We start from the raw sequence: 72,089 nt of genomic DNA on the forward strand, positions 1-72,089 counted from the left end.
GATGGTGGGCTCCGCACCCTGCAACTAAAGATTGAACATGGCACCTTGAGCTGAGCTGCCTCCTGGATGGCTCAGTTGGTTGGAGCTCAGGCTCTCAACCACAAGGTTGCCCATTGGATTCCTCAAGTCCCGCGAGGGATGGTGGGCAGCGCCCCCTGCAACTAAAGATTGAACACAGCACGTTGAGCTGAGCTGCCGCTGAGCTCCCAGATGGCTCAGTTGGTTGGAGCACGTCCTCTCAACCACAATGTTGCTGGTTCGACTCCCACAAGAGATGGTGGGCTGCGCCCCTGCAACTAGCAATGGCAACTGGACCTGGGGCTGGGCAGCGCCCTCCACAACTAAGATTGAAAGGACAACAATTTGACTTGGAAAAAAGGCCTGGAAGTACACACTGTTCCCCAATAAAGTCCTGTTCCCCTTCCCCAATTTAAAAAAAAAAAAAAGGTACAAAATATGAATACTACAATAGCAAAAACTATCTAACTATCAACAATTACTTTGAATGCAAATGGATTAAATGAGCTAACTGAAAGATAAGGTGACTGAATGGATAAGAAAACAAGATCCTTACATATGCTGCCTACAAGAGACTCACTACAGAGCAAAAGCAAACACAGACTGAAAGTAAAGGGATGAGAAAAAGATATTTCATGGAAATGGAAACAAACAAACAAAAAATGTGGGGTAGCAATACTTATAGCTGACAAAATAGACCTTTTTTTAATTTAAGTTTATTGAGGTGACAATTGTTAGTAAAGATATATAGATTTCAGGTATACAATTCTATATTACATCATCTATAAATCCCATTGTGTATTCAGCACCCAGAGTCAGTTCTCCTTCCATCACCATATATTTGATCCCCCTTACACTCATCTCCCACCCGCCATCCCCCTTACCCTCTGGCAACCACTAAACTATTGTCTGTGTCTATGAGTTTCTGTTTCTCATTTGTTTGTCTTGTTCTTTTGTTGTTTTTGGTTTATATACCACATATCAGTGAAATCATATGGTTCTCTGCTTTTTCTGTCTGACTTATTTCAGTTTGCATTATATTCTCAAGATCCACCCATGTTGTCACAAATAGTCCTATTTCATCTTTTCTTACCGCCGAATAGTATTCCATTGTGTATATATACCACAACTTCTTTATCCATTCATCTATTGAAGGACATCTTGGTTGTTTCCATTCTTGGCCACCATAAACAAAGCGGCAATGAACATTGGAGCACACGTGTCTTTATCTCTAAATGTTTTCAGATGTTTTGGGTAGATGCCCAGGAGAGGGATTGCTGGGTCATATGGTAATTCTATTCATAATTTTTTGAGGAACCTCCACACTGCCTTCCACAGCGGCTGCACCAGTCTGCATTCCCACCAACAGTGTATGAGGGTTCCTTTTTCTCAACAGCCTCTCCAACACTTGTTACTATTTGTCTTGTTGATGATAGCCATTCTAACTGGGGTGAGGTGATATCTCATTGTGGTTTTTATTTGCATTTCTCTGATGATTAGTGATGTTGAGCATTTTTTTCATATGTCTATTTGCCATTTGTATGTCCTCTTTGGAGAAATGTCTCGTCAGGTCGTCTGCCCATTTTTCAATTGGGTTGTTTGTTTTTTTGTTGTTGAGTTGCATGAGTTCCTTGTATATTTTGCATATTAGCTCTTTATCAGAGGCACTGTTTGCAAAAATGTTCTCCCATTCAGTTGGTTGCCTCTTTATTTTGTTGATGGTTTCTTTTGTTGTGCAGAAGATTTTAAGTGTGATATTCATTTATTTTAGCTTTGACTTCCCTTGCCTCTGGAGTCAAATGCATAAAATGCTCTTTAAACCCAAGGTCCATAAGTTTGTACCTATGTTTTCTTCTGTGCAGTTTATTGTTTCAAGTCTTATGCTTAAGTCTCTGATCCATTTTGAATTAATTTTTGGTACATGGTGACAGAGAGCAGTCCAGTTTCATTCTTTTTCACGTGGCTATCCAATTCTCCCAGCACCATTTATTGAAGAAACTGTAGTTCACCATTGCATGTTTTTTGCTTCATCAAAAGTTATCTCTCCATATTTATGTGGTTTTATTTCTGTGTTCTCAATTTTAATCCATTGCTCTGTGTGTCTGTTTTTCTGCCATTACCATGCTGTTTTGATTATTGTTGCCCTGTAGTACAAACTAAAGTCAGGGAGTATGATACCTCCAGCATTGTTCTTTTTTCTTAAGATTGTTTTGAATATTTGGGATCTTTTGTGGTTCCAAACGAATTTCATGATTTTTTGTTCTATTTCTTTAAAAATGCCATTGGGATTTTGATGGGGATTGCCTTAGATCTGTATATTGTTTTGGGTAATATGGCCATTTTAACTATGTTGATTCTTCCAACCCATGAGCATGGAATGTCTTTCCATTTCTTTGTGTCTTCTTCAATTTCTTTAAAAAATGTTTTATAGTTTTTAGCATATAGGTCTTTCTAACTATGTTGATTCTTCCAATCCATGAGCATGGAATGTCTTTCCATTTCTTTGTGTCTTCTTCAATTTCTTTCAAAAATGTCTTATAGTTTTCAGCATATAGGTCTTTCACATCCTTGGTTAAGTTTATTCCTAGGTATTTTATTCTTTTTGCTGCAATTGGAAAAGGAATTGTTTTTTGTATTTCTTTTTCTGAGATTTCATTGTTAGAATATAGGAAGGCAATGGACTTTTGTGCGTTGATTTTGTAGCCGGCAACTTTACTGTATTCGTTGATTGTTTCTAATAGCTTTTTGGTGGAGTCTTTAGGGTTTTCTATATATAGCATCATGTCATCTGCAAAGAGTGATAATTTAACTTCTTCATCCCCAATTTGGATGCCTTTTATTTCTTTCTCTTGCCTAATTGCTCTGGCAAGGACTTCCAACACTATGTTGAAAAGCAGAGGTGATAGGGGACATCCCTGTCGTGTTCCTGAACGTAGAGCAACGGGCTTCAGTTTTTCTCCATTAATTATGAGATTAGCAGAGGGCTTGTCATATATGCCCTTTATTATGTTAAGGTATTTCCTTCTATACCCATTTTATTAAGTGTTTTAATCATAAATGGATGTTGCATCTTGTCAAATGCTTTTTCTGCATCAATTGATATAATCATAAGATTTTTATCCTTTATTTTGTTTATGTGATGTATCACATTGATGGATTTGCGTATGTTGAACCGTCCTTGTGCCCCGGGGATGGACCCTACTTGGTCATGATGAATAATCTTTTTAATGCATTGTTGTATTCGATTTGCTAGAATTTTGTTTAAGATTTCTGCATCTGTATTCATCAGAGATATTGGTCTGTAGTTCTCTTTTTTTGTGTTGTCCTTACCAGGTTTTGGTATCAGGGTAATGTTGGCGTCATAAAATGAGTTAGGGAGTACTGTCTCTTCTTCAATTTTTTGGAGGAGTTTGAGCAGGATTGGTGTTAGATCTCTTTGAAGGTTTGGTAGAATTCACTAGTTAAGCCATCTGGTCCCGGACTTTTGCTTTTGGGAAGGTTTTGGATGACTGATTCAGTTTCGTTACTCTTGGTCGGTCTGTTTAGATTTTCCAGTTCTTCATGGTTCAGCCTAGGAAGGCCATATGTTTCTAAGAACTTGTCTATTTCTTCTAGGTTATTGAATTTGGTGGCATATAGTCCTTCATAGTATTCTTGGATGATCCTTTGTATTTCTGTGGTATCCGTGATAACTTCCCCTTTTATGTTTCTGATTTTGTTAATTAGTGTCTTCTCTCTTTTTGTCTTAGTGAGTCTAGCCAAGGGTTTGTCAATTTTGTTAATTTTTTCAAAGAACCAGCTCTTTGTCACATTAACTTTTTCTATTGTCTTTTTGTTCTCTATTTCTTTTAGTTCTGCTCTGATTTTTATTATTTCCTTTCTTCTGCTGACCATGGGTTTCATTTGTTCTTCGTTTTCTAGTTCTTTAAGGTGTAACGTGAGGTTATTTATTTGGGAGTTTTCTTGTTTCTTGAGATAGGCCTATAATAATATATATTTCCCTCTTAAAATTGCTTTCGCTGCATCCCAAAAATTTTGGTAGGATGTATTTTCATTCCCATTTGTTTCTATGTATCTTTTGATCTCTCCTCTGATTTCTTCTTTGACTGGTCGTTCTTTATAATTATGTTGTTTAATCTGCATGTATTTGTGATTTTTCCTTCTTTCTTTTTGCAATTGATATCCAATTTCAAGCCTTGTGATCAGAGAATATGCTTGGTATGATTTCAATGTTCTTAAATTTGCTGAGGTAGTTTAATGTCCCAATATATGGTCTATCCTTGAGAATGTTCCATGTACACTAGAAAAAAAAAAGTATAGTCTGATGTTTTAAGATAAAGTACTCTATAAGTGTCAATTATATCCGTTTCATCTAATGTTTCATTTAAGGCTGCTATTTCTTTATCACTTTCTATTTGGATGATCTATCCCTAACCGTAAATGATGTATTTAGTTCCTCTAGTATAAATGTGTTTTGGTCAATTTTTCCCTTTAGTTCTGTTAGTAGTTGCTTGGTATATTTCGGTCCTCCCTGATTGGGGGCATAAATATTGATGACTGTTACTTCTCCTTGTTGTACATTCCCCTTTACCATTATGAAATGTCCATCTTTGTCTCTGGGTACGTTTTTCACCCTGAAGTCTGTTTCATCTGATATCAGTATGGCTACACCTGATTTTCTCTGGAAACCATTTGCTTGGAGCGTCAGTTTCTACCTTGTACTTTGAGTCTATGCTTGTCCTTGTAGCTGAGATGTGTCTCTTGGAGACAGCATATGGTTGGGCTTAGTTTTTGATCCAATCTGTTACTCTGTGCTTTATTGATGAGTTCAGTCCATTTACATTTAGGGTGATTATTGATATATGGAGGATTTCCTGTCATTCATCATTGGTTTTCTGGTAATACTGTGTCTCCATTGTTTCTTTACATTTTTGTTGTTGTCTATTCTTTCTGTGTGGTGGTATTCTATGATTTTCCACTCTGTTTCTTCTTTTATTACAGTATATATTTCAATTCTGGATTTTTTTTGAGTGGTTACCATTAAGTTTATGTAAAAGAAAGTTTGACAATTAGAGTATTCCATTTTCTTCAGCACACTTACTTTCTCCATTCCCATATTCCAGTTCAGGCCTTTACTCTTCCCCTTTTTATATTTAGGTTGCCACAAATTGTCCCTATGGATGATGGTTGAATAGCCTCCTTTAGTATTTCTTGTAGTGCAGGTCATGTATTAGAAAATTCCCTCAGCTTCTGTATGTCTAGAAAGGTGGTCTTTATTCCTCCTTCATATACAAAGGATATCATTGCTGAATATGTTATTCTTTGCTCATAATTTCTCTCTTTCAATAGTTTGAATATTTGGTTCCACTATCTCCTGGCTTGCAGAGTTCCTGCTGAAAAATCTGATGATAATCTAATGGGCTTACCTTTGTAGGTTACCGTCTTCTTTTCCCGGGCTGCCTTGAGGATTCTTTCCTTGTCATTGATTTTTGACAGCTTCAATACAATGTGCCTTGGAGAAGGCCTTTTGGGGTTGAGGTAATTAGGTGTTCTATTTGATTCTTGGATTGGAGGATCCAGTTCTTTCCAAAAGTTTGTGAAGTTCTCATCGACTATTTGTTTGAATATATTCTGTGTTCCCTTCTCTCTGTCTTCTCCTTGTGGTATGCCCATTATTCTTATATTGCTCTTTCTGATGGAGTCAGAAAGTTCTTGTAGAGTTCTTTCATTTCTTTTAAGTCTCAAGTCTCTTTCTTCTTCCATCCGTATCATTTACAGGTTTCTATCTTTGATGTCACTGATTCTTTCCTCCATCTGGTCAACTCTACTACCTAAGCTGGCTATTTCATTCTTCATGTCTTCTATTGAGTTCTTAATCTCCAGAAATTCTATTTGGTTCTTTTTTAAAAATTTCAATCTCTTTTGTAAAATGTTCACATTGTTTTATGATTGTGTTTCCTTTTTTTTTTTTTTTTTGAAAGCTAACTTTCGTGGGTTTTTTTTAATTTATTGGAGTGACCATTGTTAGTAAAATTACATAGATTTCAGGTGTACAATTCTGTATTACATCATCTATAAATCCCATTGTGTGTTCACCACCCAGAGTCAGTTCTCCTTCCATCACCATATATTGTGTTTCTGACTTCATTAAACTACCTTTATGTGTTTTCTTGCATCTCATTGAGTTTTTTCAGAATTGCAATCTTGAATTTTCTGTCATTTAAGTCACATATTTTCATACCTTTATGTTCATTTTCTGGAGACTTTTCACTTTATTCTGTGCTGTCTTGTTGCCTTGGTTATTCATGGCAATTAATGATTTATTATTTCTCTTCCTAGATGTCTGCAGGAGTGGGTTCTGCAACAGGTTGATAGGAAGAGGTCTGTCTTTTATTTTCCAGTACATGTTGGTAGAATGTTTTATTTTCTCTCAGACTGCAGCCTTTTTCTCTCTTTCACACTTTAGTGTTATGTATTCTCTGCACTATTCCAGCTTCTCACACAATGGGGGATTCTCTGGAAGGTGGTCTTCTCCTCTGTTAACAGTTTGCCTGGGACATAGGGTGCTGAGTCCATGTGGGAGTGCAGAGAGCTTTTGAAGTTCCAAAGCTGTTCCTGCACGAGATTCAGAGCCTGTGTGTTTTAGCAGCTCTGTTTACTCCTGCAGGGATCCACCCAGATAGGTGGGGATAGGGGCGGGTGGGTTGTTAGAGGTGGCCCAAAGCAATGGCGGCGACCACCACCACAGCCAGTCCTGCTTCCCCAGCTCCCTCCCCTTTGCCGGAACTAGTTGGGCTGGAAACCTGTGACTGGGGACCACAGTTCTCAGAACTGTAAATATTCTGTTCTTTTGATCTGACACTGCTACTGTTCCGCTTCTAGCACTGGTCAGGTAGGGGCAGGGGGAGTTCTGGGATGGTAGGGAGGGGGCGGCTAGTCTCAGTGCCTGAGGCTTCCATTCTCTGCTCAGCAGTGAGGGGGCTTAAACCACCATTTCAGCCTTCTTCCCTCAGTCTTTGTTCCAAGGTCTCTCGTGAGTATTGGGTTCAGCCATGTTATATGCTGTCCCCTCACCCCTGTGGGCCATAAATGCAGCCCTAGCAGTCCAAGTTCTTCCCTCTCCTGCAGCTGCAGTAGTTTCAGGATGCAGTGAGCTTGGAGCACTGAGCTAGGTCTGCGTCCTCTACCCACACCTCCCCGTCTCCGCACTTCTCTCTTGCCTCCTCTCCCACCCGCAAAATTTGCCCACCTTTTGGTGAATTCAGTAGTGAGCCTCTTCATCATGGCTTTCTGCTGTGTAGGGAGTCCTTTGTGGAATTACAGTTGCTCAATTTGTTGTAAATTCCAGGGAAGCTTTCCAGAGGCTCACCTCACGCCGCCATTTTGATGACGTCTCCATTTCCAACTTTTATTACCATTTATATTATTCTAAATAGTACAGAGTAGGAACAATAGGTTGAACGTGAGTTAGAAACAAAAAACACAAGAGGAAATAATTCAAATTCTTGAAAATAGATAAAAATGTTTAAAAACACATAAAGCTTGCAGAACCATCCCCAAGGTACACCAAAATTTCTAATCCAGGTATAAAAGAGTATCCATTTATCTAACAAACATTTATTGAATACCAGGCTCTATGGGAAGTTCTAAGGATGCAGTAAGTCAGACATACAGAAGTTCCAGTCCTAATGGGAATAACATGGTAGGGGAAAGAAACAGAGTAAACTGATGAAAGATGTGGCTAGAAATGAGTGCATGACATCAGAAAATGGGAGAGGGATTGCTGGGTGGGGGTCAATTTTAAAGGGGATTTTTTAGAGAGGCCTGGTTAAAAGGGTGATGTCCAGCAAAATACCTCATGGGATGTGAGGAAGCAGGCCACAAAAATACCTAGAAGTGAATGGCAAGTGCAGAGGCCCTGAGGGGCCAGTGAATCTGGTCATGCCCCTCCAAACACTCATTAGGCTTGGAATTCCTAGGATGCATGAAGGGGAGGGACTTGTCTGGACCTGCTGCATCATGGTAGTTGCAGGGTGGGGAGTGGTCTTGATTATTCTTTACTGTAGGGATATAACAAGGCACATCCATACACCCCAAACTGTTAGCAGAAATCTTTATATTTGACCAATTCATTGTTTTAACCAGATTGTTGTTGATGTCAATGTGCTTTCAACTAAACTCTCTCTCCCTTGTTCCTCCCCAGCCCATTACTTTGTCCCCCAAAGGCCAAGGATGCTGTATCCATGCTGACTGCCTGTGATCAAAAGCCTCTCTCTTCCATGAGAGCTGCTCTAGTGAGCCCAGGGCTCCTGCTGCTTCTGCCTGCCCTGGCTGGGCTGTTTTGCTTGTTCATCCAGCTCTGAGCTGGGATCAGAGAAAGACAGGGACTGGTCATGGGAGTTGGGGAAGGCCTACAGGATACACCTGGGTATAGAAGATCTGCCAAGCAAATTACCCCAAATTGCCATGGTTTGTCTACAAGGTGACTGAGAATGCCAGAGGGAGGATACAGAAGCAGATCCAGATATGTAGAAACCACAAAAAGGACATAGGAAGATAGAGGCAAAACATGGGGGGAAACACAGAAGACAATGATAGAAAAGGAGGTATAAATGCTGAAAGAAACACAGAGACAAGTAGAAAGATTGACCAAAAGGAAAGAGAAACTAAGACGTAGGGAGAGAGAGCAAGACAAGAATGAAGAGACTTCCATGGACACCATGGGAGAGACACAAAGGTGGAATACAGTCGAGGGGACAGAAAGGAGCCAGGAATTCAGCCAGTCCTCACTCCCAGGGAGCCCAGAAACCTCCTTCCAGGGAATAGAGAACCACCCAGGATTGGGGAGACCTGAAGTGCTGAGAGGGAGCTGACCCACTCAGCCTATGCTGAGAAGCCTGGAGATTTGAGGTTGTGAGGTACTGGTAAGACTCAGGCCATCTCCTAAGGACCTTCTTCAGACATCTTTGAGATTGAAAAATCTAAAGGAATTAGGGATCACCCTTAGACAAAGAGAACATAATGAGGTTAAGGGTTTAAACTCTGGAGCCAAAATGCATGGGTTCATATCCTGGTTCTACTACTTCAAGGCTGTGGGGACAGAGTCCCAGAGAGCAGTTTCCAGGCTCTCAACCTCACATGGAAAGGTCCTGGCTCAGGTAGTAGATGGCCATCAGCTGTAACCAGTTAGCCATAAGCCATTAATATAACTGCTGTAGCTATGCCGGCAGGTGGGTTGGTTGGCAGAGAAGTGGATAGCGGATTGAGGCTAGCGTGTGGCTCCTGCTTCCTGTGTCTCCAACCAGCAGCCAGCGAGAATATAATGGTGTGACTCCCCTACCTATGGCTCCATGGGTGTTCCTTTTTGACCTCACCATGTCCTGCATTCTGGTGCGGGGAGCAGGACTAGAGTCCCTGAATGACAAAAGCTGTGTGATGTTGGGCCAGTTCCATCACCTCTCTGAAATGGACATAATATTAGTTGGTGTGTGGTTTCCTCCTCTTTAAAATGGACATGATATTAGTTGGTGTGTGGTTCAGATGAGATAAAGCACATACAACATTGAGCATCAAGTCTGGCACATAGTAAGCATGCCATAGTAACTGTTAGTTCATAATATAATTCCTCACTGGCCTTCCTGCCTGCGAGAGTGGTGATTGAACAAGTCACTTTGGATGAGGGCCTCATCCTCTCCAAGTCCACTAGGGCCTGGATGCTCTCCCAGCTCCCATCTTACTCACATTCATATTAGCCCTGACAGGTACATGCTTTATACACCAGCACCAAATGCAGCTTCCAGCACCATCTAGGCAAACCACCACAGGATGCTTAAGGACACAGGGTGCCAGTCAGAGTATCCTGCTGGGTCCCTTGGCCTCTAGCACACCCATACCCCTGCCACAGCTGCCCTACTCATAGATCTACAAGCACTCATGCAGCCACCCTGGGGTGGAAAAAAAAGAAAACAGGAAAACCTGAGGATGGGACCTTGGGTCCCTGGACATGCCTGGGTCCTGGCCTCAGCAGCTCTCCTCTCCCCAAGGCTGATTTCACATTCTACCCTCCTACACTTCCCCTGACCTACAGGCTCTGCCCCATGCCCAGGTTGAGCCTTAGTTCTGGGGATCTTAACACTTCTGGCCTGATGGTTATATCATCATGGTCCCCTGCTGGTCTGCATGGGCCCTAGGACTGGTAAAATAGAGTATAATTTGCTCTTGGTGTTCAAGGCCTTCCCTTGCTAGCCTTACTGAAACTTTGGTCTCTCCAAGCACAGGTATTTGTGCTGCTAGTCCCAGAGTTCCTGCCTAGGGCTAGGATCCTGCTGCCAGTGCCAGACCACCCCGAGGCTTCCTACTGCACTTCCATCATTTTACCCACCTGTCAGGATACCCGCCACTCCATCTTGAACGCTGACTCAACTATAGCCATGACTGTAACCACTTGGGCCTGAAGATTGCATCTCAGCCTGTCAGCCCATCTTCTCTGATCTCCTGCAGTTGGCTCTGACACTCAGCCTCTTTCCCTCACCCACCCTAGCTGCTAACCCTAACCCTACCTTACTGCCTGGTCCAGCTTCAGGTGATGCTGGAATCCAGCCCCTCTGGGATCTGGAAGCATCTCCACCTTCACAGTTTGGGTGGCCTGAAGACTTGAAATTACCCTAAGTATCAGTTTCCCTGCCCGAGTGGGGGTAAGGTTCTACCCAGCCTGCCTCCAGAATAGATGGGGAAGAGGACCATAAGCCCTGGCCTGAGACATGGGTACTCCTCTCCTTTGCACATGTCCCCATGGTCCCCACACTGGGAGTCAGATTCCTTGTCCTCACACAAGAAAAGGTGGCCAAAGTGAACATTCTGAGCTGTCAGCCCCTAATCCAAAACATGGTTCTCCTCCAATAGGTCTCTCTAGAAATAGTCTGTGTTATTCTCTGTGCCTAAATCTTCCTCCTCCACTTTCACTTCTTTGATAGATTTAGATCTGTTCCAGCTCTATGTAGAATAAGATGATCCTGTCTGTTTATACCCCTGGCCCAACAACATGGGCACAAAATCAGTCAAACGCCACCCCGTGACTGTCCTTCTGTGTACAAGTTCTGGCAATTAAGTCCACAAACTTGTTGCAACAATTTTGCTAACATGTTTTGATATCAGAGGGACTATTCATTATGACTCTGTACCAACTGGACAAATAGTTAACCAAGTGTACTATTTGGAAGTGCTGAAAAGACTGCATGAAAAAGTTAGGCGACCTGAATGTTTCACCAACAATTCACGGCTCCTGCATCACGACAATGCACCAGCTCACACGGCACTGTCTGTGAGGGAATTTTAGCCAGTAAACAAATAACTGTATTGGAACACCCTCCCTACTCACCTGATCTGGCCCCCAATGACTTCTTTCTTTACCCGAAGACAAAGGAAATATTGAAAGGAAGACATTTTGATGACATTCAGGACATCAAGGGTAATAAGACAACAGCTATGATGGCCATTCCAGAAAGAGTTCCAAAATTGCTTTGAAAGGTGGACTAGACACTGGCATCAGTACATAGCTTCCCAAAGGGTGTACTTTGAAGGTGACCGTAGTGATATTCAGCAATGAAATATGTAGCACTTTTTTTTAGGGTGAGTTCGCGAACTTAATTGTCAGACTTCGTGCATCCATCTAACTCTGACCCTTGGTTCCTCTGCATGTTCCACTGTCTCTTTCGGACTCTTCATGTGTCTTTCTCTGCTCCTCTCTCTGTCTCCTTCCTTTCCTCTCTCTCTCTCTCTCTCTCTCTCTCTCTCTCTCTCTCTCTCTCTTAGGTCGCTGTGTTGTCATATATTTCCAACAAGTTGAAAGTTCTTCCACTTGTGTAGCAAGCCGCGTGGGCAGGCTGGATAATGTCTGTTTTACCCTCTCTGTAATGAATCCCATCTTTTTCTCTTCGCAGTGATGTTTATTGATTCTATCTTGACACCTTGGTTTGTTTTCTCCCGGCTCCTGCCTTTCTTTCATTTTGTTGTGGCCATTTCTCCTCTCTTATCTGTAATTTTCTGTCCTGTTACTGCTGCCTCCCTCACAAACTGGTGCATCACTGAGACAGGTTTTGTATTAACTCAGTAGTGCAGCTCCATCAGCCTTTTCTGACATGGTGAGTTTGGGTGGTGGCTGAGAACAAGTAAGTAATGACAGAAAGAAAGGGGGGTGAAGAAGAAAGCTATTGCCATTTTGGTTGTTCTAAAGCAGAGCTTGGACCATGCTTCCCTCTCTTGCTTAGAAACACTCTGTAGTTGCCCTGGATCCACAGAAAAAGGATGTGGTGCTCAGCTATGGGGTAAAGTCCTTCACAAACTTACTCTGATCTGCGCTCCCAGCCTCATCTCTTAAAACCACAAACTTCACTCCAGACACATCAGACTGTCTACTTACTATTTCCTTCCACATCCCTAGGCCTTTGTTCATGCTATTCTCCTTGCCTATTGTGCCCTTCCCCACCTCTCACTCTATTTTTCACCTGGAAAACTCCTATTCATCCTTCAAGGCCCAACTTAAACATTATTACTTCTGGGAAGCCATTCCTCATAGCCCCTGCACCTGAGCCAACTAGAAGAAGTTAAATCTTTTCTTCACTTGGTTCCTACAATTATTCTAGTCGTTCTTTGCTTTCCTGGCTTCCCAGGAATGGGTTGGTTCTTGTTCCCCTAGTAAGTACTCAGGAAAAGTGTGTTGAGTAGAACTGAATGCTATCTTCTAGGTTATTGAAAATACCCTCCTAGGGAGGTAGGTCCAGAAATTGGAGCCAGAGGCAGTGAATGGTCAGTGCTGCTTGCTTTGCAACTTCCATGGGACCTAGAGAATGAAGTATGGAGTAATAAGCTAAAGGGAAGGGGTGAAGAAAGAGTCAAACCCAGAGTCCCTGGAGAGAAATCCATGGACTTGCCCTATGCCTGCTGCCTGACAGAAGCTTAGGACCTTCGGGCCTGGAGTTGGCCCACCTCCTTCATTGTTTATTTCCTCCCCAACCATCCCAGCAGCCTGCAGTGACTTCACTTAGGGTTGTCTGTTCAGCCACTATCTTCCTGGTGCTATTTAAGCAGTTGTTTCTGGCAGGCATTAGCATACCAGGCATTGACAAGTGCAGCATTATGGAGAGTGAGTCTGTGATCACCAGGGCTGGGGCTCAACTAGCGGGCCCAGGTGGCAAAATTTCGGGTCCATGAGCCATCTTAGGGCATTTTGACCAGACCAGGAGGAGAAGACACAGCCCCCAGCCCTGGGATCACTATGGGTAGAGCTCCTGGAACTTGCCTGGGAAGGAAACTTTAATGAATGTCCTTGTCTTGGTCACTGGCCCCAGAAGGTAGATGATAGATAGCTGGACCAGAAAGCTTGTGGGGTTCGTCCTGGCATTGGGAGGCTAGGACCCCAGAAGGAAGAAATGATCATTTTCTGAACCTGACCGCATGTCCCAGAACCTCATCAAGATTTGGGCAGCACGTGATGCAGGACACGCATCCCCATTAGCAGACAAGGAAGCTGAAGCTAAAGGGATGAGGTTGTTTGCACAAGGTCACACAGCTAGCAGGTGACTCTGTCTGGATTCAATCCCTGACCTTTCTGGCTCTGAGGTCAGTGCTCCTTCCATCATCTCCGTTCCCTGTGGTTCTCAATCTTGTGAGAAGCTATAATCCTGGTGCCATCCCTACACCACGCATTTTCTCATCTCTGCTGTTGTGCCCATAGCTCCCATTGATCCTCGTGGAATTAGGTCTTTGTACAGTACCCTCCCACACTGAATCAGCATTGGACTATGTGTCCTATAGAATGTAGTAGGAATTATGGCATGTGATTTCCAAGGCTAGGTCATGAAAGGCAGTGCACCTACTGCTTTGGTCTCTTGGATTGCTCACTTTGGGGGAAATGGCCATCGTGTTAGGAGGACACTCAACCAGCCCTGCAGAGAACCCAGCTTGCCAGTCATGTGAGAGAGCCATCTTAAAAGTGGGACCCAGCCCCAGTCCAGCCTTCAGATGATGGCAGCCCCAGCAAAATCCTGACTGCAAACTCATGAGAAACCCAGAGACCTCATGAGCCAGAACCAGCCAACCAAGCTGCTCCTGAGCACCAGACACCATGAGAAATAATAAATGATTGCTGTCATTTTAAGTCACTAAGTTTTGGAGTGATCTATTACACAGCACTAGAAATCTATCCTCCTCAGAACAAAGGGCACTCATGTTTTCAGAGATATATTAAACAGAGATGCCAGGATGAAAAAATGATCCAGGGTTTTGTACCCTGAACATAGGGAAAGCCCTGGGCTGGGCATGAAGCTATAGACCCTCTGCCCAGGAATCCCTTTGCCCAGAGACTCTTTTCTCTTCTTAGAGAGGGACAGGATCCATCACTCCCTGAGATTTCAGAAAAACATCTACCCATTGCTCCAGCTTTGGGGTGACAGAATGATGGTGAAGTCGTCGCTCAGGCCTCATTAGAAAATATCTCTCAAAAAATGGCGGCGTGAGGTGAGCCTCTGTAAAGCTCCCCTGGAATTTACAACGAATCGAACAACAAAAACTCCACAAAGGACTCCCTGCACAGCAGACAGGCAACACGAAGAGGCCCACTACCGACTGAAATCACCTACAGGTGGGAGATTCGCGCAAGTGGAGGGAAGAGGAAAGGGAGAAGCGCGCGGAGAAGTAGCCGCGCGGGCACAGGACGCAGACCTAGCTCAGTGCGCCGAGCTCGCTGCTTCCCGGAGCTACCGAAGCTGCGGGAGAGGGAAGAACTCGGACTGCTAGGGCTCTGCCAGGGCTCCACAGGGCTGAGGGGACAGCATATAACACGGCTGAACCCAACGCTCATGGCAGAGACCTCGGAGAAAAGACTGAGGGAAAAAGGCTGAAAACGGTGGTTTAAGCCCGCACTGCCGAGTAGAGAACGGAGCCTTAGGCACTGAGACTAGCCGCCCCCTCCCACCCCTCCCAGAGCTCGCCCCGCCACCACCTCGCGGTGCTAGAAGCTAAACAGTAGCAGTGTCAGATAAAAACAACAGAAAATTTGCTGTTTTGAGAACTGTGGGCCACAGACACAAATTCACAGCTCGACTAGTTCCAGCAAAGGGGAGAGAGCTGTGGAAGCAGGACCGGCTGTGGTGGTGGTCGCCGCCATTGCTCTGGGCCACCTCTCACAACTCACCCCGCGCCTGACCTCACCTATCTGGGCGGATCCCTGCAGGAGTAAACAGAACTGCTGAAACATACGGGCTCTGAATCAGGAGCTGGAAGAGCTTTGGAACATCAAAAGCTCTCCGCATACCCACTGGGATACTGCGCCCTGTGACCTAGATGAACTATTAACAGAGGAGAAGCCCGTCTCCCAGGGAATCCCCCCATTGTGTGAGAAGCAGGAATAGTGCAGAGAAAACAGCACTACCGTGTGGGAGAAGAAAAATAAATTGCAGTTGGAGAAATAATAAGACATTCCACCAACAAGCACTGGAAAACAAAAGAAAGACCTCTTCCTATCAACCTGTTGCAGAACTCACTCCTGTAGATGTCTAGGAAGAGAAATAGTAAACCAAAAGTAATCGCCATGAATAACCAAGGCAACAAGACAGCTCAGAAAGAAAGTGAAAAATCTCTAGAGAATGCACTTAAAGATACAGAAATATGTGACTTAAGTGACAGAGAATTCAAGATTGCAGTTCTGAAAAAAATCAACGAAATACAAGAAAACACAAATAGGCAGTTAAATGAACTCAGAAACTCAATCAAAGAACAGCATGAGCATTTTACGAAAGAGATTGAAATCTTAAAAAAGAACCAAATAGAATTTCTGGAGATTAAGAACTCAATAGAAGAAATTAAGAATGAAATAACCAGCTTAGGTAGTAGAGTTGACCAGATGGAGGAAAGAATCAGTGACATCGAAGATAGAAACCTGGAAATGACACAGATAGAAGAAGAAAGAGACTTGAGACTTAAAAGAAATGAAAGACTCTACAAGAACTTTCTGACTCCATCACAAAGAGCAATATAAGAATAATGGGCATACCAGAAGGAGAAGAAAGAGAGAAGGGAACAGAGAATATATTCAAACAAATTGTCGATGAGAACTTCCCAAATTTGTGGACAGAACTGGACCCTCGAATCCAAGAAGCAAATAGAACACCTAGTTACCTCAAACCCAACAGGCCTTCTCCAAGGCACATTGTATTGAAGCTGTCTAAAATCAACGACAAAGAAAGAATCCTCAAGGCAGCCAGGGAAAAGAAGACGGTAACTTACAAAGGAAAGCCCATTAGATCATCATCAGATTTTTCAGCAGAAACTCTACAAGCCAGGAGGGAGTGGAACCAAATATTCAAACTATTGAAAGAGAGAAATCATGAGCCAAGAATAATCTATACAGCAAAGATATCCTTTAGATATGAAGGAGGAATAAAGACCTTTCCAGACATACAGAAGCTGAGGGAATTTTCTAATACATGACCTGCACTACAAGAAATACTAAAGGAGGCTATTCGACCACCATCAGCAGGGACAATTTGTGGCAACCACAACTCAAAAAGGGGGAGAGTAAAGGCCTGATTCGAAATATGGGAATGGAGAAAGTAAGCGTGCTGAAGAAAATGGAATACTCTAAATATCAAACTTTCTTTTACATAAACTTAAGGGTAACCACTCAAAATAAATCCAGAATTGAAATATATACTGAAATAAAAGAAGAAACAGAGGGAAACATCATAGAATACCACCACACAGAAATAATAGACAACAACAAAAAGGCAAAGAAACAATGGAGACACAGCCTTACCAGAAAACTAAAGATAGAATGACAGGAAATCCTCACATATCAATAATCACCCTAAATGTAAATGGACTGAACTCACCAATAAAAAGGCACAGAGTAGCAGATTGGATCAAAAAACTAAACCCAACCATATGCTGTCTCCAAGAGACACATCTCAGCTACAAGGACAAGCATAGACTCAAAGTGAAAGGGTGGAAATTGACACTCCAAGCAAATGGTACCCAGAGAAAATCAGGTGTAGCCATAATGATATCAGATGAAACAGACTTCAGGGTGAAAAAGATAACAAGAGACAAAGATGGACATTTCATAATGGTGAAGGGGACTGTACAACAAGAAGACATAACAGTCATCAATATTTATGCCCCCAATCAGGGAGCACCGAAATACACCAAGCAACTACTAACAGAACTAAAAGGAGAAATTGACCAAAACACAATTATACTAGGGGACTTAAATACATCATTGACAGCTATGGATAGATCATCCAAACAGAAAATAAATAACGAAATAGTAGCCCTAAATGACACATTAGATGAAATGGACATAATTGACATTTATAGAGCACTTCATCCTAAAACATCAGACTATACATTCTTTTCTAGTGTACACGGAACATTCTCAAGGATAGACCATATATTGGGACATAAAATCTGTCTCAACAAATTTAAGAAGATTGAAATCATACCATGCATATTCTCTGATCACAAGGCTTTGAAATTGGATATCAACTGTAAAAAGAAAGCGGGGAAAAACAGAAATACATGGAGATTAAACAACATACTTTTAAAGAAGGACTGGGTCAAAGAAGAAATTAGAGGAGAGATCAAAAGATACATAGAAGGGACTTCCGGAAAAATGGCGGAGTGAGGTGAGCCTCTGTAAAGCTCCCCTGGAATTTACAACAAATCGAACAACAAAAACTCCACAAAGGACTCCCTGCACAGCAGACAGGCAACACGAAGAGGCCCACTACCGACTGAAATCACCTACAGGTGGGAGATTCGCGCGAGTGGAGGGAGGAGGGAAGGGAGAAGTGCGCGGACACGGAGCCGCGCGGGCACAGGACGCAGACATAGCTCAGGGCTCCGAGCTCGCTGTTTCCCAGAACTACTGCAGCTGCGGGAGAGGGAAGAACTCGGACTGCTAGGGCTCCGCCAGGGCTCCACAGGGCTGAGGGGACAGCATATAACACGGCTGAACCCAACGCTCACGGCAGAGACCTCGGAGAAAAGACTGAGGGAAAAAGGCTGAAAACGGTGGTTTAAGCCCGCACTGCCGAGCAGAGAACGGAGCCTTAGGCACTGAGACTAGCCGCCCCCTCCCTCCCCTCCCAGAGCTCGCCCCACCCCCACCTGCCCGGTGCTAGAAGCGAAACAGTAGCAGTGTCAGATCAAAACAACAGAAAATTTGCTGTTTTGAGAACTGTGGGCCGCAAACACAAATTCACAGCCCAACTAGTTCCAGCAAAGGGGAGAGAGCTGTGGAAGCAGGACCGGCTGTGGTGGTGGTCGCCGCCATTGCTCTGGGCCACCTCTCACAGCTCACCCCGCCCCTGACCCCACCTATCTGGGCGGATCCCTGCAGGAGTAAACAGAACTGCTGAAATATACGGGCTCTGAATCAGGAGCTGGAAGAGCTTTGGAACATCAAAAGCTCTCCGCATACCCACCGGGACACTGCGCCCTGTGACCTAGATGAACTATTAACAGAGGAGAAGCCCGTCTCCCAGGGAATCGCCCCATTGTGTGAGAAGTTGGAATAGTGCAGAGAAAACATAGCACTACTGTGTGGGAGAAGAAAAATAAGTTGCAGTTGGACAAATAATAAAACATTCTACCAACAAGTACTGGCAAACAAAAGAAAGACCGCTTTCTATCAACCTGTTGCAGAAGTCACTCTTGTAGATGTCTAGGAAGAGAAATAGTAAACCAGTAATCGCCATGAATAACCAAGGCAACAAGATAGCTCAGAGAGAAAGTGAAAAATCTCCAGAGAAGGCACTTAAAGATACAGAAATATGTGACTTAAATGACAGAGAATTCAAGATTGCAGTTCTGAAAAAACTCAACGAGATACAAGAAAACACAGATAGGCAGTTAAAGGAACTCAGAAACTCAATCAAAGAACAGCATGAGCATTTTACGAAAGAGATTGAAATCTTAAAAAAGAACCAAATAGAATTTCTGGAGATTAAGAACTCAATAGAAGAAATTAAGAATGAAATAACCAGCTTAGGTAGTAGAGTTGACCAGATGGAGCAAAGAATCAGTGACATCGAAGATAGAAACCTGGAAATGACACAGATAGAAGAAGAAAGAGACATGAGACTTAAAAGAAATGAAGAAACTCTACAAGAACTTTCTGACTCCATCAGAAAGAGCAATATAAGAATAATGGGCATACCAGAAGGAGAAGAAAGAGAGAAGGGAACAGAGAATATATTCAAACAAATTGTCGAAGAGAACTTCCCAAATTTATGGACAGAACTGGACCCTCGAATCCAAGAAGCAAATAGAACACCTAGTTACCTCAATCCCAACAGACCTTCTCCAAGGCACATTGTATTGAAGCTGTCTAAAATCAACGACAAAGAAAGAATCCTCAAGGCAGCCAGGGAAAAGAAGACGGTAACTTACAAAGGAAAGCCCATTAGATTATCATCAGATTTTTCAGCAGAAACTCTACAAGCCAGGAGGGAGTGGAACCAAATATTCAAACTATTGAAAGAGAGAAACCATGAGACAAGAATAATATATCCAGCAAAGATATCCTTTAGATATGAAGGAGGAATAAAGACCTTTCCAGACATACAGAAGCTGAGGGAATTTTCTAATACACGACCTGCACTACAAGAAATACTAAAGGAGGCTATTCGACCACCATCAACAGGGACAATTTGTGGCAACCAAAACTCAAAAAGGGGGAGAGTAAAGGCCTGAACCGGAATCTGGGAATGGAGAAAGTAAGCGTACTGAAGAAAATGGAATACTCTAAATATCAAACTTTCTTTTACATAAACTTAAGGGTAACCACTCAAAATAAATCCAGAATTGAAATATATACTGAGAGTGACGTCATAGGAATGGCGGCAGCGGGGCGCACTTTTTGAGTTCCCCGTCGGATCTTATCAGAAACGGGAAGCTTATAACCCATCAAAGGACTCTCTGCTCATCACGCAGAACAGCGAAGAGACTCGCGCAGGGATTTCTTGCAGGTGGGGAAAAATTGGGCGAGCAGGGGAAGAAGGAAGGGAGCAGAGCGGAGACACGCCGCACCTGCGGCGGCGGTGGGGACGCGGGTTGGAATCGCGGTCCACACCTGTGGCGGTAGAAATTCGGCCCCCACCCTTGGGTTGTGGAAATCTGCTCCGCACCTGTGCCTGTGAAATTCCAGCCCACACCCACGGCTACAGATACGCAGGATATCCCAGGACGGAGGAGAGCCCGGAAGCCAGGAGGTGGGCGTTTTGCCCTGCGTCCCACAGCGGACCTCTCCCGCTGCAGGGGCAGCATATCCAGCATTAACTTCAACTAATAACCTCAGTTGGTCCTTGGGCCGGACAAGGAACACAGACTCCGTGCCTGGGCACCTTCCCCCGCTCTTCCGACCCTACCCCCGCCTTTCTAGAGACTTGATCTAGCCCCTGCACTAAGGAGCAGCGGCAGATTACAGAGGCGCCTTGGGAAGACAGGCGGGCCCAGGGAGGAGGCTAGGAGCTGGGAATCTTCCGCCCCCAGCCACCACCTTTTCTGGCCTGCGGGAAGAGTGTTAAGACAGCGGGGCTGGGAAAGAGAAGACCCCTCCTTTCATCCCCAGCCCCCACTCTTTTTCTAGCCAGCCTAGAGCGGGGCAAACACATCCCCAGCTGCAGAGACGCAGGGGTTCCCAGGACAAAAGAGAGAACACAAAAGCTAGGTGGCGGACTCTGCTTTGCGTCCCACAGCAGACCGCTCCCCCTCGCAGAGGGAGGATATCTAGCATTTGAGGCTATTAAACTCCATACCTGGGCCCTTCCCCCCGCTCTTCCAATCCTACCCCCACCCTTCCAGAGACTTGAACTGGCTCCTGATCTGAAGAGCAGTGTCAGATTACAGAGGAGCCTTGGGGTTTGGGCTAAGGGAAGACTGGCCGCTGGCTTTGGCCCAGGGAAGAGGCTGAGAAGAGTGTGGTTTGCCCTGGACTAGGAGACAGAAGACTCATCCACCTCCAGATACCACCGTTTCTGGCCTGTGGGTGGGGTGTGACACAGCTGGGCTGGGAAAGAGAAGACCCCTCTTTCCATCCCCAGCCCCCACCCTTTCTGGGCTGCCTAGGGTGGGGCAATTACATCGGCGGAGGCACTCCCAGGGATCAGCAGTAAGTGGCAGATACAGCACTCAGCTTTCAGCAGCTGAGGAATTCCCTGCCGGCCACACACACACACAGGGAAGAGGTGCCCTAAGACTCAGGAGAGCTGGACACAGGGCTGGTGGTGCTATTCTCGGTGTGCATATGTGCCGGCAAGGGCAGAAACTGCACTGACTTTGTAAAACCTACTGTCCAGACCCCTCAGCCCCACGCATCTAAAGCTGCAGCCTCAGAGTCACTCTGGGCATCAGGTGACCGGCTCTACTTGCACAATACGCAGGGGATTACTTGGTGGGCTTAAGCCACAACTAGCGCTCCCTTTTTTTTTTTTTTTTCTGTTTTGATTTGTCTTTATATTTTTGACATCTTTGCCTGTGTCGAGTGGGGATTCTGTGCTACAGCAGAGAACAACTTGGAGATTACTTGGTGGGCTTAAGCCACAACTGGCGCTGTGTTTTTTGTTTGTTTGTTTGTTTGTTTGTTTGTTTTTGTTTGTTTGTTTTTGTTCTGTTTTGATTTGTCTTTATATTTTTGACATCTTTGCCTGTGTCGAGTGGGGATTCTGTGCTACAGCAGAGAACAACTTGGAGATTACTTGGTGGGCTTAAGCCACAACTGGCGCTGTGTTTTTTGTTTGTTTGTTTGTTTGTTTTTGTTTGTTTGTTTGTTTTTGTTCTGTTTTGATTTGTCTTTATATTTTTGACATCTTTGCCTGTGTCGAGTGGGGACTCTATGCTATAGCAGAGAACAACCTGGAGATTACTTGGTGGGCTTAAGCCACAACTGGCGCTGTGGTTTTTGTTTGTTTGTTTGTTTGTTTTTGTTCTGTTTTTATTTGTCTTTATATTTTTGACATCTTTGCCTGTGTCGAGTGGGGACTCTGTGCTATAGCAGAGAACAACCTGGAGATTACTTGGTGGGCTTAAGCCACAACTGGCGCTGTGTTTTTTTGTTCTGTTTTGATTCGTCTTTATATTTCTGACATCTTTGCCTGTGTCGAGTGGGGACTCTGTGCTATAGCAGAGAACAACCTGGAGATTACTTGGTGGGCTTAAGCTACAACTGGCGCTATTTTTTTTGTTGTTGTTGTTCTGTTTTGATTTGTCTTTATATTTCTGACATCCTTGCTTGTATCGAGTGGGGGTTGTCGATTGTTTTTTTACATGTGAATGTATTTGACTTTTTCCTTGTTGTTATTGTTGTGCTTGGTGATTTGCTTTGTTCTGAAATTGCCCTACCAGTGCCCAGCTTAAGAGGCACAAGATTCAACATACCCAGCGGCCAACTCCAGACCAAGCCAGAGTACTACCGGGTTTGACCTACAAGTGACACACTCAGAGGGGATACTTTACAGGCACATAGAGGCCAAAGGGCAAACCACATCTAAGAGGTCAATCCTCACGCAGCAGAATACCCTGCGTGGGCAAAGCCAAGTCTCACAACTAGTCAGCCTAGGAGTTAACTCCACCTACTCACAAGCGAAAAGCAATTAAGGATCTTCTTTAACAGGACAATATACACAACACAAGAGTCACTTTTAGAGCACACGCAGGGGAGAAGAACGAAGTAGTGCAAGTCAAATATAAAGGACATTTATTATATACTAATCCAGCAAGAACTAAGAACTCCAGGGCATCTACCTAATACATCGAAGCAAACACAGAGAGTCAGCCAGAATGAGGAAACAAAGAAACATATCCCAAATAAAAGAACAGAAGAAACCTTCAGAAATGGAACTAAATGAAGCAGAGGTAACCAAACTGTCAGAGACAGAGTTCAGAATACTGATGACAAGAATGTTTAAGGAACTTAGAGAGGACGTCAAGAAGGATGTAGAAATCATAACGAACAACCAGTTAGAACTAAAGAACACAGTTACCGAAATAAAGAACTCACTTGAAGGAATTAACAGCAGGTTAGATGAAGCAGAGGATCGAATCAGCGACTTAGAAGACAAGTTAGCAGAGATCACCCAAACAGAACAACAGAAAGAAAAAAGAATAAAAAACAATGAAGATGGTTTAAGAGACCTATGGGATAACATCAAGCGCAACAACATGCGCATCATAGGAATACCAGAAGGTGAAGAGAAGAAACAAGGGATTGAGAGCATATTTGAAGTAATAATGTCTGAACATTTCCCTAACCTGATGAAGGAAACCAACATACAAGTCCAGGAAGTGCAGAGAGTTCCAACCAGGATAAACCCAAACAGGTCCACTCCAAGACACATTATAGCTAAAATGGCAAAGATTAAAGACAAAGAGAGAATCCTAAAAGCAGCAAGAGAAAGACAGAGGGTTACATACAAGGGAACTCCCATAAGACTATCAAATGACTTTTCTGCAGAAACATTGAAGGCCAGGAGGGAGTGGCAGGAGATACTCAAAGTGATGGAAAACAAAGGCCTACAACCTAGGTTGCTTTATCCAGCAAGGCTATCATTTAAAATTGACGGGGAGATAAAGAGCTTCCCAGAAAAGAATAAGCTAAAGGAATTCATTACCACCAGGCCAGCATTGCAAGAAATACTAAAAGGACTTCTGTAAATAGAAGAAAGACGAAAACAATCTATCCACAAATTTAAAAATGGCAATAACTATGTACTTATCAATAATCACTTTAAATGTAAATGGTTTAAATGCTCCAATCAAGAGACATAGGGTGGCTGAATGGATAAGAAAGCAAGACCCTTGTATATGCTGTATACAAGAGACTCACCTCAGATCAAAAGACACACACAGGCTAAAAGTGAAGGGTTGGAGTAGGATATTCCATGCAAATGGAAATGAGAAAAAAGCTGGAGTTGCAATACTTATCTCTGACAAAATAGACTTTAAAATGAAGAAAATATTAAAAGACAAAGATGGACACTATATAATAATAAAGGGATCAATTCGACAAGAGGATATAACCCTAGTAAACATCTATGCACCCAACATAGGCGCACCTAAATATATAAAACAAATATTGACTGACATAAAGATGGAGATCAACAGTAACACTATCATAGTAGGGGACTTCAACACACCTCTGACAACAAGGGACAGGTCTTCCAGACAGAAAATCAATACGGAAACAACAGCCTTAAATGACACATTGGACCAATTGGATTTAACCGATATTTTCAGAGCATTCCACCCCAATGCTGCAGAATACACGTTCTTCTCAAGCGCACATGGAACATTCTCCAAGATAGACCATATGTTAGGCCACAAAGCAAGTCTGGATAAATTTAAGAAAATTGAAATCATACCAATTGTCTTCTCTGACCACAGTGCTATGAAATTAGAAATGAACTACAGGAAAAAGACTGGAAGACACACAAATTCATGGATGCTGAATAATATGTTACTAAACAATGAATAGGTCAAACAGGAGATCAAGGAAGAAATCAAAAGATATCTCGAGACAAACGAAAATGAAAATACAACGACCCAAAATCTATGGGATGCCGCAAAAGCAGTCCTAAGAGGGAAGTTCATAGCACTGCAGGCCTACCTAAAGAAACAAGAAACATCACTAATCAACAGTTTATCTTCACACTTAAGGGATCTGGAAAAAGAACAACAAAATAAGCCCAAAGGGAGTACAAGGAAGGAGATAATAAAGATCAGAGCGGAAATAAATGAAATAGAAACCAGAAAAACAATACAAAAGATCAATGAATCCAAGAGTTGGTTCTTAGAGAAGATAAACAAAATTGACAAACCTTTAGCCAGACTCATTAAAAAAAAGAGAGAGAGGACCCAAATGAATAAAATCAGTAATGAAAGAGGAGAAGTGACAACAGACACTGCAGAGATACAAAAAATCCTAAGAAATTACTATGAGCAACTGTATGCCAACAAATTTGACAACCTGGAAGAAATGGACAATTTTCTAGATGCATACAACCTCCCAAGGCTAACTCAAGAGGAGACAGAAAACCTGAATAGACTGATTACCACCAAGGAAATTGAATCAGTAATCAACAATCTCCCAACAACCAAAAGCCCTGGACCAGATGGCTTTACAGGTGAATTTTACAGAACGTTCAAAAAAGAATTGTCACCTATTCTCCTCAAACTCTTCCAAAAAATCCAGAAGGAGGGAAGACTCCCAAACACTTTTTATGAAGCCACTATCACCCTGATCCCAAAATCAGACAAAGACACCACAAAAAAAGAAAACTACAGGCCGATATCGCTAATGAACATAGATGCAAAAATCCTCAACAAAATACTAGCAAACAGAATTCAGCAATATATTAAAAAGATTATACACCATGATCAAGTGGGATTCATCCCTGGTATGCAAGGGTGGTTCAACATCCGCAAATCAATTAATGTGATACACCACATTAACAAAATGAAAAATAAAAATCGTATGATCATATCAATTGACGCAGAAAAAGCATTTGATAAAATTCAGCAGCCATTCATGATAAAAACCCTTAAGAAAGTGGGAATAGAGGGATCATATCTCAACATAATAAAGGCCATATATGATAGACCCACAGCTAACATCATACTCAATGGGGAAAAACTAAAACCATTCCCCTTAAAATCAGGAACAAGGCAAGGCTGCCCACTTTCTCCACTTCTACTCAACATAGTGCTGGAAGTTCTAGCCACAGCAATCAGACAAGAAAAAGAAATAAAAGGCATCCAAATCGGTAAGGAGGAAGTAAAACTGTCATTATATGCAGATGATATGATACTATATTTAGAGAACCCTAAAGACTCCACCAAGAAACTATTAGAGCTGATAGATGAATTTAGTAAAGTAGCAGGATACAAAATTAATATTCAGAAATCAGTTGCATTTGTATATACCAATAATAAAACATCAGAAGGAGAAATTAAAAAAGCAATTCCATTTACAATTGCTCCAAAGACTATAAAATACCTGGGAATATATTTAACCAAAGAAGTAAAAGATCTGTACTCAGAAAATTATAAGACACTGAAGAAAGAAATGAAAGAAGATACAAATAGATGGAAACACATACCATGTTCATGGATAGGAAGAATTAATATAGTTAAAATGTCCATACTGCCTAAGGCAATATACATATTCAACGCAATTCCTATCAAATTACCAACGACATTTTTCACAGAAATAGAACATATAATCCTAAAATTTATATGGGATAACAAAAGACCCTGGATATCTTCAACAATCTTGAGAAATAAGAACAAAGTGGGAGGTATAACAATACCTGACTTCAAATTATACTACAAGGCTACAGTAATCAAAACAGCATGGTACTGGCATAAAAACAGACCCATAGATCAATGGAACAGAATAGAGAGTCCAGAAATAAATCCATGCCTATATGGCCATTTAATCTATGACAATGGAAGCAAGAATGTACGGTGGGGTAAAGACAGTCTATTCAATAAATGGTGCTGGGAAACTTGGACAGACACATGCAAAAAGATGAAGCTGGATCACCTCCTTACACCACATACAAAAATAAATTCAAAATGGCTTAAAGATTTAAATGTAAGATCTGAAACCATAAAATTCCTAGAAGAAAATATAGGAAGAAACTTCACAGACATTACCCGGAGTAAGATTTTTACTGATATATCCCCTCGCGCGAGGGAAGTAAGAGGAAAAATAAACATGTGGGATTACATCAAACTAAAAAGCTTTTTCACAGCAAAGGAAACCATCAATAAAACAAAAAGGGATCCTACTGATTGGGAAAAGATATTTGCCAACGATATATCTGATAAGGGGTTAATATCACAAATTTATAAAAAACTCACTCAACTCAACTCCAAAAAAACAAACAACCCAATTAAAAAATGGGCAGAGGACATGAAGAGACATTTTTCTAAAAAGGACACACAGATGGAAAACAGACATATGAAGAAATGTTCAACCTCACTAACCATTAGAGAAATGCAAATAAAAACCACAATGAGATACCACCTCACCCCAGTCAGGATGGCTATCATCAATAAATCAACAAACAACAAGTGCTGGCGTGGATGCGGAGAAAAGGGAACGCTGGTGCACTGTTGGTGGGAATGCAGATTGGTGCAGCCACTATGGAAAACAGTTTGGAGATATCTCAAAAATCTGAAAATGGAACTACCTTATGATCCAGCAATCCCACTCCTAGGTATCTATCCGGAGAAATCCAAAACTCCAATTCAAAAATCTTTATGCATTCCTATGTTTATTGCAGCACTATATACAATAGCCAAGACCTGGAAACAACCGAAATGCCCATCGGTAGATGACTGGATTAAGAAACTGTGGTACATTTATACAATGGAGTATTACGCAGCCATAAAGAAGAAAGAAATCTTACCATTTGCAACAACATGGATGGACCTAGAGAACATTATGTTAAGTGAAATAAGTCAGAAAGAGAAAGACAAATACCATATGATCTCACTTATATGCGGAATCTAAAGAAAAGAATAAGTGAATGAACTAATCAGAAACAGTTTTGGAAACATGGAGGAAAAACAGAGGGTTGCTAGAGGGGCGGGGGGGTGGGGATAAGGGGAAGGTGAGAGGTTTTGGGAATGTACAGAGGGATAGAGGATGGGGGGAGGGGGATTCACACAGTGTGAGGGATATAAATGATAAACGTCTAAGTTTTGCTTTGTCTTGTGCACCTGAAACTAATTAATTAAAAATAAATAAATAAATAAATAAATAAATAAATAAAAAAGAAAAGAAATATATACTGAAATAAAAGAAGAAACAGAGGGAAACATCATAGAATACCACCACACAGAAATAATAGACAACAACAAAAAGGCAAAGAAACAATGGAGACACAGCCTTACCAGAAAACTAAGGATAGAATGACAGGAAATCCTCACATATCAATAATCACCCTAAATGTAAATGGACTGAACTCACCAATAAAAAGGCACAGAGTAGCAGATTGGATCAAAAAACTAAACCCAACCATATGCTGTCTCCAAGAGACACATCTCAGCTACAAGGACAAGCATAGACTCAAAGTGAAAGGGTGGAAATTGACACTCCAAGCAAATGGTGCCCAGAGAAAATCAGGTGTAGCCATAATGATATCAGATGAAACAGACTTCAAGGTGAAAAAGATAACAAGAGACAAAGATGGACATTTCATAATGGTGAAGGGGATTGTACAACAAGAAGACATAACAGTCATCAATATTTATGCCCCCAATCAGGGAGCACCGAAATACACCAAGCAACTACTAACAGAACTAAAGGGAGAAATTGACCAAAACACAATTATACTAGGGGACTTAAATACATCATTGACAGCTATGGATAGATCTTCCAAACAGAAAATAAATAACGAAATAGTAGCCCTAAATGACACATTAGATGAAATGGACATAATTGACATTTATAGAGCACTTCATCCTAAAACATCAGACTATACATTCTTTTCTAGTGTACATGGAACATTCTCAAGGATAGACCATATATTGGGACATAAAATCAGTCTCAACAAATTTAAGAAGATTGAAATCATACCATGCATATTCTCTGATCACAAGGCTTTGAAATTGGACATCAACTGTAAAAAGAAAGCGGGAAACAACACAAATACATGGAGACTAAACAACATACTTTTAAAGAAGGACTGGGTCAAAGAAGAAATTAGAGGAGAGATCAAAAGATACATAGAAACAAATGACAATGAAAATACATCCTACCAAAATTTTTGGGATGCAGCGAAAGCAGTTTTAAGAGGGAAATTTATCTCATTACAGGCCTATCTCAAAAAACAAGAAAATTCCCAAATAAATAACCTTATGTTACACCTTAAAGAACTAGAAAAAGAAGAACAAGTAAAACCCAAGGTCAGCAGAAGAAAGGAAATAACAAAAATTAGAGCAGAACTAAATGAAATAGAGAACAAAAAGACAATAGAAAAAATTAATGTGACAAAGAGCTGGTTCTTTGAAAAGATTAACAAAATTGACAAACCCTTGGCTAGACTTACTAAGATAAAAAGAGAGAAGACACTGATTAACAAAATCAGAAACGTAAAAGGGGAAGTTATCACGGACACCACAGAAATACAAAGGATCATCCAAGAATACTATGAAGGACTATATGCCACCAAATTCAACAACCTAGAAGAAATGGACAAGTTCTTAGAAACATATAGCCTTCCAAGGCTGAACCATGAAGAACTGGAAAATCTAAACAGACCGATCACTAGTAACGAAATTGAATCAGTCATCCAAAACCTTCCCAAAAGCAAAAGTCCGGGACCAGATGGCTTCACTAGTGAATTCTACCAAACCTTCAAAGAGGATCTAATACCAATTCTGCACAAACTCTTCCAAAAAATTGAAGAAGAGACAGTACTCCCTAACTCATTTTATGAGGCCAACATTACCCTGATACCAAAACCTGGTAAGGACAGCACAAAAAAAGAAAACTACAGACCAATATCTCTAATGAATACCGATCCAAAAATCCTAAATAAAATTCTAGCAAATCGAATACAACAATGCATTAAAAAGATTATTCATCACGACCAAGTGGGGTTCATCCCCGGGGCACAAGGATGGTTCAACATACGCAAATCCATCAATGTGATACATCACATAAACAAAATAAAGGACAAAAATCATATGATTATATCAATTGATGCAGAAAAAGCATTTGACAAGATACAACATCCATTTATGATTAAAACACTTAATAAAATGGGTATAGAAGGAAAATACCTTAACATAATAAAGGCCATATATGACAAGCCCTCTGCTAATCTCATAATTAATGGAGAAAAACTGAAGCCCTTTTTCTACGTTCAGGAACACGACAGGGATGTCCCCTATCACCTCTGCTTTTCAACATAGTGTTGGAAGTCCTTGCCAGAGCAATCAGGCAAGAGAAAGAAATAAAAGGCATCCAAATTGGGAATGAAGAAGTTAAATTATCACTCTTTGCAGATGACATGATGCTATATATAGAAAACCCTAAAGACTCCACCAAAAAGCTATTAGAAACAATCAACGAATACAGTAAAGTTGCCGGCTACAAAATCAACGCACAAAAGTCCATTGCCTTCCTATATACTAACAATGAAATCTCAGAAAAAGAAATACAAAAAACAATTCCTTTTGCAATTGCAGCAAAAAGAATAAAATACCTAGGAATAAACTTAACCAAGGATGTGAAAGACCTATATGCTGAAAACTATAAGACATTTTTGAAAGAAATTGAAGAAGACACAAAGAAATGGAAAGACATTCCGTGCTCATGGATTGGAAGAATCAACATAGTTAAAATGGCCATATTACCCAAAGCAATATACAGATTCAATGCAATCCCCATCAAAATCCCAATGGCATATTTTAAAGAAATAGAACAAAAAATCATCAGATTTGTTTAGAACCACAAAAGACCCCGAATAGCCAAAGCAATCTTAAGGAAAAAGAACAATAATGGAGGTATCACACTTCTTGACTTTGGCTTATACTACAGGGCTACAATAATCAAAACAGCATGGTATTGGCAGAAAAACAGACACATAGACCAATGGAATAGAATTGAGAACCCAGAAATAAAACCGCATAAATATGGACAGATAATTTTTGACAAAGAAGCTAAAAACATACAATGGAGGAAAGACAGCCTCTTCAATAAATGGTGCTGGGAGAATTGGATAGCCACGTGCAAAAGAATGAAACTGGACTGCTATTTGTCACCGTGTACCAAAGTTAATTCAAAATGGATCAAAGACTTAAGCATAAGACCTGACACAATAAACTGCATAGAAGAAAACATAGGTACTAAACTTATGGACCTTGGGTTCAAAGAGCATTTTATGAACTTGACTCCAAAGGCAATGGAAGTAAAAGCTAAAATAAACGAATGGGACTATATGAAACTTAAAAGCTTCTGCACAGCAAAAGAAACCATTGACAAAATAAAGAGGCCACCAACTAAATGGGAGAAGATTTTTGCAAACAGTGCCTCCGATAAGGGGCTAGTATCCAGAATATACAAGGAACTCATGCAACTCAATAACAAAAAAACAAACAACCCAATTGAAAAATGGGCAGAGGACTTGAAGAGACATTTCTCCAAAGAGGACATACAAATGGCAAATAGACATATGAAAAAATGCTCAACATCACTAATCATCAGAGAAATGCAAATCAAAACCACAATGAGATATCACCTCACCCCAGTCAGAATGGCTATCATCAACAAGACAAATAATAACAAATGTTGGAGAGGCTGTGGAGAAAAAGGAACCCTCATATACTGTTGGTGGGAATGCAGACTGGTACAGCCGCTATGGAAGGCAGTGTGGAGGTTTCTCAAAGAATTACGAATAGAATTGCCATATGACCCAGCATTCCCTCTTCTGGGTATCTACCCAAAAAATCTGAAAACATTTAGAGATAAAGACACGTGTGCTCCAATGTTCATTGCAGCTTTGTTTACGGTGGCCAAGACATGGAAACAACCAAAATGTCCTTCGATAGATGAATGGATAAAGAAGTTGTGGTATATATACACAATGGAATACTATTCGGCAGTAAGAAAAGATGATATAGGAACATTTGTGACAACATGGATGGATCTTGAGAGAGTAATGCTGAGCGAAATAAGTCAGACAGAAAAAGCAGAGAACCATGTGATTTCACTGATATGTGGTATATAAACCAAAAACAACAAAAGAACAAGACAAACAAATGAGAAACAGAAACTCATAGACACAGACAATAGTTTAGTGGTTACCAGAGGGTAACGGGGGCGGGGGGTGGGGGGTGGGAGATGAGGGTAAGGGGGATCGAATATATGGTGATGGAAGGAGAACTGACTCTGGGTGATGAACACACAATGGGATTTATAGATGATGTAGTACAGAATTGTACACCTGAAATCTATGTAATTTTACTAACAATTGTCACCCCAATAAATTTAATAAAAAAAAAAAAAAAAGATACATAGAAACAAATGACAATGAAAATACATCCTACCAAAATTTTTGGGATGCAGCGAAAGCAGTTTTAAGAGGGAAATTTATCTCATTACAGGCCTATCTCAAGAAACAAGAAAACTCCCAAATAAATAACCTCATGTTACACCTTAAAGAACTAGAAAAAGAAGAACAAGTAAAACCCAAGGTCAGCAGAAGAAAGGAAATAACAAAAATTAGAGCAGAACTAAATGAAATAGAGAACAAAAAGACAATAGAAAAAATTAATGTGACAAAGAGCTGGTTCTTTGAAAAGATTAACAAAATTGACAAACCCTTGGCTAGACTTACTAAGATAAAAAGAGAGAAGACACTGATTAACAAAATCAGAAACGTAAAAGGGGAAGTTATCACGGACACCACAGAAATACAAAGGATCATCCAAGAATACTATGAAGCACTATGTGCCACCAAATTCAACAACCTAGAAGAAATGGACAAGTTCTTAGAAACATATAGCCTTCCAAGGCTGAACCATGAAGAACTGGAAAATCTAAACAGACCGATCACTAGTAACGAAATTGAATCAGTCATCCAAAACCTTCCCAAAAGCAAAAGTCCGGGACCAGATGGCTTCACTAGTGAATTCTACCAAACCTTCAAAGAGGATCTAATACCAATTCTGCACAAACTCTTCCAAAAAATTGAAGAAGAGACAGTACTCCCTAACTCATTTTATGAGGCCAACATTACCCTGATACCAAAACCTGGTAAGGACAGCACAAAAAAAGAAAACTACAGACCAATATCTCTAATGAATACCAATGCAAAAATCCAAAATAAAATTCTTGCAAATTGAATACAACAATGCATTAAAAAGATTATTCATCACGACCAAGTGGGTTTCATCCCCGGGGCACAAGGATGGTTCAACATACGCAAATCCATCAATGTGATACATCACATAAAGAAAATAAAGGACAAAAATCATATGATTATATCAATTGATGCAGAGAAAGCATTTCACAAGATACAACATCCATTTATGATTAAAACACTTAATAAAATAGGTATAGAAGGAAAATACCTTCACATAATAAAGGCCATATATGACAAACCCTCAGCTAATCTCATATTAATTGTGAAAAACTGAAGCCCTTTGCTCTACGTTCAGGAACACGACAGGGCTGTCCCCTATCACCTCTGCTTTTTAACGTAGTGTTGGAAGTCCTCACCAGAGCAATCAGGCAAGAGAAAAAAATAAAAGGCATCTAAATTGGGAATGAAGAAGTTAAATTGTCACTCTTTGCAGATGACATGATGCTATATATAGAAAACCCTAAAGCCTCTACCAAAAAGCTATTAGAAACAATCAGCGAATACAGTAAAGTTGCCGGCTACAAAATCAACGTACAAAAGTCCATTGCATTCCTGTATACTAACAATGAAATCTCAGAAAAAGAAATACAAAAAAAAACAAACACACACACAATTCCTTTTGCAATTGCAGCAAAAGGAATAAAATACCTAGGAATAAAGTTAACCAAGGATGTTAAAGACCTATATGCTGAAAACTAAAAGACATTTTAAAAAGAAATTGAAAAAGATACAAAGAAATGGAAAGACATTCCATGCTCATGGATTGGAAGAATCAACATAGTTAAAATGGCCATATTACCCAAAGCAATACACAGATTTAATGCAATCACCATCAAAATCTCAATGGCAGTTTTTAAAGAAATAGGACAAAAAAGTCACCAGATTTGTTGGGAACCACAAAAGACCCCGAATACCCAAAGCAATCTTAAGAGAAAAGAACAATAATGGAGGTATCACACTTCCTGACTTCAGCTTCTACTATAGGGCTACAATAATAAAAATAGCATGGTACTGGCAGAAAAACAGACACATAGACCAATGGAATAGAATTGAGAACCCAGAAATAAAACCACATAAATATGGACAGATAATTTTTGACAAAAAAGCCAAAAACATACAATGGAGAAAAGACAGCCTCTTCAATAAATGGTGCTGGCAGAATTGGATAGCCACGTGTAAAAGAATGAAACTGGACTGCTATTTGTCACCATGTACCAAAATTAATTCAAAATGGATCAAAGACTTAAGCATAAGACCTGACACAATGAACTGCATAGAAGAAAACACAGGTACTAAACTTATGGATCTTGGGTTCAAAGAACATTTTATGAATTTGACCCCAAGGCAAGGGAAGTAAAAGCTAAAATAAATGAATGGGACTATATGAAACTTAAAAGCTTCTGCACAGCAAAATAAACCATTGAGAAAATAAAGAGGCAACCAACTGAATGGGAGAAGAGTTTTACAAACAGTGCCTCTGATAAGGGGCTAGTATCCAGAATATACAAGGAACTCATGCAACTCAACAACAAAAAAACAAACAACCCAATTGAAAAATGGGCAGACGACCTGAAGAGACATTTCTCCAAAGAGGACACACAAATGGCAAATAGACATATGAAAAAATGCTCAACATCACTAATCATCAGGAAAATGCAAATAAAAACCACAATGAGATATCACCTCACCCCAGTCAGAGTGGCTATCATCAACAAGACAAATAGTAACAAGTGTTAGAGAGGCTGTGGAGAAAAAGGAACCCTCATACACTGTTGGTGGGAATGCAGACTGGTGCAGCCGCTATTGAAGGCAGTGTGGAGGTTCCTCAAATATATGGTGATGGAAGGAGAACTGACTCTGGGTGGTGGACACACAATGGGACTTATAGATGATGTAATACAGAATTGTACACCTGAAATCTATGTAATTTTACTAACAAATGTCACCCCAATAAATTTAAAACATAAAAAAAATAAAAAATTATGATTAGAATTACCATATGACCCAGCAATCTCTCTCCTGGGTATCTACCCAAAAAATCTGAAAACATTTATACATAAAGACACGTGTGCTCCGATGTTCATTGCAGCTTTGTTTACGGTGGCCAAGACATGGATACAACCAAAATGTCCTTCGATAGATGAATGGATAAAGAAGTTGTGGTGTATATACACAATGGAATACTATTCGGCGGTAAGAAAAGATGATATAGGAACATTTGTGACAATATGGATGGATCTTGAGAGTATGATGCTAAGCGAAATAAGTCAGACAGAAAAAGCAGAGAACCATATGATTTCACTGATATGTGGTATAGAAACCAAAAACAACAAAAGGACAAGACAAACAATTGAGAAACAAAAACTCATAGACACAGACAATAGTTTAGTGGTTACCAGAGGGTAAGCGGTGTGGGGGGTGGGAGATGAGGGTAAAGGGTATCAAATATATGGTGATGGAAGGAGAACTGACTCTCGGTGGTGAACACACAATGGGATTTATAGATGATATAATACAGAATTGTACACCTGAAATCTATGCAATTTTACTAACAATTGTCACCCCAATAAATTTAAAAAATAAATTAAAAAAAAAAAGGATTATGTATGGTTATTAAGCCAGATGGGCACTGGAATTATCAGAGGGATCATTTCATAGACTGTGTAGATGCCTGACCAATACGCTATACACCTGAAGCTGAAGTAGAATAATATTGAATGTCAACTATAATTATATATATATACATGTATATATTCCCGCCACACACAGGATATGGAGTACAGCAGAAGGAAGATAATCAATGGTACTGTAACAGCTGTATAAGATGTCAGAGGGGTAGTAGCTTGGGGAGGGAGGTTCTCACTTCGTGAGGGGTGTAAATGTCTAACTATTACATTGCTTTGTACACGTGAAACTAATAAAAAGACAATTGAAAGGAAATAAATAAATATGTGCAGTTTATTGTGTGTTTTTTATACCTCAATAAACCTTTAACATGTTCTAAAAAGTCATTTATATCAATTTGATCCAAATTGTTTTGGCCTCTCATGCCTGTAGATGTGCTAACCTTCCCCACCTTTTAACAGGTCCTAACCCACCAAAATATGTTTCTCTGTTTCCCCCACACCTCAGTCAAGTTTGATGCAGGTCTAAATGCCTTCTGTGAGGGGCTTGGGGTAGAATATGAAAGAAGGAATTGAATCCGACATCTAAGTTGTAACTGCAGAACCGGGACAACATGTGTGGGATGGGAGACGTAACCATGAACCGAGCAAACTCAGCAAAAGCATGAGCACGGAGCTGAGGTCCTCAAACTAAAACTCTCTCCACTCTCTGGAAATTCTAAGTATTGGAAGAGAGCATTGCACTTCTTTTGGATGTGTTCTGGGGGTTCAGGCCACTGTCATAAATCTTAGGGCCCAGGATCCCAGTTTTCACTTACGTTTCTTAACACAGACAGAAGCACACACTGGCACCCAAAGTGCATCCTCCCTGACCACGCTACTTTGCATTGCACTGCAAAGCGGGGCCCTCGCTCTTGGGCTATGAGCACCATGCTGGGGAGAGGAGGTGGCTCCTGACTGAACTGCATTTTCTCTATAAAGAAACTTATTAGACATGGGAAAGATCAGGGCAAAGAGGGGATGTTGGTTCCCTGGTAAACCCACGTTTGGTGAGCCTCTTCTCGTTATTTCATGGGGTCCTCCAGTCAGTCCATCCTAGTCAGTCACATAACACACTCTCCAACAATATCCCATCCCAGCTGACACAATGACCATGGAAACACAGGGTCAATTTGATTCTGGCAACACCAGGCAGGTGCTGTTTTGGTCCCTCAGCTCTGCAACGTGCTCTGCTCCAGATAAACAAACAACAGCTTCTGCAACTTTCTCCACTCTCCCTCGTCTCCCCCCTCGCCTTCCAGCACCACTGACAGCACTCTGAGAGCACCACAGCAGAAACCAAATCAGCCCTCCTTCCCAGGGGATAATCAAAGTACAGCATCTCTGAAGAGAACCAGCTCCGTGGAGCAAGTCTTTAATTTCAAGCTGACAAGGTTGAAAGCATGTGTTGTGGGCTCTCTGATAGGCAAGATGGGTAGATAGCCAGAGAGTCCAGCTGATGAGCAGGAGCCGGTGAAGGTACAGAAGAGACAGAGTGGGAGGGGGCAGGAAGCATCCCAGGGGGGCAAAAGGAGCTCTCAGTGTTCTGGAGGTTTATTTGCTCTCTGCAAACCTGAGCTAGGGGCATCTCCCCTCACTATCCAGAGGGGTGTCTGCAGCAGCAAATGTAGCCCTGCCCATTGTCCCCTCACCAGACACAGGAGCAGAAAGAAACCTGGAAGGGTATGCCTCTTGCCCAGGCTCACAGTCAGCTTTACCCTAAAGGTAGAGAGTACACCCTAAATATGTTTAGTCCTAAATACAGACCTGAGTAGAGCTTTAACACTCCCTGTGCTCCTGAACCCAAATGGCAAGGCTGCGCAGGGAACAAGGCCTCACTGACATCAATAAACTGAGACTCTGCACAAGAAAACTTTCATGTTGTCATTTTGTCATCAAGAGAAAAGATGCCCAGAGAGGTTAGGAATCCTGCTCAAAGTCACACAGCAAGTCAATGATGAAACCAACAGTATAATATAGTAGACTCTGGCATTCAGGAATAATACATAACAAGACCTTGGAGAGGCCTCAATTTCTTTTTCTTTTTTTAATTAATGTTTATTGGGGTGACAATTGTTAGTAAAGTTACATAGATTTCAGGTGTACAATTCTGTATTACATCATCTATAAAATCCCATTGTGTGTTCATCACCCAGAGTCAGTTCTCCTTCCATCACCATATATTTGATCCCCTTTACTCTCATCTACCACTGCCCTCCCCCCTTACCCTCTGGTAACCACTAAACTATTGTCTGTGTCTATGAGTTTTTATTTCTCATTTGTTTGTCTTGTTCTTTTGTTGTTTTTGGTTCATATACCACATATCAGTGAAATAATATGGTTCTCTGCTTTTTCTGTCTGACTTATTTCGCTTAACATTATATTCTCAAGATCCATCCATGTTGTCACAAATGGTCCTATTTCATCTTTTCTTACCGCCGAATAGTATTCCATTGTGTATATATACTACAACTTCTTTATCCATTCATCTATCGAAGGACATTTTGGTTGTTTCCATGTCTTGGCCACTGTAAACAAAGCTGCAATGAACATTGGAGCACACGTGTCTTTATGGATAAATGTTCTCAGGTTTTTGGGGTAGATACCCAGGAGAGGGATTGCTCGGTCATATGGTAATTCTATTTGTAATTTTTTGAGGAACCTCCACACTGCCTTCCGTAGTGGCTGCACCAGTCTGCATTCCCACCAACAGTGTATGAGGGTTCCTTTTTCTCCACAGCCTCTCCAACACTTGTTACTATTTGTCTTGTTGATGATAGCCATTCTGACTGGGGTGAGGTGATATCTCATTGTGGTTTTGATTTGCATTTCTCTGATGACTAGTGATGTTGAGCATTTTTTCATATGTCTATTTGCCATTTGTATGTCCTCTTTGGATAAATATCTCCCCAGGTCCTCTGCCCATTTTTCAATTGGGTTGTTTTTCTGTTGTTGAGTTGCATGAGTTCCTTGTATATTTTCGATATTAGCCCCTTATCGGAGGCACTGTTTGCAAAAATCTGGAGAGGCCTCAATTTCCACCACCCCCCACCCAAAAGGAAAAAAAAAAAGAAAAAAGCAATAGTACTCATGGGACAACACCAGCACTGTCTTGGGCAGTAGCTGAGCAGGCAGTGAGGTACTGGCCAGCTCAGCGATTCTGCCTCAGCAGGATAGATTACTTCCGTGCCGGGCCTTTGATGAGATGAAATCACAAATAGCACCCTAGCAAACCCACAGTCTTTACATCTCTCTAGGCTCCTAGACCAGTGCCCCAATCATTGGCTCCTGCTATGCTGCTTCAGTTGGGGACCAGAAGGTCAGACAAACAAGACCAGGATGGGGAGGCAGCTGCTCGTAAGGACAGCTCCATCTCTGAGCCCAGAAATGTGCTGCCTCCCTCCCCTTCCTGTTGTCTCACCTGCCAGTTTCGGGTCTGAGCTTCCTGCACCAGAAACCAAGAACATGCACGCTGACCCCTTTGGGGAAGCTTTCGCCTTATCCAGGCTCATGGGAGCTCTGGGCTCCTACTCCACATTGCTTGAGCTTTGTCCTTCTAGGATCTAACAGTACCTGGCCCTTAGTGGTGCTCAGGGTTTGCTGAGTAAATAAAGTTTGATATCTGTGTGGATTGATTGTCTATACCTCTCAGCTCTATGGGACAGATACTCTCTATAGCAAAATAAGGGTACTAGCCAACAGGTGGGACTCTAGAGGGTGCTATGGACTGAATTGTGTCCCCCATAAAATCCATAAGTTGGGGCCCTAGCCCCCAACATGTTAATACTAGGAGATGGGGCCTTGGAGTTGATTAGGTTTAGATGAGGTCATGACGGTGGGGCACTCACGATGGGATTAGTGCCCTTATAAGAAGAGATCAGAGAGCTGGTATGTGCTCCCACATTTCCCTCTCCCTCTCTGCCATGTGAGGACAGAGCAAAAGGTGTCAGTTTGCAAACCAAGAAGAGGGTTCCCACCAGGAACAGAATTTGTCAGCACCTTGATCTTAGACTCTTAGCCTCCAGAACTGTTAAAAATAAATGTCTGTGGTTTAAGTCGCTCAGTCTATAGTACTTTGTTATAGTAACCCAAGCAGACTAAAACATAGGGGATATGAGATCCTACTCCCAAATTCCTCCTAACACAGCCCAGAACCACATCAACAAGGCCTTACCTTTGACTGTGAGTAGAACCATGAGGTAAAAATATGCTGGGCTGGGTGTCAATACCGAGGTTCTAGACCCCATCCTGCTGTTATCAGCTCTGTTACCTCAGGCAAGTGATGGAATCAAAGTATGCCCGGGGTGACATTTACAAGACCTCAGTTTCCCCATCTGTAAAATGGAGGGAGGTGGGAGCCGCTGTTCTGCCTATTTTTCAGGGATTCTGTGACTAGGGTTCCTGTGGGACAATGGGAATGAGTGTGCCTGGAAAGGACAGCACACTGTCTGGTTGGCATCAACAGCAGACTGGTGGAGGGGCTCCTCAGAGTAATGGAAGAGCCATGCCCAGTACAAGCACTGGAACAGTTTTCTGTCTGCAGTCCCCACCCACTTACATGCCTTAGAACTAAAGATCCACCCATTGCCCACAGCATTGTTTGGCCTGTCAACTTATTTCCCGGACAGCTCTCAGGATCCCGACTTGTCCACTGGCTCCACTGGAAATCTCTGCAGAGCAGGTTTGGGTCAATTTTTGTGACCCCTCTGGAGTCTTCCACAGTGCTGAGCATATATGGGCTTGATCCACACCCTGCTCACTGGTATGACCCAGCCATGCAGCATTTGGGGAAAGGGCTGGCCTTTGTTACAGGAACCCACTAAAGCCCCCCCCCCCCCGGCAATTGGCACTCCTCCCAGGGAGCAGGGAGTATTTGGGCATGGGTCTTCCAGGCCCTTCCTAGCCTGCCACCCTCTGCTGTCTACTGTGCCCTCAGGGACCAGTGCTGCCCTCCTTCCACCTGCCCATACTGCACTACAGGACACTCCATCCTGGGTCCCACTGAGTGTAAGAAGTAACATGGGGCTGTTGGGGACTGTGTATGACACCTTCACTCCCACCCGAGGAACCTAGCTGCCCTTTCTCTTTGTCCACGTGCTGCAGTCCCTGAGGAGTCAAGGTAGAGGTTTGAGATGGCCCAGTTCCTGCCTCTTGCCTCCTTCCTCAGTCTTTAATATTCATGAACACACCTAGCAGGGGAGCTAAGAATGTTCCTCTCCTAAATCTAACTGCTTTATGGAAGTCTAATTAAATTCCTTGGTGGAAGGGGAAAATAAGTGACCTTCAAAACTGCCAAAGCTATTTGGAATGGCACGTCCCAGAAACCTTTCCTTTTCTCTCTCCTCCCACTATGGCTGGCCTTTCCTCTAGTAATAAAATTCTCTGCTTGCACCTCAGACTAAGGGTCTGGGCACACTCTGAGGGCGGGGCAATGGCAAGACTACCTCCTATCAAAGAAACACACAGGCAATGATGCTAACTCCCCTGGTGACCTTAGCCCTTGCTGGAAACTGCAATCTCAGCCAGCAGATGGGGTTGAAGAAAGGAAAATGGCAAAAGGGGGAATTGGCTCTAGTGGAGAGAGAATGACACAGTCCCCAACACCCCAACCCATTCCCAAAAATGTGTGCTTCTGCAGTAGGTTACTCTGGAAATTTCAGGCTTCTTCTTTCCCTGGAGAACCTCACCCAGGCATCCTAGCAAGGCCCCAATGGGCACAGGGATAGAAGCCCTTTGCAAAACTTGAACCTGGGAGCTTAGGATTAGAGCTCACATCCCAGCTGCTTCTCCTACTTACTAGGGACAAGTCATCATACCCCCTGAGGCCAACAGGGGAAGCTGCTATTTCTGAGGTCTCTTATAAGTAGAGGGACAAAAGGGTCTGAATCTGCCACATTCCTCCCTGTTATCTAAGAAGAATTCTCTCCTGCTGAGAGGTAGAAGAGATGTGAGCCAGAGGAGATAAGGAGATGAACACTTAACCCCCAACTTGCTGTGTCAGGATATGCTCTTGAGAATGGCTGAGACACAGGTGAATTTCAGCAAGACGCTTCTGCCTGAGAAGTAGCAGGCTGGCAGAGTCCCCAGGCAGGGAGAGGGACAAGGCCTGGGGGTGCAGGTATACACAGTATCAGGGTCAGCTGATACATCAGTATCAGGGCCAGCTCTCATCGGACCTCAATTATCGTTTGTTGAATGAACATGCATGGTTGATGGAGGAGGACAGAGGTGGAATCTCAGGAACCAGTTGGTTTCTTTTCTATTTTGGGAGGAGGTCATTTTTATCTGATCCAACGTTGCCTTCTGATTAGTCTCCAGTAAATCATTCCCAGACAATGTCAATTCCCAAAGTGAAATGATTAACAGCTGGTAGGTCTGGGTGACACTCTAGCTCCCATGAGCCTTTTATTTTCTGGGATGCATATTCTTCAAAATCAGTGTATGGGTCATTCTGAGGTCATCAGACTAGATCCTGCTTGGTGTGCACATTCTCAGGGGGTGACCACATCCAATTCTAGCCTATGCCCAAGTAGAGTCTAGGAAGCCAAGGTTACAGACAGTGTACAGAGGTCAAGACCCTGCCATCTGCTCCAGACTGGCAGAGAGGACAGCACTTCTTTTCCTTGTGGCCTCCGTATCAGGCCCCTGCTGCTCCTCTTACCTTGTTTATCAGCCTCCTCTTCTCTCCACTCCTTCCTGACTCCCCTCTACTCTTGTCCCTCTTCCAGCCCATGCTGATCTCCCCCCTGCCCCATCCCTCACCCCACCCAAATCCTCTCCACTGCAGGGTCCAGCTTCATGAGCTGGACCAACCAGAATTGCCCTGGCCAAGCCAACCCATGATGAACTCTCCCCTGCCCCAACTGTTGGGCTGGTCAAACCGCTTATTCAGCCTCCGAGACTGTCACAGCCTTGAGCCCACACTAAATTCCTCATGTGATTCTTAACTCCCCAACTAGATTTTGACCTCCAAGAAGCCAATATTTGTGCTCTAAATACCCTTGGGAGCTCTCTGTGTGCCCTTAGGAGACTCAAATGTTTCATGGAGAGTGAATGAATATATGGTTGAAAGTGAATGAATAAATGAGGAAATTCACTCATTCAACAAACATTTATTAAGTACTGTGTGCCAGACACTGTGCAGGGTGATGAGACTTAAGGCGTTAAAATAGACTGATCCCCACCTTCATGAGCTCTTAGTCTGTAGAAACAAATGAGTGAATAAATGAAGGGGTAAGTGAACAAATGAAGAGAGAGTGAGCAGGCAAATGAACAGGTGACTAGACAGTGCACAAATATATAGGCATATGAGGACCCCAACAGTGTTTCCCTGGATAGAGGGGCTCCTCACCTCTCTGTACCCGCCACAGACTAATTCTTCCTCTCCTGGCTTCCTCAGAGGAACCAGCTCTTACCAAGGTGAGAATTCAGACTCCTGCCTCCATCCTTTCCTCCACCACCATTACCTCTTTAATGTATAGGCAAGAACCACAGACCCATGTAGGGCTAAGTGACCTGTCCAAGGGCAGATAGGTTGTAGAGAAAGATGGCCTAGGTCAGTGCTTCTCAGCTCTGGCTGTCCATCAGAGACATTTGTAGAACTTCTAAAAATATAAAAATCTGGGACTGGTTTCAGCCCTACTGAATCAAAATCTCAGGGGAAGTGGCCTAGGCCTCTGGGCACCTTTTCTTCCTAAACATCATAGCTTATTTTGATATTCAGCCAGGGCTGGGAACCAATGGCCTCCCTGGAGAGTAAAAGCTGTTATTAACAGAGTCCTCATGATACATCAGGCACTGTGTTGAGCCCCCTGCATATCGCATCTAACTGACTACAGCTTGGCTACTGTCTTAGGTCAGGCTCACGAGGAAATAGACTCTGAGATAGGGATTTGTGCTCAGGAGTCTTTCTGGGGAGAACTCTCAGAGAACAGCACCTGTGAGGGGGTGAGGGAAACAGGGTTGGGCAGAGGGGAAGGTAACTGGCATGTAGTTACAATAAGACCTCAGCCAAGTCTAGCACTAAGGCTGAGGTCTTTCAAAGTTACCTCCAGTGGAGGCAAGGGGGTCCAGCCTATTTTGGTGTTTCTGCCACCTCTCTCTGCTCACAGCTGCTGCCTTTCCTATTTGGCCTTCAGAGGCCTTGAATCAAATGGGACCTCACAGTGCCACCCCTATCACTGCCGTCTTGGGCTTAGACCCATGTAGAGTACAAAGGCTGTACCCCTATACAGAGGCACCTGCTGGCCTGGTGCAGTTGCCCCTTATGCCAGGACATGGGGAGGAGTCCCTAAAGCAGAGAGAGGCATACCTTGTGCCCCTCAGTCAGGTGGGAACAAAAGAACCATCAGCCTCCAGCAGGGTCCTTAGAATATCCTCGGATACGGCCTTTAACAATTACGCAAATGTTTAAGCATGTTATTCTGAAGAATAAAAAAGAAATAATACTTCTAGTGTATGAATTAAGGCAAAAAGGCAAATACTTTTTATTAAGATACATGTAATACTAGAACAAAACTTCTGAGTCTCACAGCGAGGCTTATCTTAATATTGCTGCCACAGCCTCATTTAATCTCTCCAGACTGTTATCCATGGGAGTTTAGGTTTGGCCCTTCTGTCTTCTCCATAGTGTGCTATGTGTGAGTTTGTGCATGTTTGTGTGTCCGTGTGTATTTAGTGAGAGCTGGAGCCATAGAGCTAGGGTTCCAAATTTTATGCAAATATTTCAAATATGACTGTGTAGCGTTGAGCCATATGGAAAGAATACTCATGTGATTTGTAGCTGATCTGGGATCCCACACTAATACTGTGGTCTTAGACAAGTCAATGGCTGAGCCTCTGTTTCCATAAACAGGTGTAGCAGACACTATGGCAGACCACCCAGGCTCTGGAATCTTAAGTCTCCAGCTGCCTGGGCACTGCCTGCTGATGGCTCACAGTAAGTCCCTCCCCAGGAATGCCCTAGGCAGAAGGGAGCTTCCCTCCCCAAAGTTAGCCCAAAACCAAAGACTGATCCACGTAGAGTACAGAGGCTGGACCCCCTTGCCTCCACTGGAGGTAACTTTGAAGGACTACCATGTGGGGTGGCCTGCGGGGTCTGTGCTCCCGCTCCCCACACAAGAACGCAGGACATGGTGAGGCCCAAAAGGAACACGCACAGGGCCATATATGGAGTCATACCAGTGTATTCTCACTGGCGGCATCCGCCTCTCTGCAATCCGCTCTTGTTAACTCAGCCACCATTTTCTTGCTAGTCTCCCATTTTCTGTTAGCGTAGCCACAGCAGTTATATTAGTGGCCAACGGCTCACTGGTTACAGCTGACAGCCATCCAATCACAGTTGATGGCCATTTACTACCTGAGCCAGCACTTTTCCACATGAGGGCAAGAGCCTGGAAACTGCACTCCCGGCTCTGTCCCCACACTCCACCCCTCCAGGGTCTCACCTCACAATCTACGCGACAAGCGTCTTCCGCGAGGGGCCCTGTGTGAGGAGCCTGGAGGTGAATGCAGTATCCTGGACACAGCCACGCTCTCTGGGCACAGCCAGGGCTTCTCAGGGCACCACCAGTCCTTCTGGGCACAGCCAGACTTCCTGGGCTTCTTAGGGTACCACCAGTCTCCCCCGGCACAGCCAGGGCTCTCAGGGCACTGCCACTCTCTCTGGTCACAGCCTGACTTCCTGGACACAGCCAGGGCTCTCAGGGCACTTCCACTCTCTCTCTGGGCCTCCCAGGGTACTGTGCTGGAACAACAGTGGCTCACAGTCAAGGTGCTTACATATTCTCGATGGCAGCCGGTCAAGACACAAAAACAAACATCCACCAGTTCCACTACATGGCGGTGTGTTCCCAAGCAAACAGTCAAGCTGTCTGTTAAATTAGGGATGGAAGGCAATTCCCCATAGTCCATAGTCATTCGCCAGGGCTGTCCTGGGGGTGAGGGACGACCTTGATCTCACCCTCATCTCCCACGGAGGACTCAGCAAGAGTTTCCTCCTGGGACTACAAGTCCTGCATCCGGGCTGCCTCAGCAAGTACTTCCCAGCTGTGGGTACAGAGCCAGGAGTGCAGTTTCCAGGCTCTCGGCCTCACATGGAAAGGTTCTGGCTCAGGTAGTAGGCAGCCATCAGCTGTTACTGGTTAGCCATTGGCCACTGATATAACTGCCGTGGCTAAGCTAGCAAGCGCAGACTGCAGTTAGCAAGTGAGGTTGGTTGGCAGGATCGTGTGGCTCCTGCTTCCTGTGTCTCCAACCCAACCGCCAGCGAGACTATAGTGGTATGACTCCCCTACCTATGGCTCCTTGGGTGTTCCTTTTTGGCCTCACTATGTCCTGTGTTCTGGTGTGGGGAGTGGGAGCTGAGACCCTGCAGGCCACCCCACACGACACCGAAGTAGCCAAGCTGTAGTCAGTTAAATGTGATATGCAGGGGGCTCAACACAGTGCCTGACGTATCATGAGGACTCTGTTAATGACAGCTTTTACTCTCCAGGGAGGCCATTGGTTCCCAGCCCTGGCTGAATATCAAAATCAGCTATGATGTTTAGGAAGAAAAGGTGCCCAGAGGCCTAGGCCACTTCCCCTGAGATTTTGATTCAGTAGGGCTGAAACCAGTCCCAGATTTTTATATTTTTAGAAGTTCTACAAATGTCTCTGATGGACAGCCAGAGCTGAGAAGCACTGACCTAGGCCATCTTTACCCAGGTCACCATCACCTCTTTAATTTACAGGCAAGAACCACAGACCCGTGTAGGGCAAACTGACCTGTCCAAGAGTAGACAGGTATTAGCTGCCCAGATAGGGCTCAACTCATTAATCCTAACTCACTTAGGGTCATTGCCTCAGGGATTGGTGGTGAGGGATGGTTAAAGGCCCTTGATTACAGCTGTAACAGAATCGCAAGGTAATCACATTTATAAAGCAGATCCTAGAACATTTGGCCTGACTGGCAATACAAAGGCAGTATGTGATCAAGCACCCTGGGCTCCTAAAGGAGAGAGTCCTTGTTGTGGTATGGTTATCAGGGAGGTCTTCAAGGAGGAGGTGGACCCTGAACCAGACTTTCACAAATGGTGAGGCTTTGGGTAGTGAGAATGCAAAAAGGATGCCAGCCGCCAGCACTGGTAATCTCATGCTGAGGAAACCGGTCTTTTTTTTTTTTTTTTTTTTTTTTTAAATTTATTGGGGTGACAATTGTTAGATCTGCACTCTCAGCATCCTTCTAGCAAGACGAGGGATCTTAGAGGCACTCAGACTCATGGACCAGCAAGCAATGATTGCCTCGTTTTTAGAAAAATATATTTTGTTCTAAAGATTAAAACTCAGGTGTGATTTGTTTAAGATCTGGTTGATCTGCACTTCAGTCGTCCTGCTTTCCTAAATTCTCAAGTTCCACAAGCCATGGAGTTATGTGGTGTAGCAGAGGCAGAGACTTGAGCCTGAGTTCATACTATAAGTTGTGTTACCTTGGCCAAGTTGCTTACCCTCTCTGAGCCTCTATTTGTTCAGCTTTAAAATGAGGACAATAATATTTGCCCTCCTTACTCTCTGTTGGTTGAGGTTCAAATGGGATCACGATAGCAAGTTCACTTCTGTATACCGCAAAGCAACTACGAGTGTGAGCAGCTACTGTTTTCCACATTGCTCTTTTTAAATTCAGGACGCAGAAGCTCAGGGAGGTTCCCATCATTGCCCAGCACCCCACCATTGCTCAGAAAGCCATAAGGGGAGCAGAGGCAAAACCAAGTTCCCCAGAATGGACACTAATGCTTCTCCAACACAGCTCACAGCTCTTCCTCAAATCTTTCTTCTCCTCTGATCTCTTAGGCACGCCAAGGGTTGTGCGTGCTCACCTTGCCCCAAATCTATAGTTTTTGATGCCTCATAATCTTCTGATCCCCTCTGAGGCAGCCTGCCAGACTATGCCCTTTCTGCTTCTATGTCCTCTCCAGGGTCCTTCTGTCAACACTCTGTTCCCTCTTGATACCCTAAACTCAGGCTGGGATCAGCCCCACCCCCCAGATGATTGTAAGTCTCTCATCCTCCCACTTATAACACTGGTGGAATGTCACCTGCTGATTCATTCATAGCTAGGCAGCTGGCATACAAGTTCTGACAATTAAGTTCACGAACTTGTTGCAACAATGTTGCTAACCTTTTTTGATATCAGAGGGATTATTCATTATTGAATTTGTACCACCTGGACAAACAGTTAACCAAGTTTATTATTTGGAAGTGTTGAGAAGGCTGTATGAAAAAGTTAGACGACCTGAAATTTTTGCCAACAATTAATGGCTCTTGCATCACGACAATGCACCAGCTCACCCGGCCCAGTCTGTGAGGGAGTTTTTAGCCAGTAAACAAATAACTGTATTGGAACACCCTCCCTACTCATCTGATCTGGCCCCCAATAACTTCTTTCTTTACCCAAAGATAAAGGAAATATTGAAAGGAAGACATTTTGATGACATTCAGGACATCAAGGGTAATTCAATGACAGCTCTGATGGCCATTCCAGAAAAAGAGTTCCAAAATTGCTTTGAAGGGTGGACTAGGTGTTAGCGTCAGTGCATAGTGTCCAGAAGTGATCCCTTGAGGACTCGTCACCAGATAGGGTTGGGCAGTATGATGAGGCCTCAATGGAGGGGGCACAGCCTCTCACAGACACTGGGCTGGAGGGCTGGACTCTAGGTGTCCAACCTCTTCCTGTTCGTCTACCCTGATATCTCTGCCCAATCAAATCAATCCTTTGCTGCAGAAATCTCTAGCTGCTCTGTGCCAGACACCAGGTCCCCAGTACCAAGCACCTGGGAGCCTCTCTCTCCCACCCCCACCCCAGTCCTCTTAACAGGTCTGCTTCTTTCTCCCCACAGAGTCCCCTCCAAGTCCAAGGCCCAGCGCAGACTCTTGATTCTAGGAGACATTTCGTGTCCACCAATGCTGGGTGCAGTGGGGGCCAAACAAATCAATGGCAGAGTGGTAGATCAAGGGGTCCAGTGCAAAACCATCCATCACTGTCTTTTACACAGACCTGTCAGCCTTCAAATGGAAAAGGATATGATGTGAAACAACCCATCTGCAGGTTTTTAACACTCTTTACAAATTGCTGTGGTGAATAACTTGTTGCCTGTATTTAGCCCTTTTCAAATTGTCTTTTAGCTACAGTCATCCATCTTCATTCTATACCCTGATGGTGCATGCACTGCCAGTTGGGCAACCTCATTATTTCCCTGACACTGCTGCCTGGAGGAGGAAGGGATAAAAGGAAGGGGACAGAGGAGAGGAAGCTAGGTTGGGGTGGGAATGTTGCTGGCAGAGGAGGGACTTTGACCTGTGGAACTGGCTTGAGCAAGGACCTAGTCAGCTAGAATCCTTACACCCAAACGTCCTCACTTCCTGTGATCCTGCTGAGAGAAGAACCTGCCCCTTTTCCATGGAGTTTGAAAGAAGGGACTGCCCTTAGAGAGGAGGCCCAGACACCCTCAGGTTGCCAGTGTAATGGTCAGAAATTACAATCCAAGGCCACCTTCAAGAAGGACAGTCCATCATAAAACTTTTTGACGAAAGGTCTTTTCTGTGTGTTTCTCCATCCTCATCCTACCTGGCAAGACTTGCCACTTCTGTCTTTCCACTGAGACCCATACCTGTGTTTTGGTTCCCACAGCCCTAAATCCAGCTGGCATTTCTTCTCCCAGCTCAGGACAATAGCCTCCTAACTGGTCAGTCTCCCCTCCAGTCCATCCTCCTCAGTCTCAATAGAAAACTGAAACTTCTTTTAGAGGTCACGTGCAATTTTTCTTACTCTGTCGGTATTTTTCAGTGATATGTGTGTTCCCTGCATTAGAACCACTTGAGCACCCCATCCCAGGACCACTGATGCCGTGGGGCAGAGAGTTTCCCAACTGGTTAGTGTGCACTGCAGAGGTGGAGGACCATGTCCCCTTGACACCTGAAGCACAGAGAGATGCAATAATTTGCCCCAGGTCACACAGCTAGTTAACAGCTGAGCAGAAAGTAGCAATCTAGTGTTCTTACTGCTATACTACAGTGAAATTTTTGTATGGACAATAGTTGTTTGTGCATCCATCTTTCTGACTCAAACATAAGCTCCTTGAGTGCAAGAACAATATCTTATGCATGTCTGTCTCCCTCCACCCTTCTCCCAGCTTGGCCCAAGTCTTGGTTTATTCTTGGTAAGCTGGAAAGTGAGGAGCAGTGTGCAGTAGACCAAGCCCCACATTCAGCTCATGCACATGGCTAAAGGCAGAGAGCTCCCTTCAGGGCTGAGAGCCCCCCCTCTTCTTATTGGCATACTACAGGCCAAACCAAACTCCAACTTGCTGTCAAGTGCTGCGTTTCTGACACTCCTTTCAGTATTTCCACTCTGTCTTCCACAGCAGACCTCTAAATATTTCAAAATGTTTGTCAGGATGCACTTAGATGATCTCTCTTCAAGGTTTAAGATCCCCAGCTCCCTCAACCACTGCTCACATGGCATGGTATGTAGACCCTTGGGCATCCTAGTCCCCCTCTTCCAAATGCCATCATATTTGTCAAAGTCCTTGCTCAACTGTAGCTCCCAGAATAAAAGGCATGCTCCAGATGTGGTCTGGCCCCTGCCAAGCACAGAGAGACATGTCATTATCTCCCCTCTTCTGGGCTCTGGGCTTCAATTAATATAGTCCAAGATTGCATTAGCTCTCCTGTCAGCTTCACCCCATTGTTGGCTCACATTGCACTTTGTCTGCTAAGCCATTACCTATATTACTGTCTACTCCACAGTTCTCGTCTTGTCTTCAAAGCTTACATCAAAGTCTTTACAAAATGCCATGCTGAAATCCAGATAGGCGATTTCTTTTTTTCTTTTTTGTCATCTTTTTTTTTTTTTTTAATTTATTGGGGTAACAATTGTTAGTAAAATTACATAGATTTCAGGTGTATAATTCTGTATTATATCATCTATAAATCCCATTGTGTGTTCACCACCCAGAGTCAGTTCTCCTTCCATCCCCATATATTTGATCCCCCTTACCCTCATCTCCCACCCCCACCCCTCTTACCCTCTGGTAACCACTAAACTATTGTCTGTGTCTATGAGTTTTTGTTTCTCATTTGTTTGTCTTGTCCTTTTGCTGTTTTTGGTTTATATACCACAGATTAGTGAAATCACATGGTTCTCTGCTTTTTCTGTCTGACTTGTTTTGCTCAGCATTACACTCTCAAGATCCATCCATGTTGTCACAAATGTTCCTATATCATCTTTTCTTACCGCCGAATAGTATTCCATTGTGTATATATACCACAACTTCTTTATCCATTCATCTATCGAAGGACATTTTGGTTGTTTCCATGTCTTGGCCACCGTAAACAAAGCTGCAATGAACATTGGAGCACACGTGTCTTTATGTATAAATGTTTTCAGATGTTTTTGGTAGATACCCAGGAGAGGGATTGCTGGGTCATACGATAATTATATTTTTAATTTTTTGAGGAACCTCCACACTGCCTTCCACAGCGGCTGCACCAGTCTGCATTCCCACCAACAGTTTATGAGGGTTCCTTTTTCTCCACAGCCTCTCCAACACTTGTTACTATTTGTCTTGTTGATGGTAGCCATTCTGACTGGGGTGAGGTGATATCTCATTGTGGTTTTTATTTGCATTTTCCTGATGATTAGTAATGTTGAGCATTTTTTCATATGTCTATTTGCCATTTGTATGTCCTCTTTGGATAAATGTCTCTCCAGGTCGTCTGCCTATTTTTCAATTGGGCTGCTATTTGTCACCATGTACCAAAATTAATTCAAAATGGATCAAAGACTTAAGCATAAGACCTGACACAATAAACTGCATAGAATAAAACATAGGTACTAAACTTATGGACCTTGGGTTCAAAGAACATTTTATGAATTTGACTCCAAAGGCGAGGGAAGTAAAAGCTAAAATAAATGAATGGGACTATATGAAACCTAAAAGCTTCTGCACAGCAAAAGAAACCATCAACAAAATAAAGAGGCAACCGACTGAATGGGAGAAGATTTTTGCAAACAGTGCCTCCGATAAGGGGCTAATATCCAAAATATACAAGGAACTCATGCAACTCAACAACAAAAAAAGCAGATATGCGATTTCCATAGCCTACCAGTCTAGAAAACCTATCAGGTGGATAAAGGAGGTCGTTTTGGATGGACTTGTGCTTGGTGAACTCGGGACGATTTCTAGTGATCTCTCTTTTTTTTTCCTATGGGCTTACGAAACATCTACTCAATAATCTTTGCTCAGTGCCCTCTACAAAGCTTTCCTCACCCAAGGTGCTTGCTCAGTATCTGCATGGAGCAACTGTGGCAGGCTGCCTGATTGATTATGCCCCTTGTGAGGTATATGGTGGTGAGCAGGGGCTGCCTGGGGAAAAGAAGAGATGGGAGCTAGTTCAAATACCAAACTCAGGAATTCCCATGGAAGTTGTAAATCGCTTGATAGAGGGACTTTGTGTTTCTTGGTTGGAAAATTTATTAGCAATGCCTAATGTATTTCACTCTCCCTGCACAATGTTTGGCTCAAAGACTATATGAAAACATCACGGAAATCCCAATTCTGCCAAACCATTTCCTTTCTCCTATAATTAGATACTCTAGATTTTTAGTATCATTGTGTGTGTGTGTGTGGGGGGGGGGTGTGCTCCTTCTGATTTCCACAGGCTATTTTTAGACCAATCATGACTCATTTTTTGAAAGGCAGAAGAAAAAAGTCTTTTTCCCCAGCAATCAAATGTTCCTGTCCTTTGGGTGGCACTCATTTTAGGTAAGTCATAGCTGGGTGACAGATGGGGTTATCTGGGGGAGCACACAGGAGGAAGGCCCTTGTTATGGGGTTGGGGAACGATGAGAGGAGACAATGCACAGTGACCTTCAGTCCCTGGGCAGGGGGCTGATTAACCCCACTCCCTTCAAGAGGTAGATGGATGCAGATTCTTGGAGAAACAGGGCTGGTGGCAAGGAGATGCTGGTGGCAAGGAGACGCAGCTGACTCCTGAAAAGAAGTGACCATGAGCTATTAGCAATTAGAGGGTCTGCCTGGCAAAATAGTGAGCTCCCCATCTATGGAAGGTTCAAACCAAGCTGGATAACATCCTGGGTGTTTAAGGCCCCTGCTGATGTTGACTCTGAAATCTGCCAGGGAGGCTGCTGAAAGAATTCCAGTTCTGAAAGGGAAACCAAGCCACAGTGTCCGAAGCCTTGTCCAACACCAGGATTCCAGGAAGGATGAGATATCAGCAACTATGTCTGCACTTGTTCCTCATGCACAGACAATGTAGGGAGGGTTAGGGGGATTCACCACCTCTATTCAGCCTTCCTAGAGCCATCTGTCTGAACAGGGAAGTCCTTGGACACTCTCCCCTCGCCCCTGTCCCTAGCTTGGAAACACACATACTCTCCCCCACTTTCCACGTGAAAAGAGCTTTGAATGCAACATAATAGATAGTCATGGATCCTTTTCTGCTTCTTTTAACTACTCAGACCTTTTTATAGAGACTCTTGTAGGCCTGGTTCCTTCTATCTGGAAATTCACAATCTAAGATCCACCTGCTGAAACTAACACACCTATATAGAACACGCTGTCCCACAACAGTACAACAAACCTGGAGGAATTCAATGCTCCTTGGTGTGACAGAGAGAGTGAGCATGTGCATGCATGCATATGTGTACATATGTGGAGTGGGGGGAGAAGGTATCAGGTTTACCTTGGGCCATCCCTAAACTACACATGTCTTTTCCTTGCCTACCAAGAGTCTGACATATTTCCCGTACCCACCCCCACAACATTTAAAAATCAACCCCCATGGAGGGCCAATGTTACAGACAAGAGGAGCCTGAGAAAGGCTGAAAACCACTGGTAGAACTTTACAGTTTGAAAATCCCTTCCTCAATCATTATTCTTGATTGTCCATTTACTTGCCAAGTATTTATTCAGCACCCACCATGCTCTAGGCACTGTGCCAGGCACTGAGAGTACAGGAGTGACCAAAAATAGACACAGTGCCTGGACTCACATGATGCTCACAGCCTAGTGAAGATAGACATTAAGAAGCAATCATAAAAGTGTGTACTTACAGTCCACTCTGCTAAGTGCAAGAATGGAAAATTACATAGTGCTGTGGGGCATATAACCCAAGGAGTTGACTTAATACAGGACTCAAGGAGGGCTTTCTGGAAGAGGGGATATTTGGAGGTGAGGATCTGAAGGATGAGGGACAGGTAATCAGGTGAGAGATGGGAAGGGGGAGAATAACAACCCTGTATAGGGCATGCATGTCCATTCAGGAAACATGAAATGCCTACACATGTCAGGTGCTTCTGGGTGCTAGAGACATATGGTGTCCAAGATAGACACAGCCCTGCTCTCCCGATCCTTCAGGCTAGACATGGAGGCACATACCTTTAAACTTCACAAATAATTACTTCATGACAGTTGGGAAAGTGCTCCCAAGGAAGATTTCAGTGGGGCAGGCGGGGGGTGGAGGGGAGGCAGGGAGGAGCAAGTTTCCTCCGAGCAAAATAGAAATAGGACTTGCCTGGTTCATACTTCTGAGTCAGAATTAATCAGACTCAGAATTGATGGCTGGTTGAATTTTGGTGAAGAAACTGGGGAGGCTGAAAGAGAAGAAGGGATTTCTGCTTTGGACGCTTGGTGGATGGTGAGACCATTAACAAAGATAGGGAGCATAGAGCCAGAGCACTTTTGAACATGTTCCATGAGTATGATTTGGAACAGGTTCAGCTTATCCCAGGTCTGGGTTCTCCCTGTGACAGAGTGAAGAGTTTAGGGAAGCCTTCTAAAAAGAGGTCCCAATTAAACTTGTTCTTGAAAGGCAAATAGAATGGGAATGTGAGGGAGGCATATAGTAGAGCATTCCAGAAAAGGGCCATGGCCTGGGCAGACGCCTGGAGGCATGAAGGAGCACTCCTTGTTTAGGGAACTGCAAGTAGCTGTGCTTGGCTGGAACAGGATGGTACACAAATGTGGTAAGAGATAAGAATGGAGAGTGGGCAGGGGTCAGGAAAGCTGAGGAGCTTGGACATTGTCCTAAAGATAAAGAGGAGTCACTGAAGTGTTTTGAGAAAGAAAATGATGGTCAGATTTATGCACTGAAAAAACAAATCCCATTGTGGTTTTTATTTGCTTTTCTCTAATGATTAGTAAGGTTGAGCATTTTTTTAAAATTTATTGGGGTGACAATTGTTAGTAAAGTTACATAGATTTGAGGTGTCTGTTTGCCATCTCTATGTTCTCTTTAGAAAAATGTCTCTTCATGTCCTTTTCCCATTTTTTAATTGGGTTGTTTGTTTGTTTTTGGAGTTGAGTGAGTTTTTTTTAATAAATTTGGGATATTAACCCCTTATCGGATATATCATTGGCAAATATCTTCTCCCATTCAGTAGGATTCCTTTTTGTTTTATTGTTGGTTTCCTTTGCTGTGAAAAAACTTTTTAGTTTGATGTAATCCCACATGTTTATTTTTTCTCTTACTTCCCTTGCCTGAGGGGATATATCAGTAAAAATCTTACACCGGGTAATGTCTGTAAAGTTTCTTCTTATATTTTCTTCTAGGAATTTTATGGTTTCAAATCTTACATTTAAGTCTTTAATCCATTTTGAATTTATTCTTGTATATGGTGTAAGGAGGTGGTCCAGCTTCATTTTTTTGCATGCGTCTGTCCAGCTTTCCCAGCACCATTTATTGAATAGACTGTCTTTACCCCACTGTAAATTCTTGCTTCCATTGTTGTAGATTAAATGACCATATAGGCATGGATTTATTTCTGGGCGCTCTATTCTGTTCCATTGATTTATGTGTCTGTTTTTATGCCAGTACCATGCTGTTTTGATTACTGTACCCTTGTAGTATAATTTGATGTCAGGTATCGTTATACCTCCCACTTTGTTCTTATTTCTCAAGATTGCAAAGGCTATCCGGGGTCTTTTATGGTTTCATATAAACTTTAGGATTATATGTTCTATATCTGTGAAAAATGTCCTTGGTAGTTTGATAGAAATTATGTTGACTCTGTATATTTCCTTAGGCAGTATGGACATTTTAATGATATTAATTATTCCTATCCATGATATTAATTATTCCTATCCGTGGTATGTGTTTCCATCTATTTGTATCTTCCTTAATTTCTCTCTTCAGTGTCTTGTAATTTTCTGAGTATAGATCTTTTACTTCTTTGGTTAAATTTGTTCCCAGGTATTTTATAGTCTTTGAAGCAATTGTAAATGGGATTGTTTTCTTAATTTCTCCTTTTGATGTTTTATTATTGGTATATACAAATGCAACTGATTTCTGAATATTAATTTTGTATCCTGCTACTTTACTAAATGAGATGCCAGCTCACCCCAGTCAAATGGCTATCATCAATAAATCAACAAACAACAAGTGCTGGCGAGGATGTGGAGAAAAGGGAACGCTTGTGCACTGTTGGTGGGAATGCAGATTGGTGCAGCCACTATGGAAAATAGTGTGGAGGTATCTTCCATACTACCTTATGGAACTACCTTATTACCCAGCAACCCCACTCCTAGGTATCTATCCGGAGAAATCCAAAACTCTAATTCGAAAAAATGTATGCACTCCTATGTTTATTGCAGCACTATACACAACAGCCAAGACATGGAAACAACCAAAATGCCAATTGGTAAATGACTGGATTAAGAAACTGTGGTACATTTATACAATGGAGTATTATACAGCCATAAAGAAGAATGAAATCTTACCATTTGCAACAATATAGATGGACCTAGAGAACATTATGCTAAGTGAAATAAGTCAGACAGAGAAAGACAAATGATCTCACTTATATGTGGAATCTAAAGAAAAGAACAAATGAATGAACTAATCAGAAACAGTCTCAGAGACATAGAGGAAAAACTGAGGGTTGCTAGATTGGGGGGGATAAGGGGGAAGGTGAGGGGATTAGAAAGCACAGTCAGTAACCACAAGATTGCCACGGGGATATGAAAGTCAATTTGGGGAATGTAATCAATAATGTAAAGATTTTGTAGGGTATGCGATGGACACTTGTCTCATTAGGGAGACCACCTCAGGGATGACGTAGATGCCTGATCACTGCACTGTACACCTGAAGCTGAAGCTGAACAATAATGAATGTCAACTAAAATTAAAGATTATATATATATATATATATATATATATATATATATATATATATATATATGTATATGAAGTGGAGTACAGCATTAGGCATAGAGACAGTGGAAATGTAATGGCTCTGTGCAAAGTTAGAGGAGTAGTAGATGGGGGGAGGGGGGTGATCACTGTGTGAGGGATATAAACGATATAAACGATAAATGTCTAACTATTACATTGTTTTGTACACCTGAAACTAATAAAAATAAATAAATAAATAAATAAATAAATAAATAAATAAATAAATAAATAAATGCATGCACAGGATCCACAACTGTAAAAAAAAAAAAAAAAAATCCCTGAGGCTACAGAGTGGAGGGTAGCTCAGTGAGAGCCCGTGTAAGGGTGGGCTCAAAGCCCAGGAGCATTTGGGAGCATAAACTGACAGGACAAGGGGACATTAGGGGTATAAAAAGGTGGGCCAGGGGATAAGTGAAGATGAATTTGATTTCCTACTTGGCTGATTGGATGTTGAACTTGAGGGTTTTATGAAAAACATACCTAAAGGTGTCCCGCAGTGTTTAGACCAATGAATCTGGAGGCCAGAAGGATGAAGATACAGGGTTGAGATGCATCCAGTTTTTAGGGTGAAGATAGAGAAAAAGAGTCCTCATGCCGGTCACGCGGAAACACCTGCTTCTATCTCTGGCCTCTTGTCCGGTTGCTTAAGGCAAACGCAGAGACATTTTTTAATCTTCTTCTTCATTGCCTCCCTCCACATCCAAGCCATCATTTGATCAGAGGACCCTCTCTGCACAGCAGGTGGGCCCAAGTGTCCCCTTTTCCTCACCTGCTCAGAGCCCTTCTAGCTTCCTCCCGGAGCAATGAAACAGCATCTAAGTGCCTCTTTCCCACTTTCGCTGACTCCAGCCTCCCACAACCTGTGTCCCTGACGGCGATTGACGGCGATGAGTAAACCATGTCTCTGTGGGACATCAAACCCCCTCGTTGTCCCTCCTCACCTTCAGAATCAGATGCCAACTCCTTGACTATCTCTCAAAGCTCTGCATGGTTTCCTCCTCACCCCGACTCCCTCCCACCTCCCTCACTCTGCTCCGTCTGGCCTTTTCTCTACTCTCTAGGCAGCCTCCCTTTCTCCAACTATAGCTTTCGGGTTTGGTGTTCTCTAGTTTCAGAGTCTACTGCCTCCTGACTGTCCCAAGGCTCACCCTTCTTGTCATGTGGGTCTCTGTGAAAGCATAACTCCATGGTGAGTCCTCCCTGAGCACCCTTCAGAGCAGCCATCCAACATTTTCTCACATCACTGCATTTTAATGCTGCCTATATCACTGTTTTCCTTGTTTATCAGTTTTCTTAGTAGATGTCTCCCATACTCCTCCCACATACACACATGCTAGCTGTAAGTTCTATGAGAGCTAAAGTCTATTCTTCTTACACCCTAGGGCCTAGAAGAGTACATGCTCCTAGTTGGTGACCCACAGATATCTGTTAAATAAATGACTAAATAAATGAACAAGTGGGCATAAAGGTACTGTCTAATGCTAGGAGTGAATAAGTCACTCCTAGAGAGAGACAGTACAATCAAGAAGACAGAGTCTAACCAGAGAAGGAAGAGAATCAAGAGACACCTGTATTGAACAAGGGAAAAGAGTTTTTCAGTGGAGGGACTCGTCACAGCATCACACACTGCCAGAGAAATCTTGTAAGGACCCAAAGCATCCATTGGCTTTAACAGGAGAGTGGTTACTAGGACTTTTGGGGAGCAGTGAAAGGGTAGTAGGCAGCTGCCTGGGGCTGGTGTGGTTGGCTGGGATGCAGGGGTGAATGGAGGCATATCTGGGTGGAACAGGTGGGTGAGGACTTCTGGGAAAAGGAGGACTTTCTCCTGAAGGTTGGCTCCTGGGCTGAAAGAGGGAATAAAAGAGAAGGAGAAGTGCCTGAGATTACACAGCAAGGAACTGGAGCTGGAATCCTCAGAAAGTTACAGAAACATAAGGGGTGCCCCAGACAGAGTCATAACTAGTCCCTCATTCAAACTGGTATTTACTCCACATGAACTTTAAGATGAGGTCCAGGGCTGTGTGGAGGACGAGCTAAGCAGGGGTCTTTAGGAGGCATGGACCTCTCCTCTAGGTCCTAAGCAGTTTAGCTCTTGCTCCAAAAGTGCACTCCACACTCACATAGCAAAGACAGAAGCCAGCAGCACATTGGGCCAGCACCCTAAAAGGTGACTGAGAAATTAGTCAGCAGTTGCTGCTCAAACATACCCCTTAATGTCTCACCCTAGATCCCAAGCAGATTATCAGTGTATTCCTCCCAACCTCACACTCCCACTCCCTAAGAGGAGCACAGGTCAATACAGCTCTCTCTTGCTCACCACATTTCCAATGATATTTCAGCACCCACCTTAGATTCATACCCAGGCAGATGCCTGGTCTTAATTTAGCTGCAAACCAGAGCCTGGTTCTATGCCAGTCTCTATTATGCCTCAGCGTCTAGTGAACAGAAAGGAGCTTTTATACTGCTGTGGTTGGTGTGAAGCTGGAGTGGCAGTGAAGAACATGTGGGTTTCCCACATCACACGCAGTATTTAAGGGTCAGCTTTGTGCCCAGTCCCACCTCCAGCACTTGCTCTGCTGAAATTTAAAATGGTGGGAGATTTGATGGATTAAGATTCAAGGGTGCTAAAGACTCTCCCAAAAAGCTATTAGAAACAATCAACGAATACAGCAAAGTTGCCGGTTACAAAATCAACACCTGCTTCTATCTCTGGCCTCTTGTCCTGTTGCTTAAGACAAACGCAGAGGCATTTTTGAATTGCATGCCTATATACTAACAATGAAATCTCAGTAAAAGATATAAGAAAAACAATTCCTTTTCCAATTGCAGCAAAAAGAATAAAATACCTAGGAATAAACTTAATCAAGGATGTGAAAGACCTATATGCTGAAAACTATAAGACATTTTTAGAAGAAATTGAGGAAGACACAAAGAAATGGAACTACATTCCGTGCTCATGGATTGGAAGAATCAACATAGTTAAAATGGCCATATTACCCAAAGCAATATACAGATTCAATGCAATCCCCATCAAAATCCCATTGGCATATTTTAAAGAAATAGAACAAAAAATCATCAGATTTGCTTGGAAACACAAAAGACCCCAAATAGCCAAAGCAATCTTAAGAAAAAAGAACAATAATGGAGGTATCACACCCCCTGACTCTAGCTTGTACTGCAGGGCAACAATAATCAAAACAGCATGGTACAGTGATGTTATAGGAATGGTGGCAGCCAGACAGACTTCTTGAGTTCTCCTCTGGAACTTACCACAAATTGAACATCTATAACCCATCAAAGGACTCTCTGCTCATCACACGGAACAGCTAAGAGACTCCTACAAGGATTACTTGAAGGTGGGCAAATTGGGCGAGCAGGGGAACAGGGAAGGGAGCGGAGTGGAGATGCGGCCTGCATCCACAGCTGTGGAGAGGCAGCCCAGACTGCATCATTGGCTGTGGAGATGCAGGGGGTCCCAGGACGAAACAGAGACCACAAAAGCCAGGAGATGGGCTCTTTCCAGGCATCCCACAGCTGATCTCTCCCACCGCCGAGAGAGCAGCATATCCAGCATTTGAGGCAGTAACCTCAGCGGAGACCTCCAGGTCTAGGTTGGAGAAAGGACATAAACTCCATACCTGGGCCCCCACCCCCCACTCTCCCAATCCTACCCTCTCCCTCCCAGAGAGTCAAGCTGGCCCCTGAACTGAGTAGTGTCAGATTACAGAGGAGCACTCAGGATTTGGGAAGACCCGGCTTGTAGCTCTGACCCAGGGAAGAGGCTGGGAGGAGTGTGACACTGTTGGGCTGGGAGAGAGAAGACTCCTCCATCCCCAGCCCCCACCCTTTCTGGCCTGCCTAGGGCAGGGCAATTACAACTGCGGAGAAACTTCCAGAGATCAGCAGTAGGCGGCAGACACAGCTCTGGGCTTTCACCAGCTCAGAAATCTCCCGCCCTCCACACATACACATACACATGGAAGAAGTGCCATAAGACTCAGGAGACCTGGACACAGGGCTCGTTATGTTACTCTCAGTGTGTATATGTGCAGGAAAGAGCAGAAACTGCACTGACTTTGTAAAAACTACCATCCAGACCCATAGCCCCACGCATCTAGAACTGTAGTCCCAGGGTCATTCTGGGAACCAGGTGACAGGATCTACCTGTACAATATGCAGAGGACTCTTTGGAGGAGCAGAGAACAACCTGGAGATTACTTGGTGGGCTTAAGCCAAGATTGACGCTGCTTTTTGGTTTTGTTTTGTTTTTATATCTTTGATATTTTTGCCTGTGTTTAGTGTGGGTTATCGGTTGTTTCTACATGTGAATGTATTTGGTTTTTTCTTTGTTCTTGTTGTTGTTGTGCTTGGTGATTTGCTTTGTTCTGAAATTGCCCTACACCAGGACCCAGCTCAAGAGGCACAAAATTCAACACACCCGGAGGCCAACTCCAGAACAAACCATAGAACTATTGGGTTTGACCTACAAGTAACACATCCAGTGGGCATTCTCTACAGGCACAAGAGCAATAGAGGCCAAGCCTCATTTGAGCAGTCAACTCCATGAAGCAGAACACCCTGCTGTGGGCAGAGCCAAGTCTCGCAGCTAGTCAGCGTAGGAGTCAATCCCACCTACTCACAAGCCAAAAGCAATTAAAGATCAACTTTAACAGGACAATATACACAACACAAGAGTCACCTTTGGAGCACATGCAGTGGAGAAGAAGGACGTGGTGCAAGTCAAATATAAAGGACACATAATACATAAGATAACCCAGCAAGAACTAAGAACCCTAGGGGATCTACCTCATACATCGAAGCAAACACAGCAAGTCAGCCAGAATGGGGAAACAAAGAAACATGTCCCAAATAAAAGAACAGAAGAAACCTCCACAATTGGAACCAAATGAAACAGAGGTAACCAACCTATCAGAGACAGAGTGCAGAACATTGATGATAAGAATGTTTAAGGAGCTTAGAGACGACATAAAGAAAGATAGAGAAATCATAATGAACAACCCGTTAGAACTAAAGAATACAATTACCGAAATAAAGAACTCACTTGAAGGAATTAAAAGCAGGTTAGATGAAGCAGAGGATAGAATCAGTGACTTAGAAGACAAATGAGCAGAGATCACCTAAACGGAGCAACAAAAAGAAAAAAGAATAAAAAACAATGAAGATGGTTTAAGAGGCCTCTGGGATAACATCAAGCACAACAACATGCGCATCATAGGAATACCAGAAGGTGAAGAGAGGAAGCAAGGGATTGAGAACATATTTGAAGTAATAATGTCCGAAAACTTCCCTAACCTGATGAAGAAAACCAACATACAAGCCCAGGAAGTGCAGAGAATTCCAACCAGGACAAACCCAAACAGGTCCACACCAAGACACATTACACTTAAAATGGCAAAGTTTAAAGACAAAGAGAGAATCCTAAAAGCAGCAAGAGAAAGACAGTGGGTTACATGCAAGGGAACTCCCATAAGACTATCAAATGACTTTTCTGCAGAAACACTGCAGGCCAGAAGGGAGTGGCAGGAGATACTCAAAGTGATGGAAAGCAAAAGGCCTACAACCTAGATTGCTTTATACATCAAGGCTATCATTTAAAATTGAAGGAGAGATAAAGAGCTTTCCAGAAAAGAATAACCTAAAGGAATTTATTATCAACAAATCACCATTGCAGGAAATATTAAAAGGGCTTCTGTAAACAGAAAAGATGAAAACAATCTAACTACAAATTTTAAAAATGGCAATAACTATGTACCTATCAATTATAACTTTAAATGTAAATGAATTAAATGCTCCAATCAAAAGACATAGGGTGGCTGAGTGGATAAGAAAGCAAGACCCTTGCACATGCTGTATACAACAGACAGATCTCAGATCAAAGACAAACACAGGCTGAAAGTGAAGGCTGGGAGTAAGATATTTCATGCAAATGGAAATGAGAAAAAAGCTGGAGTTGCAATACTTATTTCTGACAAAATAGACTTTAAAATGAAGAAAATATTAAAAGACAAAGATGGGCACTGTATAATAATAAAGGGATCGATCCAACAAGAGGACATAACCCTAGTAAACATCTATGCACCCATCATAGGAGCACCTAAATAGAGAAAACAGATATTGACTGACATAAAGACAGAGATCAACAGTAACACTATCATAGTAGGGGATTTCAACACACCTCTGACAACAAGGGACAGGTCTTCCAGACAGAAAATCAATATGGAAACAACAGCCTTAAATGACACATTGGACCACTTGGATTTAATCAATATATTCAGAGCATTTCACCTCAAAGCTGCAGAATACACGTTATTTCTAGCACACATGGAATATTTTCCAAGATAAACCACATGTTACTCCACAAAACAAGTCTTGATAAATTTTAGAAAATTGAAATCATACCAATTGTCTTCTCTGACCACAGTGCTATGAAATTACAAATCAACTACAGGAAAAAACTGGAAGACACACCAATTTACGGAGGCTGAATATCACGTTACTAAGTACTGAATGGGTCAAAAAACATGACAACCCAAAATCTATGGGATGCAGTGAAAGGAGTCCCAAGAGAGAAATTCATAGCATTTCAGGCCAAACTAAAGAAACAAGAGAAATCACTAATCAACAGTTTATCTTCACACTTAAGGGATCTGGAAAAAGAACAGCAAAATAAGCCCAAAGTGAGTACAAGGAAGAAGATAATAAAGATCAGAGCGGAAATAAATGAAATAGAAACGAGAAAAACCATACAAAAGATCAATGAATCCAAGAGCTGGTTTTTACAGAAGATAAACAAAATCGACAAACCTTTAGCCAGAATTATCAAAAAAAGAGAGAGAGGACCCAAATTAATAAAATCAGAAATGAAAGAGGGGAAGTCACAACAGACACCACAGAAATACAAAAAAAAAAAAAAAAAATTAAGAAATTACTATGAGCAATTATATGCGAACAAAATTTTTTTATATTTAATGGGGTGACAATTGTTAATAAAATTACATAGATTTCAGGTGTACAATTCGGTATTACATCATCTATAAATCCCATTGTGTGTTCACCACCCAGAGTCAGTTCTCCTTCCATCACCATATATTTGACCCCCCTTACCCTCATCTCCCACCCCCCACCCCCCCACTGGAAGAAATGGACAATTTTCTAAAAGCATAAAACCTTCCAAGGTTAACTCAAGAAGAAATGGAAACCATGAATAGACTAATTACCACTATGGAAATTGGATCAGTAATCAACAATCTCCCAACAAACAAAAGCCCTGGACCAGATGGCTTTACAGATGAATTTCACAAAACATTCAAAAAAGAATTATCACCTATTCTCCTCAAGCTTTTCCAAAAATCACCAGGAGGGAAGACTCCCAACACTTTTTACAAGACCATTATCATCCTTATACCAAAATCAGACAAACACACTACAAAAAAAGAAAACTACAGGCCAATATCTCTAACGAACATAAATGGAAAAAACCTCAACAAAATATTAGGGAACAGAATTCAGCAATACATTAAAAGACCATACACCGAGAAACGTCATCAAAACAGCGGCGTGAGGTGAACCTCTGTAAATCTCCCCTGGAATTTACAACGAATCAAAAAACTATAACTCCAGAAAGGACTCCCTGCACAGCAGACAGGCAAGATGAAGAGGCCCACTACTGAATTCACCTAAAGGTGGGCAAATTGCGTGAGCGGGGGAGGGGGAAGGGAGAAGTGCGGAGACGGAGCCACGCGAGTGCAGGACGCAGACCTGGCTCAGTGCTCCGAGCTCGCTGCATCCTGGAACTACCGCGCTGCGGAAGAGGGAAGAACTCGAACTGCTAGGGCTCTGTTTATAGCCCACAGGGCTGAGGAGACAGCATATAACACGGCTGAACCCAACGCTCACGGCAGAGACCTCAGAGAAAAGACTGAGGGAAGAAGGCTGAAAATTGTAGTTTTCCCTCTCCTGGGTATCTACCCAAAAAATCTGAAAACATTTATACAAAAAGACACATGTGCTCCAATGTTCATTGCAGCTTTGTTTACAGTGGCCAAGACATGGAAACAACCAAAATGTCTTTCGATAGATGAATGAATAAAGAAGTAGTGGAATATATACACATGGAATACTATTCGGCAGTAAGAAAAGATGATATAGGAACGTTTGTGACAACATGGATGGATATTGAGAGTATAATGCTAAGCGAAATAAGACAGACAGAAAAAACAGAGAACTATATGATTTCACTGATATGTGCTATATAAACCAAAAACAACAAAAGAACAAGACAAAAAAATGAGAAACAAAAATTCGTAGACACAGACAATAGTTTAGTGGTTACCAGAGGGTAAGGGACATGGGGGGTGGGAGATGAGGGTAACGGGGATCAAATATATGGTGATGGAAGGAGAACTGATCTGGGTGGTGAACACACAAGGGATTTATAGATGGTGTAATACAGAATTGTACACCTGAAAACTATGTAATTTTACTAACAATTGTCACCCCAATAAATTAAAAAAAAAAAAATGGTGGTTTAAGCCCTCACTGCCAAGCAGAGAATGGAAGCCTTAGGCACTGAGACTAGCCGCCCCCTCCCTACCCTCCGAGAGATCACCCCGCCTCCACCTGACCAGTGCTAGAAGCAGAACAGTAGCAGTGTCAGATTAAAAGAAAAGAATATTTGCTGTTCTGAGAACGGTGGACCGCAAACACAGATTCACAGCCCAACTAGTTCCGATAAAGGGGAGGGAGCTCTGGAAATAGGACCAACTGTGGTGGTGGTCGCAGCCATTGCTCTGGGCCACCTGTCACAACTCACCCCACCCCTGGACCCACATATCTGGGTGGATCCCTGCAGGAGTAAACAGAACTGCTGAAACATACGGGCTCTGAATCTGGTGCAGGAAGAGCTTTTCAACTTCTAAAGCTCTCCGTATACCCACACGGACACCGTGCGCTGTGACCCAAGCAAACGATTAACAGAGGAAAAGCCCATCTCCCAGGGAATACCCCCGTTGTGTGAGAAGCTGGAATAGTGCAGAGAAAACATAGCACTACCGTGTGAGAGAGAAATTAAAAAAAAATGCTGCAGTTGGAGAAAAAATAAAACACCCTACCAACAATTACTGGAAAACAAAAGAAAGACCTCTTCCTATCAACCTGTTGCAGAAGCCACTCCTGTAGATGTCTAGGAAGAGAAATAGTAAATCAGTAATTGCCATGAATAACCAAGGCAACAAGACAGCTCAGAAAGAAAGTGTAAAGTCTCCAGAAAAGGAAATTAAAGATACGGAAATATGTGACTTAAATGACAGAGAATTCAACATTGCAGTTCTGAAAAACCTCAATAAGATGCAAGAAAACACAGATAGGCAGTTAAATGAACTCAGAAACACAATCAAAGAACAGCATTGAAAGAGATTGAAATTTTAAAAAAGAACCAAGTAGAATTTCTGGAGATTAAGAACTCAATGGAAGAAATTCAGAACAGGTTAACCAGCATAGGTAGTAGAGTTGACCAGATGGAGGAAAGAATCAGTGACATCGAAGACAGAAACCTGGAAATTACACAGATGGAAGATGAAAGAGACTTGAGACTTAAAAGAAATGAAAGAACTCTACAAGAACTTTCTGACGCCATCAGAAAGAGCAATATAAGAATAATGGGCATACCAGAAGGAGAAGACAGAGAGAAGGGAACACAGAATATATTCAAACAAATTGTCGATGAGACCCTCTCAAACTTGTGGACAGAACTGGACCCTCGAATCCAAGAAGCAAATAGAACACCTAATTACCTCAATCCCAACAGGCCTTCTCCAACGCACATTGTATTGAAGCTGTCTAAAATCAACGACAAAGAAAGAATCCTCAAGGCAGCCAGGGAAAAATGATGGTAACCTACAAAGGAAAGCCAATTAGATTACCATCAGATTTTTCAGCAGAAACTCTACAAGCCAGGAGGGAGTGGAAACAAATATTTAAACTACTGAAAGAGAAATTATGAGCCAAGAATAATATATCCAGCAAAGATATACTTTAGATATGAAGGAGGAATAAAGAACCTTCCAGACATACAGAAGCTGAGGGAATTTTCTAATGCACGACCTGCACTACAAGAAATACTAAAGGATGCTATTCGACCACCATCAACAGGGACAATTTGTGGCAACCAAAACATAAAAAGGGGGAGAGTAAAGGCCTGAACCAGAATACGGGAATGGAGAAAGTAAGCATGCTGAAGAAAATACAATCCTCTAAATATAAAACTTTCTTTTACATAAACTTAATGGTAACCACTCAAAAAAAATCCAGAAGTGAAATATATACTGTAATAAAAGAAGAAACAGAGGGAAACATCATAGAATACCACCACACAGAAATAATAGACAACAACAAAAAGGCGAAGAAAAAATGGAGACACAGCCTTACCAGAAAACTAAAGATAGAATGACAGGAAACCTTCACATATCAATCATCACCCTAAATGTAAATGGACTGAACTCACCAATAAAAAAGCTCAGAGTAGCAGATTGGATCAAAAAACTAAACCCAACCATATGCTGTCTCCAAGAGACACATCTCAGCTACAAGGACAAGCATAGACTCAAAGTGAAAGGGTGGAAATTGACACTCCAAACAAATGGTGCCCAGAGAAAATCAGGTGTAGCTATAATGATATCAGATGAAAGAGACTTCAGGGTTAAAAAGATAACAAGAGACAAAGATGGACATTTCATAATGGTGAAGGGGACTATACAACAAGAAGACAAAACAGACATCAACATTTATGCCCCCAATTAAGGAGCACCGAAATACACCAAGCAACTACTAACAGAACTAAAGGGAGAAATTGACCAAAACACAATTGTACTAGGGGAATTAAATACATCATTGACAGCTATGGATAGATCATCCAAACAGAAAATAAATAATGAAATAGCAGCCCTAAATGACACATTAGATGAAATGGATATGATTGACATTTATAGAGCACTTCATCCTAAAACATCAGACTATACATTCTTTTCTAGTGTACACGGAACATTATCAAGGATAGACCATATATTGGGACATAAAATCAGTCTCAACAAATTTAAGAAGATTGAAATCATACCATGCATATTCTCTGATCACAAGGCTTTGAAATTGGATATCAACTGTAAAAAGAAAGCGGGAAAAAACACAAATACATGGAGACTAAACAACATACTTTTAAAGAAGGACTGGGTCAAAGAAGAAATTAGAGGAGAGATAAAAAGATACATTGAAACAAATGACAATGAAAATACATCCTACCAAAATTTTTGGGATGCAGCGAAAGCAGTTTTAAGAGGGAAATTTATCTCATTACAGGCCTATCTCAAGAAACAAGAAAACTCCCAAATAAATAACCTCATGTTACACCTTAAAGAACTAGAAAAAGAAGAACAAGTAAAACCCAACGTCAGCAGAAGAAAGGAAATAACAAAAATTAGAGCAGAACTAAATGAAATAGAGAACAAAAAGACAATAGAAAAAATTAATATGACAAAGAGCTGGTTCTTTGAAAAGATTAACAAAATTGACAAACCCTTGGCTAGACTTACTAAGATAAAAAGAGAGAAGACACTGATTAACAAAATCAGAAACGTAAAAGGGGAAGTTATCACGGACACCACAGAAATACAAAGGATCATCCAAGAATACTATGAAGGACTATATGCCACCAAATTCAACAACCTAGAAGAAATGGACAAGTTCTTAGAAACATATAGCCTTCCAAGGCTGAACCATGAAGAACTGGAAAATCTAAACAGACCGATCACCAGTAACGAAATTGAATCAGTCATCCAAAACCTTCCCAAAAGCAAAAGTCCGGGACCAGATGGCTTCACTAGTGAATTCTACCAAACCTTCAAAGAGGATCTAATACCAATTCTGCACAAACTCTTCCAAAAAATTGAAGAAGAGACAGTACTCCCTAACTCATTTTATGAGGCCAACATTACCCTGATACCAAAACCTGGTAAGGACAGCACAAAAAAAGAAAACTACAGACCAATATCTCTAATGAATACCGATGCAAAAATCCTAAATAAAATTCTAGCAAATCGAATACAACAATGCATTAAAAAGATTATTCATCACGACCAAGTGGGGTTCATCCCCGGGGCACAAGGATGGTTCAACATACGCAAATCCATCAATGTGATACATCACATAAACAAAATAAAGGACAAAAATCATATGATTATATCAATTGATGCAGAAAAAGCATTTGACAAGATACACCATCCATTTATGATTTAAACACTTAATAAAATGGGTATAGAAGGAAAATACCTTAACATAATAAAGGCCATATATGACAAGCCCTCTGCTAATCTCATAATTAATGGAGAAAACCTGAAGTCCTTTGCTCTACGTTCAGGAACACGACAGGGATGTCCCCTATCACCTCTGCTTTTCAACATAGTGTTGGAAGTCCTTGCCAGAGCAATCAGGCAAGAGAAAGAAATAAAAGGCATCCAAATTGGGAATGAAGAAGTTAAATTATCACTCTTTGCAGATGACATGATGCTAGATATAGAAAACCCTAAAGACTCCACCAAAAAGCTATTAGAAACAATCAACGAATATAGTAAAGTTGCCGGCTACAAAATCAACGCACAAAAGTCCATTGCCTTCCTATATACTAACAATGAAATCTCAGAAAAAGAAATACAAAAAACAATTCCTTTTGCAATTGCAGCAAAAAGAATAAAATACCTAGGAATAAACTTAACCAAGGATGTGAAAGACCTATATTGTGGGGAGCCATGGTTAAAGCTAATTGCAAGCCTTAATGGCTCTGCTAATGCATAACCGGTTTGTGCTCCTGAGGCATTGTCTTTGCCTGCACCTGGAGGGTGCTTACGAACTGCTAAGGTATGAAGTGGGAACAACCAGTTTCAAGACATAGTGATGCTAATCAGGATAATTGATGGATTCTGTCATGGGACAATCGTTTTGGGGAGTTTCAGTGATTAAGTAAAGTTTCTGTGAAAAAGTTAAAAAATCAACTGTTAATGATGTAATGCATTTTTGTGATTGTGAGCTTGCACGTACTCAAAAGGTATAAATTCAGCAGAGAAAATAAACCTGGTGCTTCAGGACCACTGAAGACCGGCCGCATTAGCATATGTGTGAGTGCCTTTTTTCATTCCCACTCCCCTTGTCAGGAACTGTTCGACTCGTGGCGGCTGGCCCGCCGCAAGTGGCGCCCGCACAGGGACCTAAATATAGGGGTAATAGTGAGAAACACCGCGTGGAAAGGGCCCGGCTCATTGGAGCTTATCAGTAGATGCGTGGTGAGTACGGCACTGTCCCCTCGGTCGAATGAGTGTGTGAGTGAGTGATAGCTCCACGACTTTGTGTTACGGAGCTTGATTGGGCCCCAATCTGCGGTTCCGGTTCTGTCATACGGCATAACGGCGACTGGGCTTTACAACCTACCTGTCCGGGGAATTATACCGGAGCGCCTCTAGCTAAGACGGATTTAGCCCCGCAAGGGACACGGCCAGACGGGCACCTGGGTGATTTCTGTGTGAAAAAAGGACCGAGTCAGAAAAAAGGGATGGGTCTCGCAACCAGCAAGGACCTGTATGTTAGAGGACTTAGGAAGTTGCTTGCCGCTCGCGGTAGTCGTGTAAGCCGAGAGCAGTTAGATAAATTCATAGACTTTATAAAAAAAGTCTGTCCGTGGTTTCCTGAGGAAGGAACAGTCAGCTTGAAAATCTGGCAGAAAGTGGGAGAACAATTAAAGGATTTTTACACTGTCCACGGGCCTCAGCAGGTTCCGATTGAAACATTTGGACTGTGGACTTTGATCCGGGACTGTATGAACCTTAAAAATGAGAAATGTAAATTAGAAAAAGTAAAACAAGCCGGCGATGAGGAGGGAGGAGGCGCAAAGTTTTTAGAGGGAGTTCTTAAAGTTAACAAAGAGCCGGTTGCTCAAGAGTTTCCAGACGACATATGGAAAGATTTGAGCCCTCAGGATCAGAAAAAATTAAAAGATGAAGTAGCCAATTATGATAGGGACAAAAACCCTCCTTTAGTGGCTATGGCTCAAGGAGACAAGCAGCCTGCAGGCACTGCACTTTCTTTTGCAGATCAGCTAAAAAAGATTCAGGGACAGCTGATTGAGCTTAAAGTTGCTGTGGATGGAGGAAATTGTCCTCGGAGTCCCCAGATTCCTTTTAGAGATCAATGAAATCCTCGGGGTAAAGATCCCCCTACAGTTAATCCCTCTGCACCTCCTCCTGAGGAGCCCTGTAGGTGGGGACCTCTGCTGCAGTCTTCGGTTTGGGAAATGCCTGCTGAGCCTTCGCCAGGTTATGTTAATCCAGGATCGGACTCTGTTGTAGGATCCCCTCTTCAAATGGCTTGTGAAGAAGCTCACAAGCAGGGCTGGATCCACAGCCTGAGGCCCCTGTTGTAGCCCCTGTGACTATCAGACAATTATCAGGCGTAAAAGATCAAAGGTCCCCCCTACAAAAGATTTTACAAGATGCTAGTACAGGAGCAACTTTAAAAGGGACACATTGCTTCCTCTAATTCCACTGGAATTCTCCCATTTTTGTTATTAATAAAAAATCTGGTAAGTGGAGATTATTACAAGATTTACAAAAGGTTAATGAAACCATAAAATTAATGGGAGCCTTACAGCCAGGCTTGCCCTGTCCTACAGCCATACCAAAAAACACATATAAAATTGTTTTGGACTTGAAAGATTGTTTTTATACTATACCTTTAAATCCTGATGACTGCCCTAGATTTGCTTTCAGTGTTCCTTCTGTTAATTTACAAAAACCTTTTAAGAGATATCATTGGCTAGTGCTACCTCAGAGAATGGCTAGTAGCCCTACATGATGTCAAAAATTTGTATCAGCTGCAATAAAACCTACCCAAAGGGCATTTTCAGATATTCACATCATCCACTACATGGATGACATACTTCTTGCCCACTCTTGTGAACCAAAGTTGCTTGCTGCTTTTGCTCATTTACAAAAAAAGCTCCACAATTATGGGCTAGTTCTAGCCCCAAAAAAAATTCAACAAGTGCCTCCTTACTCTTATCTGGGATATTGTTTAATGCCTCAGGCCATTGTGCCTCAAAAAATACAAATCCGGCGAGATTGTTTAAAAACATTAAATTATTTCCAAAAGCTACTGGGAGACATTAATTGGATTAGACCTCAGTTGC

Source organism: Rhinolophus sinicus, chromosome 14 (genome assembly GCF_057876585.1).
Source record: "Rhinolophus sinicus isolate RSI-liver-muscle chromosome 14, RSI-T2T, whole genome shotgun sequence".
NCBI lineage: Eukaryota > Metazoa > Chordata > Mammalia > Chiroptera > Rhinolophidae > Rhinolophus > Rhinolophus sinicus.